The following is a 72089-nucleotide window of genomic DNA, read 5'->3' as shown; positions in this document are numbered from 1 at the left end:
GAGTTATGCCTCATCCCCGGTGGTTGATGCGGATCTACCACAGGCGCAGGTATGTTTTGTATTACTGTGAAATTTCAATTTGTTTTCTTTTCCTTAATGATTTCCCATAAATTAATTTTTAATTTTCTTATTAAGGCTTTGTCCCAGCCCATCACGGAGGCCACTGTATGCACTGATGAGGATACCACGGAGGCCGACGAGACCATGGTGAGAAAATGGCTTTGATTTAACACGTACAATACTAATATACATTTTTCACATGCTAAGCTTAGTACTTGTTTTGTAGGTTGCTGACGGCCCGACGGCCTTTTCTACCGATCCTGCCAGCTGTACTGTCGATGCTGCTGCGCATCCTCACATAAAGAGGCGACTTGATGATGATGATCCTGATAGTGTACCCGGGCGACAGGGGATGCGACTCAGACCAGCAGCAGCACTGAAGCACACAGGCTGCGGGACTTAGTGATTTACTTTTGTTTGTACTTTGTAAAAATACTACATTATGTAAGTAATTGCAACAATTATATTTTAACAATTATTTTGTACATAACAACGATACCAATTTATCGTACTCCATTGTAAGCGGCAATTTGACATGACACTGTGGAGGTGAGCTATACCTCACAGAGTTATTCTCGAGCACAACTTCACCCCCCCCCCCCAATATAATGAAACCCTTATTTTTGGCTCTTCAGACATTATAAAAAAAATGATTGATAAGAAGAAGAGAGAAGTATGAACAGAAGTTTGAAGGAATGTTTTGAATGAATTTTCATAAAATTCAAACGCCTTTAAATAAGGCAAGTCCGAGCTTGGTATGCAAATTTTTTAAATATAAATCGCAGTACAATACTGAGTTTTATCAATTTGAATTATTGTTATGTCAGTTATCCGCAGAGCACTTATTGGTGGGCCCAAATTTAAAAGCGATTCGCAGTATTATACTGCAAATTGTGTTGATCGCAGTATAGTACTGAGTTTTATCAAAAAAAGTTATTTTTTTAATAATTCGCAGTATAATACTGCGAATCACTTTAACGGCTAACTTTCTGTTAAAGTAATTATACTGCGAATTACGTAGTTAATAACCTTTTTTTTTAACAGTAAAAAGGTATTTTTTGCCCAAAAAGGCATTATTTAAGTTTTGGACTCGCTGAAGTTTGCTAGTGTTCAGGTATGGTTTCCTTCTATGCGATCGCGTGGATAGGTCCGCGATCGTGAAGTCTTGTTTGGGGCAGCTGGGAATTTTACCCTATGCGTTCGCGAGCAGGAGTATGCGAACACGTAGGTTGGTCATGCAGTGCATCGCGAATGCGTGGGAGGATCCGCGTTCGCGAAGAGGAAAGGAGGCAAGAGGTGGTCACTCGCGTTGCTCTATGCAAATGCGTGGGTGTTTACGCAATCGCGTAGGTCTGGAGAGGTGGAGAATCGCGTTCGTGCGGACTTGTCCGCATTCGCGTAAGGTTAAATAGTGGGGCAACATAGCGAAGCATTGTCCACGATCGCGATTAAGCACATATGGGCAGAACTTAAATATTTCAAAAATGAGGGTTTAAGTTCATATCACAAATTTGATTTTGGGAGCTCGGTTGGAGGCGATTCTTGGAGAGATTTTCAAGGGAGTGATTGTGGTAAGTGATTCTTACTTAGTTGTGGTTAAATTCCATGATTATATCTTTGATTTCATCATTTAAGTAGTGATTTGGGTTGAGAAATTGGGCGGAAATGGAGGGAACTTCTTAGGCCGAATTTTGGGGATTTGGGTGAGATTTTAATATCGGATTTGAGTAAGTTTGGTATGGTTGGACTCGTGTTGGATGGGTGTTCGCATTTGTAACTTTTATCAGATTGTGAGACGTGAGCCTGGGGGTCAACTTTTGAGTTGACTTTTTGACTTTTGATTAGGAACTTAGTATTTTTTTTATGGATTTGATTCCTTTAGCTCGTGTTGATTATATCGAATTGTTTGTGGCTAGATTCGAGGAATTCAGAGGTCGATTCGCTAGTCATGGGCTTGTTGGAGTAGAGTTTTGCGCGGCTCTAGGTAAGTAACACTTCTAAACTTGGTTCTGAGGGTATAAAACCCTGAACTACGTGTTATGTGATTGGCGTTGAGGTGACGCGCATGCTAGGTGACGGGCATTTGGGCGTGCAACGTAGGAATTATGGCTTGGTCGATTCCGTGAAACTGTATAGTTGTATGATCTTGTTGATATCTGTATATTCTCCATGTGTTAGATAAATTGAGCTGCGAGTCATGTTAGAAATCATGCTTAGGTTACATGTTGGTACTGTTGGGACCCGGAGAGGTCGCGTTGCATATTGAATTATTTGCTTAATTTGCAACTATGTACTCAGTCACAGCTATTATTTGCATGTCATATCTCAATCTCTGTTGCTATTTATTGATACATCATATCATCATTGTTTGGGGTTGATTATCATGTTTCTTGTGAGCCCGAGAGACAGGAGAGATTGATGACTGAGTGAGGCCGAGGGCCTGGTTGTGAGGATATTTATGGTATCGAGCTGCACGCCGGAGCATGTTTTATTGATCCATGCCATGATTGGCTTACTATAGCGCTTGGGCTGGATTTGCCCCTCTGAAATCTGCACACCCACAGTGAGCGCATGTACCTACTGAGTGCGAGTGCGAGTGTCGAGCGTGAGTGCTGAGTGACTGTGAGGAATGAGTGATCGTGAGGATGGAGTGAATGGGAGGACCGAGTAATTGATACAATGAGAGCATGCATATGATTTCATCACTGTTTTGTGCTCCAGTTGGCATACGTAACTAACATGTAGATATTGAGATGCATCATTTCTTATCTCATTCGTATTCGGCATATCCTACCTGTTTGGGATTTATCTATTAAATTTGGAAGCATGTCTACCTTTTTGTATCGTATTTCTGTAATTGAAATGTACCATGTGAAGTTCGTCACTGCTTTCAACCCAATAATTAGACTTGTTACTTGATGAATTTTGTAATCACGCTACACCCTGCACTTCGTGTGCAGATCCATGTATTTTCGGACACGATGAGTGCTGATTCTTAGAGTTGTCTAGTCAGTTGGAGATTTTTAAGGTAGCTGCTCTGGCGTCCGCAGACCTTGATCCTCCTCCCCTGTCCCTCATTTTATTTATTCAGTTTCTACTTCTTAGAAAGTGTATCAGACTTTGTATTTGTATAGATGCGCATGTACTCGGTGACACCCTGGTTTTGGGAAACTTCTGTATTTAGTTGTGACGGTTTTTATCATTTTCTCTGAGATTTTTCTTATTTAAACCTGTTTTACTACATTTTAAATTTGAAAGTGTTGGAAATGTCTTAGTTGTTGGCTTATGTAGTACCATGATAGGCGGCATCACGACAGATTGGGTTTTGGGTCGTGACAATTGTGGAGCATCATGACTCAAACCCGATGTCTTACCGCGTTGAAACTTACTCTCGAGCCCTACAAACATTACCACTTCATAGTGATCATTTAATTTTTTTTTCCCGTAACTTTACTTAGAGTTTGCATGGATCATTTCCATAAACAACAATATATGACATGGTTAAATATAAAGGAGACAGTACAATCTTAGACATATTGATCACAGTCATGAATTTAAATGTGCTGGAAGCATGGCTATCCAGAAAGGCCTTTGTACTAAATAGAATGTTATAAAATTTCACTATCAATCTTTCATGAAGAAAAACTAAGAAAAATAACTCTTTCCTGGTGCTTTTCCATATCATAATTAGGATAAATAAATTAAATAATTATCCACCAAGATAACCAAAGACAAATGTTTTAGATTACATTTATCTAGTCGTTATATGATGATAATTCACACAATCCATACCGTAATGATTTGCAAGCCACATTAATTACTGTTAGGAAATAAAATTAGATATTCACTAGGAGCGGCATATGAATATATTTCACTAAGATAAGTGAAATGTCCTTCCCAAATTTCATTAGCTCTAAAGAAATCAGTTATATTTCACTAAGATAAGTGAATTAATGCCTATTATACCTTTATTGTGAGAGCATAATGGGTACTTTGAATACAAAACATGAAAGCGACTAGTTTATGAATTCAAATTTCAACCTATCAAACAAATAAAATTAACATATACCAGAAATCAACATGATGTATAGAAAAAATAGTTATCGGTCTCTATACTTAGAACATGAGACCATATGAACCACGGTTTGACATATCTCCTATCCTAAACACCATTTTCTTATTCGACAGAAACCATCTTATCTTCTGTAGTCCAAGGTAAGAAAACTTTGCTTATGAAGCAGACATATGAACGTTCATGACTTAACCAGTTCCTGCAAAATATAATTATATTATCGTGTAATATAAATTATACCAAGCCTTAAATTTCAAAATAATTTAATATCGGAATGCATAGTAAGCAAATTGATTAACACGTGGACGTATCCGCAACAAGTTAAATCCAGTTTCGAATATGCCAATTTAACCATGCATCTCTTCTATCTTCTTTAATTGGAATTCCAGTTGGTTAGAGACTCGTGCTGATAACGTGTTAAGAAACTAAGCTCAAAGTAATATACGAACAATAAAATAGACAAGAGATATAGAGGGGAAAGAGAGGAGAGATTCTTATTTCTTCCGTGTGCTCAAGTGTTTTCTAAGTGTGTACGATGTTCTGTCACGACCCGAATTTCCCACCGTCAGGACTGTGATGGCGCCTAACCTTTCAGTTGCTAGGCAAGCCAACAATTAGGGATTAATACGCTAACTCTTAAACAATTCGATAAATATCAACAATTAAACCAAAACAGATTAGAGAAGTGCGGAATTATGTAATAACCCAATTAATACTTATACACAACTACCCAGAACCTGGTGTCACAATCAACGAACTACAAAGATTTAACTACAAGTAAGGTGTCTGAAGGAAATTTTGATACAAATGAAACAGTAAAGGAAATGCATAGAAGGGGACGCCAGGGCCTGCGGATGCCAACAGGACTACCTTGGGTCTCCAACAGATCAAGCCAGCAGCTAGACTCAGGGTCAACTCGGTCCAGTACCAAAATCTGCACAGAAAGTGCAGAGTGCAGTATCAGTACAACCGACCCCATGTACTGGTAAGTGTCGAACCTAACCTCGGCGAAGTAGTGACGAGGCTAGGACAAGACACATACATAAACCTGTGCAGTTAAACAGTACACGAGCAATAACAACTAATAGAAGCTAAACAGATAATAACGGGAGGGGGAAAACATGCTGAGGGGAGTACAAGATCATGAAAATGGTAATAGTAAAGAAACACAACAAACAACATGCTTTGAACCAACGAAAATATTAAACATAGCAAAAACAAGTGCACGACATCATCCTTCGTTCTTTCACTCTCATCCTCACCATAATAAATGAAAGAAACGATGATAATGAATATAGAATGGCACAATATCACCCCTTTGTGCTTTACACTCTTCCTCACATGATAATGAATATGAAATGGCATGGCATCACCCTTCGTGCTTTACACTCTTCCTCACATGATAATGAATATGAAATGGTACGGCATCACCCTTCGTGTTTTACACTCTTCCTTACATGATAATGAATATAAAATGGCACGGCATCATCCTTCGTGCTTACACTCTTCCTCACCAAACAAATTAAAGAACAATAGCAACAGGGAGATGGACTTATCAATAACAAGTCTCACTTCAACATTTAGTTCCCCAACGTCAACCTCAACTTTTAGTCAATACTCAGTCAATTTCAAATTCCGTAAAACATGATAAGAGTTGCTCAACATAAAGAATAACAAGTCTAGGCATGAACAATATGAATAAAGAATGCAATGATCACAAGAACAAGACTCACTCTCATGCTAAAACTCGACAACAACGCGTAGGTACTCGTCACCTCCCCTATACGTTGTACTCAACAACCAAACACATAGCAAATAGGCAACAATACCTAATCCCTCAAGCCAAGGTTAGACACAACACTTACCTCGCTCCAACGGCCAAACTCAAAGCTCAATCACCGTTTTACCCTTAACACAAGCCTCCGGACCAATAGAATCTAGAACATTACAAACAAAATAATTCAATTTAAGTTTTAGGAACTACCCACGATTGCAAGGAATTCAATTTAGGCCATTTTTTAAAAAGTCAACAAAAGTCAACACCCGGGCCCGCTTGGTCCAAACCCAAAATTCATACCAAAACCCGATTATCCATTCACCCCGAGCCAGGGTATATAATTGGTTTTGGAATCTGACCTCAATTTGCGGTCTAAATCCCCAAATTTAGAAATCCCTCGTTTCTACCCAAAAATTCCCAATTCCACCACGAAAATCTTAGATTCTAGGTTGAAATCTTGTAAAATGAAGTGAATGATTGAAAGAAACTAGTTAAGAATCACTTACCTATAATTTGGGGAAGAAATGGTCTTTGAAAAATCGCCTCTTGTGGTTTAGGTTTTGAAAATTTGAGAAATGAATTAAAAATCCCATCTAAGTCCCTTTTATACAGCTGCAGATGTCGCATTTGCAACCTGAGCTTCGCAATTGCAAAGCTCGCAAATGCGAAGGGACCACTGCAAATGCGAGTTCCTTCACATCTCTGCTTCCTTCACAATTGCGAACATGAACCTCCGCAAATGCGACCAAATGATCGCATTTGCGGTCACTGCCCCTCCCAGCTTTATTTCGCAAATGCGAAGAATTCTTCGTAATTGCGAAGACTGTTTGGCCCAGCTTCTCTTCGCATCTGCGATGAGAAGCTCGCAAATGCGAACCCCTCACAGGTCGCAATTGCAGTTCCTGACCTTGCAATTGCGAGATCAGGGGCCTGCAACACCATAAGTTACACCGGCAATTTTTTCTAAGTTTGAAATCACTCCGTGGCATATCCGAAACTCACCCGATCCCTCGGGGCTCCAAACCAAACATGCACACAAGTCTAAAAACAACATACGAACTTGCTCGCGCGATCAAATCGTTAAAATAACACCTAGAACTACGAATTTAGCACCAAATTACATGAATTTCCCAAGAACACTTCAAAATCCCTATTTTCACTACCGGACGCCCGAATCACGTCAAAATAACTCCATTTCTCACCAAATCTTGCAGTCATGACTTAAATATAATATTGAATCTGTAGCGGGCTCCGGAACCAAAATATGGACCCGATACCAACAAGATCAAACATTAACAATCTCTTAAAAATCAATAAATTTTCAGACTTATAATTTTTAACAAAAATTCATAACTCGGGCTAGGGACCTCCGAATCCGATTCCGGACATACGCCTAAGTCACATATTTCGATACGGACCAATCCGGACTATCAAAACATGAGTCCAGGTCCGTTTACTCAAAACGTTGAGCGAAGTCAACTAAATCAACCTTTAAAGGCAAAAATTATTATTTTCATCAACTTTTAACATAAAGGCTTTCCGGAAACATGCTCGTACTGCACACGCAAATCGAGGAGAAATAAAATGAGGTTTTAAAGGCCTCGAAACACAGAATTTGGTTTTAAATTATAAGATGGCCTTTTGGGTCATCACATTCTCCACCTCTAAAACAACCGTTCGTCTTTGAACGGACATAGAAAAGTACCTGAGTTGGGATAAAGGTGGGGATATCTACTCCGTATATCGGACTCGGACTCCCAGGTAGCTTCCTCAATAGGCTGACCTCCCCACTGCAGTCGAGCTGAGGGATAACTCTTTGATCTCAACTGACGAACCTGCCGGTCTAGAATGGCTACCGGCTCCTCCTCATAGTTCAAATCCTTGTCCAACTGGACAGTGTAGAAGTCTAACACGTGAGATGGATCGCCCTGATACTTTCGAAGAATGGACACATGGAATACTAGATGTACCGGTGATAAGCCACCTCTCCCACTTGATCAAGAATCTCAAAAGGCCCGATGTACCTAGGACTCAACTTGCCCTTCTTCCAAAACCTCATTACACCCTTAATGGGTGACACACAAAGCAACACTCGCTCTCCGACCATGAATGCAACATCACAGACCTTACGGTTGGCATAACTCTTCTGCTTGGACTGAGCTGCGCGAAGTCTATCTTGAATGATCTTGACCTTATCCAAGGCATCCTATACCAAGTCTGTACCCAATAACCGAGCCTCCCCCAGCTCAAACAATCCAACGGGCGACCGACACCGTCTACCATATAACGCCTCATGGGGGGGCATCTGAATGACTGGTAGCTGTTGTTGTAAGAAGAATTTCCACTAACGGCAACAACTGATCCCAAGAACCTCCAAAGTCAACAATACAGGCACGGAGCATATCCTCTAAGATCTGAATGGTACGCTCGGACTGTTCGTCCGTCTGAGGATGAAATGATGTGCTCAGCTCGACCTGCGTGCCCAACTCTTGCTGCACTGCCCTCCAAAAATGCGAGGTGAACTGTGTACCTCGATCCGAAATGATAGACATTGGCACACCATGAAGGCTGACAATCTCATGGATGTAAATCTCTGCCAACCTCTCTGAAGAATATGAAACTACAATCGGGACGAAGTGCGCTGACTTGGTCAGTCTATCCAAAATAACCCAAACTGCATTGAACTTCCTTTGAGTTCGTGGGAGTCCTACAACGAAATCCACAGTGATACGCTCCCACTTCCACTCAGGAATATCTATCTTCTGAAGCAAACTACCAGGTCTCTGATGCTCGTACTTTACTTGCTGACAATTTGGACATCGAGCTACATATGCAACTATATCCTTCTTCGTCCTCCTTCACCAATAATGCTGCTGCAAATCCTGATACACTTTGGTGGCGCCCGGATGAATAGAATATCTGGAACTGTGGGCCTCCTCTAGAATCAACTCACGAAGCCCATCCACATTAGGCACACAAACCCGACTCTGCATCCTCAAAACTCCATCATCTCCATCCGTAACCTGCTTGGCATCCCCTGCCGCACTGTGTCCCTAAGGACAAGAAAATGAGGGTAATCATACTGCCGCTCCCTGATGCGCTCAAACAATGATGACCGAGCAATCGTACAAGCTAGAACACGACTGGGCTCAGAAACATCCAGCCTCATCAACTGATTGGCCAAAGCCTGAACATCTAGTGCAAGCGACCGACTGGATTGTATGCGAGGCTGCCCATACTAGCGGACTTCTTACTTTAAGCATCGGCCACCACATTGGCCTTCCCGGGATGATACAAGATGGTGATATCATAGCCTTTCAATAGCTCAAACCACCTCCTCTGTCTCAAATTGAGCTCTTTCTGCTTGAACAAGTACTACAAACTCTGATGATCCGTGAATACCTCACACGGCACACCGCAAAGATAATGCCTCCAAATTTTTAGCACGTGAACAATGGCTGCTAGCTCTAGATCATGAATAGGGTAATTCTTCTCGTGAACCTTCAGCTGTCGCGAAGCGTAAGCAATAACCTGTCCATCCTGCATCAATACCGCACCAAGTCCAACTCGGGATGCATTGCTATATACTGTATAAGATCCTGAACATACGGGTAACACCAATACCGGCGCCGTAGTCAAAGTAGTCTTGAGCTTCTGAAAACTTGCCTCACACTCGTCCGACCGTCCGACCATCGGGACTGCCTCAATCTTCTTAGGATCCACCTAAATACCCTCTACTAATACAACCTGACCCAAGAAAGCCATTGAACTCAACCAGAACTCACATTTTGAAAACTTAGCATATAGCTGGCTGTCTCTTAGAGTCTGAAGAACAATCTGAAGATGTTGCTCATGCTCCTCTCGACTGCGGGAGTAGATCAAGATATCATCAATAAAAACAATCACGAAGGAATCCAGATAGGACTTGAACACCCGGTTCATCAAATCCATAAATGCTGGTGGGGCATTTGTCAGCCCAAATGACATCACTAGAAACTCATAATGCCCATTCCGAGTCCGGAAAGCTGTCTTAGGGACATCGGATGCCCTAATCCTTAACTGATGGTAGCCAGATCTCAAATCAATCTTCGAAAATACTTGGCACCCTGAAGCTGATCAAATAAGTCATCAATCCTGGGCAATGGATATTTGCTCTTGATGGTGACTTTGTCCAACTACCGATAATCTATACACATCATCATCGATCTATCCTTCTCCTTCACAAATAGTACGCTTGCACCCCAGGGCGATACTAGGTCTAATGAAGCCCTTATCAAGCAAGTCTTGCAACTGCTCCTTCAATTCTTTCAACTCTGGCGGGGCCATACGATATGGCACAATAGAAATGGGCTGAGTGCCCGGAGCCAAATCAGTATAGAAATCAATATCTCTATTGGGTGGCATCCCTAGTAAATCTGCAGGAAACACCTCTGGACACTCACAAATGACCGGTACTAAATCCATGGAAGGAACCTCCACACTAGAATCGCGGACATAAGCCAAATAAGCTAGACACCCCTTCTCGACCATATGCCGAGCCTTCACATAAGAGATAACCCTGCTGGTAGAATGGCTCGGTGTCCCTCTCCACTCCAATCAAGGCAACATCGGCAAGGCTAAGGTCATTGCCTTTGCATGACAGTCCAATATAGCGTGATAAGGTGATAGCCAATCTATCCCTAAAATAACATCAAAATCAACCATATCGAGAAGTAGGAGATCTACACGAGTCTCAAGACTCCCAAAAGTAACCACACACGAACAATAAACGCGCTCTACAATGATAGCATCTCCCATAGGGGTGGACACATACACAGGGGCACTCATAGAATCACGTGGCATAACCAATATGAAGCATAATAGCATGACACATATGAATAAGTAGAACGCGGATCAAATAGCACTGAAGCATCTCTACTGCAAACTGAATCCGTACTTGTGATAACCGCGTCTGATGACTCAGCCTCAGGCCTGGCTGGAAAAGTATAGCATCAGGGATGGGCCCCACCACTCTGAACTACATCTCAAGGACGGGCCCTGTCTAGCCGGCCTCTACCTCTAGCGGTCTGACCTCAACCTCTAATGCCCCGACCTCCACCTCTAGCTGTCTAACCTCTACCTCTAGCTGGATGAGCGGGCGGTGAAGCACCTGGTGTCGGAACCACGGCATGAGAACCCTGATACCGAGAACTACTCGATGCTCGAGGACAATACCTGGTAGTGTGCCTCGGATCACCGCAAGTATAACAAGACTTCGGCTGCTGAGACTGCTAACCTTGAATCTGACCCTGGCAGCCTGAGTAACCACCCTGAAAACTCTGGAGCGGAGGTGCACTAATGGGAGCTAGTGGTGCACTGTAGGCTAGCTAATTGGAATACTGCATATGAGGGCCACGACCACCTAAAGCACCATGAGAAGCTTGTAGTGCTGAATGAAACAGCCTAGGAGGATGGCCTCTACCAAAAGTACCCTTGCCTCTAGAGGAGGCACCACTGAATCCACCCGAATGACGGGGTCTCTTGTCAGATCCCTGACCACTCCCCTGAGCTAGAACCATCTCAACTAGCCTGGCAACATTGGCTGCGTCCTGGAAAGAAATCTCACTCCGAGTCTCCTTAGCCATCTACAATCTGATAGGCTTAGCAAGTACCTCAATAAACCTCCTCACCCTCTCTCTCTCTCTCTCTTAGTAGGAAGTATAAGAAGAGAATGACTGGCCAAATCGACAAATCGAGTCTCGTACTAAGTGACGCTCATACTGCTCTACTGAAGATGCTCAAATTGCCTACGATAGTCCTCTCTCAGTGTAACAGGAAGGAACTTCTCAAGAAATATCTGAGAGAATTTGTCCCAAGTCAAAGCAAGCGACCCAGCTGGTCTAGTCAACACAAAGTCATTCCACCATCTCTTGGCGCACCCTATCATCTGGAACATGGCAAAGTCGACCCCATTGGTCTCCACAATCCCTAACCTTAGCAAGCTCCCGGAGGATATAGCTGATCCACCAGCGGCCTGCGTCGCAACAACTGGCTGAACTACTCCAATTGGCTGAGCTGCTGGAGTCTGAAATTGAGGAGCCATCTGCTTCGAAGTGTGGGTAGCGGGAGTTTATGCTCCACCCCCAGCCTGAGAGACGGATGGTGCTACAGGGAATGTGCCGGTCTGTGCCACACTCTCCATGAGGCCCACTAGACGGACCAAAGCATCCTGAAGTACCTGGGTGGCATGAACCCCTCTAGGACCTGAGCTGGTCCTGCTGGAACGGTTTGGGCTGGAGCCTCCTCATCAAACTCACACTGAGGCTCCGCCGCTGGTGCTGCTGCTCGAGCTCTAGGCTGAGCCCTGCCCTTGCCTCAGCCTCTAGCACGACCTCAGCCTCTACCTCTACCCCTCGTAGGAGCTGCCACTAGGGGCTCTGGCTGCTGCTCAGCAGAAGAAGCGGTACGTGTTCTCGCCATCTGCGATAGAACAAGAGTAGAAGAGTTCGATTAGTATTGAGAGAACAAAATTTTGCACGACAGAGAAGAATAGAAATGAACTTGTTCCTAAACTCTGTAGCCTCCGGGAGATAAGTACAGACGTCACCGTACAGATCCCCCAGACTCTACTAAGCCTGTTCGTGAATTGTGAGACCTAGGCAACCTAGTGCTCTGATACCACCTTGTCACGACCCGAATTTCCCATCGTCGGGACCGTGATGGCGCCTAACCTTTCAGTTGCTAGGCAAGACAACAATTAGGGATTAATACGCTAGCTCATAAACAATTCGATAAATAACAAGAATTAAACCAAAACAGATTAGAGAAGTGCGGAATTATGTAATAACCCAATTAATACTTATACACAACTACCCAGAACCTGGTGTCACAATCCACGAACTACAAAGATTTAACTACAAGTAAGGTGTCTGAAGGAAATACACCTATTTTTGATACAAATGAAACAGTAAAGGAAATGCATAGAAGGGGACGCTAGGGCCTCGGACGCCAACAGGATTACCTTGGGTCTCCAACAAATCAAGCCAGCAACTAGACTCAGGGTTAACAGGTCCGGTACAAAAATCTGCACAGAAAGTGCAGAGTGAAGTATCAGTACAACCGACCCCGTGTACTGGTAAGTGTCGAGCCTAACCTCGGCGAAGTAGTGACGAGGCTAACACAAGCCACATACATAAACCTGTGCAGTTAAACAGTACACGAGCAATAACAACTAATAGAAGCTAAACACGTAATAACGGGTGGGGGAAAACATGCTGAGGGGAGTACAAGATCATGAAAATTGTAACAGTAAAGAAACACAACAAACAACATGCTTTGCACAAACGAAAATATTAAACGTAGCAAAAACAACTGCACGGAATCACCCTTCGTGCTATTACTCTCATCCTCACCATAATAAATAAAAGAAACGATGATAATGAATATAGAATGGCACGACATCACCCTTCGTGCTTTGCACTCTTCCTCACATGATAACGAATATGAAATGGCACGACATCACCCTTCGTGCTTTACACTCTTCCTCACATGATAATAAATATATAATGGCGCGGCATCATCCTTCGTGCTTTACGCTCTTTCTCACATGATAAAGAATATAAAATGGCACGGCATCACCCTTCGTGCTTTGCACTCTTCCTCACCAAAACAAAGAACAATAGCAACATGGAGATGGAATTATCAATAACAAGTTTCACTTCAACATTTAGTTCCCCAACGTCAACCTCAACTTTGAGTCAATACTCAGTCATTTCAAATTCCGTAAAACATGATAAGAGTTGCTCAACATAAAGAATAACAAGTCTAGGCATGAACAATATGAATAAAGAATACAACGATCACAAGAACAAGAGTCACTCGCATGCTATGACTCGACAACAAAGCATAGGTACTCGTCACCTCACCTATACGTTGTACTCAACAACCAAACTCGTAGCAAATAGGCAACAATACCTAATCCCTCAAACCAAGGTTAGACACAACACTTACTCGCTCCAACAGCCAAACTCAAAGCTCAATCACCGCTTTACCCTTCACACAAGCCTCCGAACCAATAGAATCTAGCACATTATTAACCAAACAATTCAATTTAAGCCTTAGGAACTACCTACGATTACGAGGAATTTAATTTAGGCCATTTTTGCAAAAGTCCACAAAAGTCAACACCCGGGCCGGCTTAGTCCAAACACGAAATTCGGACCAAAACCCGATTACCCATTCACCCCCGAGCCCGGATGTATAATTGGTTTTGAAATCCGACCTCAATTTGAGGTCTCAATCCCCAAATTTCGAAATCCCTAGTTTCTAACCAAAATCCTCCAATTCCACCACGAAAATCTTAGATTGTAGGTTGAAATCTTGTAAAATAAAGTGAATGATTAAAAGAAACTAGTTAAGAATCACTTAATTTGGGGAAGAAATGGTCTTTGGAATCGCCTCTTGTGGTTTAGGTTTTGAAAATTTGGGAAATGAATCAAAATCCTATCTAAGTCCCTTTTACACAGCTGCAGATGTCGCATTTGCGACCTGAGCTTCGCAATTGTGAAGCTTGCAAATGTGAAGGGACCATCTCAAATGTGAGGTCCTTCACATCTCTGCTGCCTCCGCAATTGCGAACATGAACCTCCGCAAATGCAACCAAATGATCGCATTTGCGATCACTGCCCCTCCCAACTTTACTTCGTAAATGCGAAGAATTCTTTGCAATTGCGAAGACTGTATGGCCTAGATTCTCTTCGCATTTGCGATGAGAAGCTCACAAATGCGACCCCCTCAGAGGTTGCAATTGCGATTCCTGACCTCGCAATTGCGAGATCAGGGGCATGCAACACTATCGGTTACACCAACAATTTTTTCTAAGATTCAAATCTCTGTGGCCTATCCGAAACTCACCTGAGCCCTCGGGGCTCCAAACCAAACATGCACACGAGTCTAAAAACATCATACCAACTTGATCGCACGATAAAATCGCCAAAATAACACCTAGAACTATGAATTTAGCACCAAATCACATGAATTTCCCAAGAACATTTCAAAATCCCTATTTTCACAACCGGACCCCGAATCACGTCAAAATAACTCCGTTTCTCACCAAATTTCGCAGACATGACTTAAAAATTATACTGAACCTGTATCGGGCTTCGGAACCAAAATACGGACCCGCTACCAACAAGATCAATCATTAACAATCTCTTAAAAACCTTTAAATTTTCAAACATACAATTTTTAACAAAAATTCATAACTCGAGCTAGGGACCTCCGAATCAGATTCTGGTCATATGCCCAAGTCCCATATTTCGATACGGACCCACCGGGACCATCAAAACATGAGTCCGAGTCTGTTTACTCAAAATGTTGACCGAAGTCAACTAAATCAACCTTTAAAGGCAAAAATTATTATTTTCATCAGCTTTTCACATAAAGGCTTTCCGAAAATACATGCGGACTGCGCACACAAATTGAGGAGGAATAAAATAAGGTTTTAAAGGCTTCGAAAAATAGAATTTGGTTTTAAATTATAAGATGACTTTTTGGGTCATCACATGTTCAAACCCTCTATTTATAGGATGATATTGAGGCAATGCAAAGGGATGTCATGAACATGGTATTAACTATTAAGATTGTCATGACCCAAGTTCCATTACAGGTCATGATGGCACCCAACAACGGTTTTAGGCAAGCCAACCCTAATCAACTAGTGAGTTCTCATTTATTTTAATAAACAATCCCAATATTTACTTAACTTAAATTTAAAACAGTCGCACATTAACAAATTTATAAAGAAACTGAATAGGAAAATACTAAAGGGAGTCAGAATAATAGAAATACAACCCAAAAGTAATAGTCTACTAATGTGTGTGCCAAGAACTAGTGTCACAAGTACAAGGGCAACTAGTAGAATGTACAAAATACAACTATCCTACTGCCTGAAATAGAATAGACAGTAATAACAAAAGGAGAGACTCCGGCATGCTGCTTAATGGCTCAGAAGGGGCAGCTCACCGTGAGATCTCGATTAAATATCAGGAATGCGCGCCGGACGGGTAGCTAGATGCACATGCCTCAGATCCTGTACAGTTAAGTACAGAAGCGTAGTATGAGTACATAAACAACGTGTACCCAGCAAGTATCCAGTCTAACCTCGAAGAAGTAGTGACGAGGGGTCGACTTGACACCTACTAGGGTCAATAATCATACAGTTTAAGTGTTGCGCTAAGCATGCATAGCATGAATATAATGACAGTCCAAGAACAAGGTGAAATAAGATATTCTTTCTTAACAACATATCTGTTTCAGTCATATCATGTAATAAGTTACATTTCAAAGCATTTAAGCAGGGTAAATCATGGAAGGTTCCACATAAATAACATGCGTACATTGTGCCGAGGTAGTACGATCCGGTCCGATATAATAATAAATTGTGCACTGCCAGAGGGTCGAATGGCGCGAACCATAGATGCATCTATTTGCTATCGAGGCGATCGGCCCGATCCACAAATAACAATTATTATCAAGGGAATACACATTGTCCATTTATAGTCAAGTGATTCATACAAATTCTCAAGTAACTGTATAGTCGTCTATATTTGCTTACCAATTTCTAGCATGACCTAAGTGATAATAACAAGTAAGGATGCAAGCATTTGCAAGTATAGCATGATACCGGTCTTAAACTACCCGGACAATTAGCATAATAGTAGCTACGTACAGACTCTCGTCACCACGTGCGTACGCAGCCCCCACAGATAGTTACATAAATTTATTTAATTCACCTATGGGGTTAATTCCCTCTTACAAGGTTAGAAAGGAGACTTACCTCGTCCCAAAACTTACTTCACAATTCAAGAATGCACTCAAACCCTCAATTCGGAGCCGGTTGATCCAAAACTATTCAAATGGGGTAAGAACTAGTCAATATATGCTTAAGAGTTCATATTCTAACTATCAAACTAATTTTCCAACCCAAAATGCAAGGTTCCTAAAATTCATCCCCGGGCCCACGTGCCCGAATTCCGGAAATTTTTGAAGAAAATTGTTACCCATAACCTAAGGATCAAGAATATATGATTTCTACTACATTCCATAACAAATTTCGTGGTTAAATCTCATTTTTGTCAAAACCTTAGGTTTTACCCTAAACCCATAATTTCCACTAATTTACACGTTGTTATATACTCATAAACTATGTATTAAACTCACATTAAGTAGAAATAACTTACCTCATGAAGCTAGGTTGAAATCTCCCCTTTTGAAGCTCCCAAATCGCCCAAGAATGGAGTAAAATGTGTCAAAAATGACAAACTCCTGTTATTTAATGAAGGTCACTGCCTTCAGCAGTTTCCGCATCTGCGGTCCTGGGCTGCACCTACACCAACCACATATGCGGAAGATGGGCCGCTTCATTGAAACTTCACTGGGCCTGTTGGGTCGCTTCTGCGGAAGGCCCACCGCTTCTGCGGTTCCGCTTATGCGGAGAGGGGGCCGCTTCTATAGTTTCTGGGCTGGCCACCCATAGTGTGACGACCCGGCCGGTCGTCTTAAGAATTAACGCCCCGATCCCCCATTAACTGCTTCCCCTAAGCTAATTTCTGCTATATTGGCTTGCCAGGACGTTCGGTATTAGGATTCGGAGTGTTTTGGGACACTTAGTCCCTAAATGAGAGCTTAAGTGTGGAAAAGTGGTCCGTAGTCGAAACATTGTGAAGACGACCTCGGAATGGAAATCCGATGGTCTCGTTAGCTCCGTTAGGTGATTTCGGGGTTGGGAGCGTGTTCGGAATGTATTTTGGAAGTCCGTAGCTCATTTAGGCTTGAAATGCCGAAGTTTGAATTTTTGAAGTTTTCGGTCCGATAGTGAGTTTTTGATCCGAGGGTCAGATTGGAATTCCGGAAGTTGCAGTAGCTCCGTCATGTCATTTAGGATGTGTGTGCAAAATTTCAGGTCATTTGGACGTGTTTTGGTTAGGTTTTTGATCGAAAGCGTATTTTGATAAAAGTTGAAGTTCTTAGGCTCAAATCCTTGTTTAATTCGAGTTTCCGGCGTTGTATTAGGTGGTTTAAGGATTGGTACAAGTTTGAATGAGATATTAGGTGTTACTGGTCGTTTTGGTTGAGGTCCTGGGGGGCCTCGGGATGATTTCGGGTGGTTGACGGAAAATTTTGAAATTGAATGAATTGGTGAAGGTTCTATCATCTGGTATTTCCGCTTCTGCGGCTTGGGAACCCCAGAAGCGGAGCAGCAGAAGCGGCTAGACCACCGCAGGAGTGAAATTCGTGTGTTCCTTCAGTTTGCGCAGGTGCGGAAGTTTAACCGCAGAAGCGGTTACGCTCCTGCGAGATAGTAGTCGCAGATGCGGTCCTTGGGATTTTGATTGAAACTGCAGAAGCGGTAAGGAATCCGCATATGTGGCAACCGCAAAAGCGGTGAGTTGGTCCGCAGAAGCGAGACCGCAGATGCGGTCCCTTGTCCGCAAAAGCGGAAACACCTGTTCTGATATAGAAAATTCGAGGGTTTGATTTCATAAGTTAGAAAAGTCGAATTTAGCTCGGGGAAGGGCGATTTTCAGAGGGTTTTGAAGAGAAGACCATTGGGTAATGTTTCTTTGATCCCTCCTAGCTATATTTCATCATTTTGTAGTTAAATCCATCATTAAAATTCGAATTTGGGATCAAAATTGGAAGAAAATGGGTAAAACTTCTTAGACCTAACTTTTGGATTTTGAGTGGGCATTTGACCTCCAATTTGGGAGATTTTTATATGGTTAGACTCATGAGAGTACGAGGGTTCTAAAAATGTGAAAATTATTCGATTCCGAGACGTTGGCCTGAGGGGTGTTTTGGTCATTTTACCTATTGTTGCGCCTTAGCTTTATATTTAATAGTGGAATCAGTTGTTTGCAATATTACTTACGATATGTAATTGAATTGAATAGATTTGGGCCATTTAGAGTCGGATACTCGTGGAAAAAGTGTGATTTCGAGTTGATTTTGGTGCCGATTTGAGGTAAGTGGCTTGTCTAACCTTTTGTGGGGGAACTTTTCCGCTTAGGATTGTACTTGATATTTGAGTGCCTTGTATGTGAGGTGACGGGCGCGTACTTGAGCCAATTGATGGAAAAAAATCCGGTTTTTACTTAAGTTATTGAGATTTGGTTTCTTTCTTACTTGCCTTATTCTACTTGAAATTATAACTTGTGCTAGATTAGGAAGAACATGTTTAGTTGACTTGACTGCCTAATTGCTTGAGTTGTTTTGACTGTTCTAAGTGAAGCATGCTAGGCTAGTTCTATCTGTGTTGTATTTCGTACTTCATTCCTGGTATATTTTTGGCTGTGGTTGCGCATTTACATTGGGACTACGGATGTGGGATTCCGGTAGCTCCCCCCCTGTTTGTTTACTTTAGGACTACGGGTTCGATTCCCGGTAGATCCCCCTGAACTTTTACTTTGGGACTACGGGTTAGATTCCCGATTGATCCCCCTGCATATTGATGGTTGGACTACAGGACGGTATCCTGGGAGATCCTTCGGTTTGGCACATGAGTTGGACTACGGGACGGTATCCCGGGAGATCCACTGGACAGTTGAGGAAGGGCTACAGGACGGTATCCTGGGAGACCCTCATTGTTATTCTTGGTATTGAGCTGTAGTCATTCTGTGTTCATTTCGTTCTTTGTGTAGTTGTTATTATTTCGTTAGCCTGTCTCATGTCACTGCTGTACTCATTATTTCTGTCAGATTTTCATACTGTTAATTAATATTATATTTTACCTCAGTAGAGCCCTGACCTTCCTTGTCACTACCCAACCGAGGTTAGGCTTGGCACTTACTGAGTACCGCTGTGGTGTACTCATGCCCTTCCTGCGCATGTTTTTCATGTGCAGATCCAGGTACTTCTTCTCAGGCGCACTATCCTTGAGGCGAGGAGATACACGGAGACTTCGAGGTATATCTGCAGCGTCCGCAGACCGAAGAGTCTTCTTCCTTATTCTAGTTTTAGAGTTGTTATCCTATCATACTTTTGATGTAGATATTCTGGAGATTAGAGTACTTATGGTAATTCTATAAGCCTGTGTTTCCTGTGGGATTCCGGGTTTTGGGATTGAGTTGTAGACTTCCGCATATCTTTAGAGTTGTATAGGCCGGGCGGCCTTATATTCAGTTGTTATTTTTCATATGTTCAGTTTTAATTGATTATTCCTCAAGTTGAATTGTTATTTCCGCATGTTAGGCTTACCTAGTTGTAGGAACTAGGTGCCATCCCGACATGTTCATGGAGGGTGAACGGGGGTCGTAACAAGTTGGTATCAGAGCTCTAGGTTCATAGGAGTCACGGAACACAGGCCGGTTTATTAGAGTCTCGCTGATCGGTACGGAGACGTCTATACTTATTTACGAGGGGCTATGTAACTGTTTAGGAGAAATCTTCATTTCATTTGAATTCCTTGTCATGCGATATTTCGAACATCAATTCTAAACTTCTGACTTCTATTCTCTCACAGATGGTGAGGACACGTGCTACTCGTGATGATCAGGCACCCGCACCCCCTCCTGCAGCCGTCAGAGGCCAAGGCCGGGGGAGAGGTCGAGGACGCGCACGTGGTGCAGCTAGAGCACCTGCGCGAGCTGCCGCCGAGGTACCACCAGCAGATCTAGCCGGAGCCCAGGCACCTGGCACACCTACTACTGCCACTACTACTCCAGCGCTCCAAGAGAATTTAGCTCAGTTCATGAGTATGTACACCACCTTGGCTCAGGCAGGGTTGCTTCCCCTTGCTGCAGCCACATCCCAGGCCGGGGGAAAAGCACAGACTCCCGCCGTCCGCACTCCTGAGCAGCGAGTGCAGGTTGAGCAGGCTCCCGAGATTATTCTGGCACCGCCTGCAGCGCCAGTTCAGCCCGAGGATGGGTCAGCTGCTTCAGAGGACGAGTAGCGGAGACTTGAGAGGTTCAAGAAGTATGATCCGCCAGTGTTCAGTGGATTAGCATCAGATGATGCCTTGGGATTTTTGGAGGAGTGTCATCGTATTCTTCGCACTATGGGAATAGTGGAGTCCAGCGGGGTTTCTTTCACTGCTTTTCAGCTTCGGGGAGCCGCCTATGATTGGTGGCGTACTTATGAGTTAGACAGTCCAGTCGAGGCTGCTTCACTGACTTGGACCCAGTTCTCGGACATGTTATGAGAGAGTTTGTTCCCCAGAGTCTTAGGGATGCATGACCCGCAGAGTTTGAGCATTTGCGCTAGGGTGCTATGACAGTTTCAGAGTATGCCATCCGTTATACCAGATTGGCCAGGCATGCACCGGCCTTGGTTGCTACAGTTCGGGAGAGAGTTCGCAGGTTCATTGAGGGTCTTATTCCACCCATCAGATCTAGCATGGCTCGGTAGTTGGAGATGGACATTCCTTATCAGCAGGTAGTGAGCATTGCTAGGAGGATTGAGGGTATGCTCGCCAGGGAGCGAGGGGAGAGGGAGGCCAAGAGGTCTCGAGAGTCGGGCCACTACTCTGGTGCTCGTACCCCATTAGCAGGTCGTTATGGTAGAGGTTATTCGGGTCGCCCTGTTCATTCAGATCTTCCAGTAGCCGGCAGTGCTCCAGTTCCACCTGCACCTCAGGAGCCTTACTATGCACCTCCAGTTTCTAGTGCGCCTCCTGTGCGGGGTGTTTCCAGAGGTCAGTCCAGCAGGCCTAGTCCCAGCCAGTCACAGCCACCGCGTCCTCCCAGAGCTTGTTTTGAGTGTGGTGATACACGCCACATGGTTAGGGACTGCCCCAGACTTGGTAGGGGTGCACCTTCACAGACTGCTCAGCCACAGCGTGCTCCTCAAAGTTCTCAGGCCATGATCACAGCTCCAGCTGCTACCCCACCTGCCCAGCCGGCTAGGGGCGGAGGTCGGGGAGATAGAGGTCGCCCTCGAGAAAGGAGCCGGGCCAGATATTATGCTATTCCTGCTCGTACTGAGGCTGTTGCCTCCGACTCCTTCATTACAGGTATTATTCTGGTTTGTCACAGAGAGGCATCGGTTCTATTCGATCCGGGCTCTACTTACTCTTATGTGTCTTCTTACTTTGCTCCTCATTTGGGTGTGCCTCGGGATTCTTTGAGTTCCCCCGTTTATGTTTCTACTCCTGTGGGAGATTCTCTTGTTGTGGACCGCATTTATCAGTCATGTTTGGTTACTATTCATGGTTTTGAGAGCAGAGCAGACTTATTATTACTCGGTATGGTGGATTTTGACATTATTTTGGGCATGGACTGGTTGTCGCCCCATTTTGCTATTCTTGATTGTCACGCCAAGACCGTGACGCTGGCTATGCCAAGTATTCCGCATATTGAGTGGAGTGGTACTTTAGATCACACTCCCAGTAGAGTTATCTCTTTTCTTAAAGCTCAGCGTATGGTTGAGAAGGGGTGTGCCGCGTATTTAGCTTATGTGAGAGATGTCGGTGTTGATACTCCTTCTGTTGACTCAATTCCAGTGGTACGGGATTATCCCGATGTGTTTCCAGCTGACCTTCCGGGCATGCCGCCCGATAGAGACATCGATTTTGGCATTGATCTGTTGCCGGGCACTCAGCCCATTTCCATTCCTCCGTATCGTATGGCTCCTCCTGAGTTGAAGGAGTTGAAGGATCGGTTACAGGAATTGCTTGGTATGGGTTTTATTCGACCCAGTGTTTCACCGTGGGGTGCTCCTGTTTTGTTCGTGAAGAAGAAGGATGGTTCTATGCGTATGTGTATTGATTACCGCCAGCTGAATAAGGTTACAGTGAAGAACCGTTATCCTTTGCCTCGCATCGATGATCTGTTTGACCAGCTTCAGGGCGCACAGGTGTTTTCTAAGATTGACTTGCGCTCAGGGTACCATCAGTTGAAGATTCGGGAGCCAGATATCCCGAAGACTGCCTTCAGGACTCGATATGGCCATTACGAGTTCCTTGTTATGTCATTTGGGCTGACCAATGCCCCTGCAGCTTTCATGCATTTGATGCACAGTGTGTTCAGGCCATATCTTGACTCGTTCGTGATTGTTTTTATTGATGATATTCTGGTGTATTCCCGGAGTCGGGAAGATCATGAGCAGCACCTGAGGACCGTGCTTCAGACCTTGAGGGAGAAGAAGTTATATGCAAAGTTCTCAAAATGTGAGTTTTGGATGAGTTCTGTGGCATTCTTAGGCCATGTGATTTCTAGTGAGGGTATTCGGGTGGATCCGAGGAAGGTAGAGGCCGTGCAGAGTTGGCCCAGGCCATCCTCAGCTACAGAGATTTGCAGTTTCCTTGGCTTGGCGGGTTACTACCGTCGTTTCGTGGAGGGATTTTCATCGATTGCTGCCCCTATGACTAGATTGACCCAGAAGGGTGCCCCATTTCAGTGGACAGAGGAGTGTGAGGCGAGCTTTCAGAAGCTCAAGACAGCTTTGACTACAGCCCCAATCTTGATGTTGCCTACCGGTTCGGGGTCTTATACTGTCTATTGTGACGCCTCGAGAGTTGGCCTTGGAGCGGTGTTGATGCAGGACGGTAGGGTGATTGCCTACGCGTCCAGACAGTTGAAGATACATGAAAAGAATTACCCTGTCCACGACCTTGAGTTAGCTGCCATTGTTCATGCCTTGAAGATCTGGCGTCATTATTTATATGGAGTGCCTTGTGAGATCTATACTGATCATCGGAGTTTGCAGCACTTGCTCAAGCAAAAGGATCTCAATATGCGTCAGAGGAGGTGGTTAGAGCTGCTGAAGGATTATGACATCACTATCCTGTATCACCCTGGCAAGGCCAATGTAGTGGCGGATGCCTTGAGTCGCCGGGCGGAGAGTTTGGGAAGTTTGGCATATTTACCAGCTTCAGAGAGGCCTATGGCGATGGATGTTCAGGCCTTAGCCAGCCAGTTCGTGAGATTGGATCTTTCGGAGCCCAGTCGGGTTCTAGCTTGTGTGGTTTCCCGGTCCTCCTTATTTGATCGTATCAGGGAGCGGCAGTATGACGACCCTCATTTGCTTGTCCTTCAGGACAAGGTTCAGCATGGAGATGCCAGAGATGTGACCATTGGAGATGACGGGGTATTGAGGATGCAGGGCCGGATTTGTGTGCCCAATGTTGATGGTCTTCGAGAGATGATTCTAGCAGAGGCCCATAGTTCGCGGTATTCCATCCATCCGGGTGCCGCGAAGATGTATCAGGACCTGAGACAGCACTACTGGTGGAGGCGGATGAAGAAAGATATAATTGGCTATGTGTCTAGATGCCTCAACTGCCAGCAGGTGAAGTATGAGCACCAGCGCCCGAGTGGGTTGCTCCACCAGACAGAGATTCCGGAGTGGAAATGGGAGCGCATCATCATGGATTTTGCATCTGGACTTCTACGGACCTTGAAGAAGCTTGATTCCATTTGGGTTATTGTGGACCGGCTAACCAAGCTGCTCATTTTATTCCTGTGTGTACCACTTATTCATCGGAGCGGTTGGCGGAGATTTATATCCGGGAGATCGTCCGTCTGTATGGTATTCCAGTTTCTATCATTTCGGACAGAGGTACTCAGTTTACATCGCGGTTCTGGAGAGCCGTGCAGCAGGAGTTAGGTACTCGGGTGGAATTGAGCACAACATTTCACCCCCAGATGGATGGACAGTCCGAGCGCACTATTCAGATTCTTGAGGATATGCTCCGTGCGTGTGTGATTGAGTTTGGAGGGTCTTGGGATCATTTCTTGCCATTGGCGGAGTTTCCTTACAACGATAGCTATCAGTCCAGCATTCAGATGGCGCCGTATGAGGCCTTATATGGTAGGAGGTGTAGATCCCGGGTGGGTTGGTTTGAGCCGGGTGAGGCTAGGCTATTGGGCACAGAGTTGGTTCAGGATGCATTGGAGAAGGTTAAGACGATTCAGGATAGACTCCGTACAGCCCAGTCCAGACAGAAGAGTTCACGGACAGGAAGGTTCGTGATGTTTCATATATGGTTGGTGAGCGGGTTCTGCTTCGGGTCTCGCCTATGAAAGGCGTCATGCTGTTTGGAAAGGAAGGAAAGTTGAGTCCGAGGTTTATTGGCCCTTTTGAGATCTTGCGGCGAGTTGGGGAGGTTGCCTATGAGCTTGCCTTGCCTCCCAGTTTGGCCAGAGTTCATCCGGTATTTCATGTTTCGATGCTCCGGAGGTATCACGGTGATCCGTCGCATGTGTTGGATTTCAGTTCAGTCCAGTTGGACAAAGATCTATCCTATGTTGAGGAGCCAGTGGCTATATTGGACAGACAAATCAGGAAGTTGAGGTCAAAGAACATTGCTTCAGTGAAGGTTCAGTGGCGGGGTCAGCCGGCCGAGGAGGCGACTTGGGAGACCGAGCGGGATATGCGTAGCCAGTACCCTCATCTTTTCACTACTTCAGGTATGTTCTCTATGCTCATTCGAGGACGAACGAATGTTTAAGTGTAGGAGGATGTAACGACCCGGCCGGTCGTTTTTGGAATTTACGCCCCGATCCCCCCTTAACTGCTTCCCTAAGTTCATTTCTGCTATTTTGGTTTGCCGGGATGTTCGGTGTTAGGATTCGGAGTGTTTTGGGACACTTAGTCCCTAAATGGGAGCTTAAGTGTGGAAAAGTGGTCCGTAGTCGGAACAGTATGAAGACAAACTCGGAATGGAAATCCGATGGTCCCGTTAGCTCCGTTAGGTGATTTCGGGGTTGGGAGCATGTTCGTAATGTATTTTGGAAGTCCGTAGCTCATTTAGGCTTGAAATGCCGAAGTTTGAATTTTTGAAGTTTCCGGTCCGATAGTGAGTTTTTGATCCGAGGGTCCGATTGGAATTCCGGAAGTTGCAGTAGCTCCGTCATGTCATTTGGGATGTGTGTGCAAAATTTCAGGTCATTTGGACGTGTTTTGGTTAGGTTTTTGATCGAAAGCGAATTTTGATAAAAGTTGAAGTTCTTAGGCTCAAATCCTTGTTTAATTCGAGTTTTCGGCGTTGTATTAGGTGGTTTATGGATTGGTACAAGTTTGAATGAGATATTAGGTGTTACTGGTGCTTTTGGTTGAGGTCCCGGGGGGCCTCAGGATGATTTCGGGTGGTTGACGGAAAATTTTGAAGTTGAATGAATTGTTGAAGGTTCTGTCATCTGGTATTTCCGCTTCTGCGGCTTGGGAACCGCAGAAGCGGAGCAGCAGAAGCGGCTAGACCACCGCAGGAGCGAAATTCGAGTGTTCCTTCAGTTTCCGCAGGTGCGGAAGTTTAACCGCAGAAGCGGTTACGTACCTGCAAGATAGTAGTCGTAGATGCGGTCCTTGGGATTTTTATTGAAACCGCAGAAGCGGTAAGGAATCCGCATAAGCGGCAACCGCAGGTGCGGTTTAAGACCGCAGAAGCAGAACTCTTGGCTTTAATGAAAAACCGCAGAAGCGGTGAGTTGGTCCGCAGAAGCGGGACCGCAGATGCGGTCCCTTGTCCGCAAAAGCGGAAACACCTGTTCTGATATAGAAAATTCGAGGGTTTGATTTCATAAGTTAGAAAAGTCGAATTTAGCTCGGGGAAGGGCGATTTTCAAAGGGTTTTGAAGAGAAGACCATTGGGTAATGTTTCTTTGATCCCTCCTAGCTATAATTCATCATTTTGTAGTTAAATCCATCATTAAAATTCGAATTTGGAATCAAAATTGGAAGAAAATGGGTAAAACTTCTTAGACCTAACTTTTGGATTTTGAGTGGGCATTTGACCTCCAATTTGGGAGATTTTTATATGGTTAGACTCGTGAGAGTACGAGGGTTGTAAAAATGTGAAAATTATTCGATTTCGAGACGTTGTCCTGAGGGGCGTATTGGTCATTTTACCTATTTTTGCGCCTTAGCTTTAAATTTAATAGTGGAATCAGTTGTTTGCAATATTACTTACGATATGTAATTGAATTGAATAGATTTGGGCCATTTGGAGTCGGATACTCGTGGCAAAAGTGTGATTTCGAGTTGATTTTCGTGCCGATTCGAGGTAAGTGGCTTGTCTAACCTTGTGTGGGGGAACTTTTCCCCTTAGGATTGTACATGATATTTGAGTGCCTTGTACGTGAGGTGACGGGCGCGTACTTGAACCGATTGATGGAAAAAAAATCTGGTTTTTACTTAAGTTATTGAGATTTGGTTTCTTTCTTACTTGCCTTATTCTACTTGAAATTATAACTTGTGCTAGATTAGGAAGAACATGTTTAGTTGACTTGACTGCCTAATTGCTTGAGTTGTTTTGACTGTTCTACGTGAAGCTTGCTAGGCTAGTTCTATCTGTGTTGTATTTCGTACTTCATTCCTTGGTATATTTCTGGTTGTGGTTGCGCATTTACATTGGGACTACGGATGTGGGATTCCGGTAGCTCCCCCCCTGTTTGTTTACTTTGGGACTACGGGTTCGATTCCCGGTAGATCCCCCTGCACTTTTACTTTGGGACTACGGGTTAGATTCCCGATAGATCCCCCTGCATATTGATGGTTGGACTACGGGACGGTATCTCGGGAGATACTTCGATTTGGCACAAGAGTTGGACTACGGGACAGTATCCCGGGAGATCCACTGGACAGTTGAGGAAGGGCTACAGGACGGTATCCTGGGAGATCCTCATTGTTATTCTTAGTATTGAGCTGTAGTCATTCTGTGTTCATTTCGTTCTTTGTGTAGTTGTTATTATTTCGTTAGCCTGTCTCATGTCACTGCTGTACTCATTATTTCTGTCAGATTTTCATACTGTTAATTAATATTATATTTTACCTCAGTAGGGCCCTGACCTTCCTCGTCACTACCCAACCGAGGTTAGGCTTGGCACTTACTGAGTACTGCTGTGGTGTACTGATGCCCTTCCTGCGCATGTTTTTCATGTGCAGATCCAGGTACCTCTTCTCAGGCGCACTATCCTTGAGGCGAGGAGATACACGGAGACTTCGAGGTATATCTACAGCGTCTGTAGACTGAAGAGTCTTCTTCCTTATTCTAGTTGTAGAGCACTTATCCTATCATACTTTTGATGTAGACATTCTGGAGATTAGAGTACTTATGGTAATTCTATTAGCCTGTGTTTCCCGTGGGTTTCCGGGTTTTGGGATTGAGTTGTAGACTTCCGCATATCTTTAGAGTTGTATAGGCCGGGCGGCCTTATATTCAGTTGTTATTTTTCATATGTTCAGTTTTAATTGATTATTCCTCAAGTTGAATTGTTATTTCCGCACTGTTAGGCTTACCTACTTGTAGGAACTAGGTGCCATCACGACCTATTCATGAAGGGTGAACGGGGGTCGTGACACATAGCCACATCTGCAAGACAAACCCGCACCTGCGAGCTCGCATCTGCGGCTGACCAACCGCAGGTGAGGTTATGATAGAAGCTGGGCATTCAGCCGTTGTCCAAATTTCCAACTTGACCCGAGCCTTGTCTGATTGGTGCTCGGGGTCCTCAGGGCCCCGCCCGAACACACCCACAAGTTTGTAATGATCAAACGGACTCGCTCGAACCCTCGGAACACCGGAAACAAAATTAAAACTAGGAATCACACCCTAAAACCAATTGATTCAAACTTATGAACTTCAAGTTCTTCAATTTACTTCCAATGTGACGAAACACACTTATACTACTTGGATTGACACCAAATTTTGCACGCAAGTCTTAATGACATTATGAAACTATTCTCAATCTCGGAATTCCGTTCGGACCTCGATATCACAGAAACCCGCTCCAAACCAAATTTAAAGAACTTCAAAATCCTTAAATAATCAACTTTTACTATTAGGTTCCAAAACGCTCTCGGGTTATCCAAAACCCGATCCGGACATACGGCGAGGTCCAAAATCATCGTAGGAACCTATTGGAACCTTCAAATCCTGATTCCGAGGTCGTTTACTCAAAATGCTGACCGAAGTCAACTTGGCCTTTTAAGCCCATCTTAAGGAACCAAGAGTTCCGATTTAAATCCAAACTCTTCTAAATCCCGAATCAACCATCCCCGCAAGTCATAAATCAGTAAAAGCAAGTTCGGGATGTCTTATTTAGGGGAACGGGGTTCTAGAAAGCAAAATGACCAGTCGAGTCATTACAAAGATCATGGGGGGGAAGATCATGGAGGAAGTTATGGAGGTGTGGGAGTTACAATCATAATGGTAAGAACTAAGAAGTAGTGGGAGGTTAATGGAAAAGAGTAGTGGGAGTAACTTCTTTAGGAATTATAGACATCCACTACATAATATAATATTTCATAACAAAAACAACTATAAATTCAACTTTCTATTTTTATTTACTCCACAAACTAAGGTAAAATTCTAAGTTTTTATATTATGCACAATATACCTTTTTAAAAATATTTAACGAGGAAAACATGATAAATAAAAAGAAATATGTACCGACTAATCCTACAATCCACGCATTAATAAGTACGAGAAAATGACATTGTATAGTTGCTCTCAAAATAATAACCGAATATATATATATATATATATATATATATATATATATATATATATATATACACACACACACACACACACACACACACACACACATTTCTGTATGTTATATATAAAATATATAAATTTTATATACCGCGGACTAAAAATGATATTTGTCATTATTAATTTATTGAGGAAAAAAAAGGAAAAAGGAATTATTAGTTTCTTTTTCCCATTTAAAGGAACTAGTATTAGTACTCGCGCGATGCGCGGTCATTACTAAAGAATATTAGTCATGTCAAAGTATAATCTGATTTATTTGAGAATATATATTGGATCATACATTTTTTTTTTGGTAGAAAAGATAAACATTTCATAGATACTTAAACGATTACATTTCAGTTTGTAGTTGGATGCATAAGATGCATCAGATTGTTATAAGTAGTACTACCTAATAAACCCCCTTTATGGGAGTTAGCTAAAGATACATCATTCGAACTAGCTAATACAACATTACTAACAGCAGATATAGTACTAGTTAGGGAACTAATAGTAGAAAATGAAGTAGTTGATTTAAGGAGTCTTGTCCTTAGCATTCCAGCCTGATCTTGATCCAAATAGGGTTTGACAAAAGGTGGAGGAGAATCAAAAAGCTCACAACTTGTTTCCCCTTGTACTGCTCCATATTTAGCTAGACAGTCAGCTGCGAAGTTTTGTTCTCTGTAGATGGGTTGCACCTTTGGATTATCCAGCTGCTGGAGTAGTAACCTACAATCAGATATTAAGTTAGCGTATTGCATAACAGGTTTATTTAGCATACCAAGTATTGCAGTTGCATCCGTTTCGATGATCAATGGTGTGAGTTGGTGGTTGCTAGCAAGTTGCATTCCCTTAACAAGGGCCATCAATTCTGCTTGTAAACTTGAACCATTATTTGTTCTTCCTGCAAACCCTAAAATCCATTTACTATTCTTATTACGAAACAATCCTCCAATGCCACTTGTATGATCAGTAGGTGATGACGAACCATCTATGTTTAACTTAAAAAATTCTCCAGAAGCTGGGTGCCATTCTATATTAAAAGGAATAGATTTACTAGTATTTTTGGAGGTATTTGTGAGGTAGTAGTATTCAGCAGCTTGTTTATAGAGTAATGAGATGCTGGTTTTGATGTTTTGTTTCTCAAAAAGATTTTTATTTCGTATATTCCAAAGCTGCCACAAGGCAATAGGTATTAAGGTAGTATGGGGTATACACCAATATAAGTTATCGACATGTGTTGGAGTAGATGAGCAATTAGGGGTAATGTTTAGTGCTGTCCACAATTCATTTACATTATGACATTCCAGGAAAATGTGATTGATAGTTTCAGGTACCAAAAGACACTGAGGACGCAACTGTGAATTTATTATTACTAGGCGATTGAGATATGCATTTGTAGGAAGTCGACCATGACATAATAACCATATGAAGAAAGCAATTTTAGGAGATATTTTAAGCCTCCAAATCCACTTGTAATTTAATTGATTATTATCAGTAGGGTAATGTAAAGCAGTGATGATGCCATGGTACATAGACTTGACAGTGAATTCTCCATTCTTAGTAAGTGTCCAGTAAATCTTATCATATCCAATGGATAAAATTGGTAGATAGAGATTAGTGATTTCATGTTGTAACGAGGAGGAAAAAATAAATGGTAAGTTATGAAAGTTGCCATTTGTGGTTTACATAGTAATCAAAGACTAGCTTATTATCCTCACCTTTTGGTAGTGGTCCAGATATTGAATTTCTAAGTATAGAATTCTGAGTTAGCCAAGGTTCATTCTAGAACCGAACATGGTTACCATTGATTATGTTCCATTTATAACCCAAACGACAAAGAGACCAACCCCTAATAATATTTGCCCAAGTTCCTGAAGGAGTAGTTTTAATTAAATGAGAAGGCCTAAGATGACTATGTAGTAAGACCCTGGCCCACAGCTGATTGGAATTTTGGAATAGCCTCCAAGCTAGGCTAGCATGCAAAGCCTGATTTTTAGTTCTAAGGTTTAGAATCCCCTATCCCCCTATTTCCAATGGTTGTGTAACCACAGATCATTTAACATGATGTATTTTTTTCTTTTGAGGTATAGTACCCCAAAGAAAATTGCGTTGGTATTTATTAAGGGAAGATATAATATAGGAAGGGAGTGTGAGATATTGCATAACATGGTTAGGGAGGTTATTTAATGTGGAACGAATTAGAGTAGTCCTCCCAGCCTTGCTTAAAAAGTTAGTCTTCAAACCTGCCAACTTCGACTTAAAATTATCAATTAAATAGTTATCGTCTTATCTATCCAATATAAAAGTTCATTGTAACTAAATTAAACAAATCATATATGTAACGACCCAAAACTCTAACCTGTCTTGATGGCATCTATCGTGGTACTAGGCAAGCCGACACCTTTCAAAAACACTTCGATATTTCATTTAAAGTTAAGTCAAAGCTTTTTCATAATAAAACTTCATAAAAGAGTTGAACTCAAAATAAAAATTTCGGAAAAGATAGCCCGACATCGAGGTGTCACTAAGTCATAAGCATCTAAAACTAGTCTAGAATCAGACTTTACAATAGTCCCCTAATGCCAAAACAAAAAGAAAAGATAACAATGGAGGGAGAGACAAGAGTTGCGGACGCCGGGAGTTACCTCGTAGGTCTCCGATAGCCAACTGCGCACAAACTCAACGACCTCCGCGACCGGTCTCACCTGAATCTGCACACAAGGTGCAGGGAGTAACGTGAGTACTTCCAACTCAGTAAGTAACAGAAATAAATAAGGAACTGAGTAGCCGTGACGAGCTATGAAAATACAATTTATCTCAATAACTTTCAATAAGGAATAGTCATGATTTCAAATTTAGTAGTTTAAGTCAAATCAGTTCGTGCTTAAGTAAACCGGATATTTGCACAACAAGGACAGGTAACAACTAAGTGCAACAAATAATTGAAAGCAAATATAGTCTCTCAAGGAAAAAGTCACTCAACTCACCTCAACAACTCAATCACTCGGCTCTCAGCCCTCAGTACTCACACTCAATAAGTACCTGCACTCACTGGGGTGTGCAGACTCCAGAGGGGATCCTTTAGCCCAAGCACTATATCTCTGCGTCGTGCAGCCTGATCCAATATATAAATAGCCATAAGTCTCGTTGCAGCATGCAACCCAATCCAATATAGATAATTAGCCCGAAGGCTCGTTGCGGCGTGTAACCTGATCCATATACACTCATATAGCACACAACTCGCCACTCAGGCTCTATCTCAGTCACCAACCTCACCAGTCCCTCGGGCTCTCAGAAAGCATATAATTCAGCCCAGACAGAGATGTTAACATGTATCAATGATAAATATGAAGGGACGGAGGTAAAATACGCAAGTAATATCGTGACTGAGAACAAAATAGCAAATTAGCAGTTAATATAGCAAGTACACGACCTCACATGTCTCAACAGTGATATCATAAGGCCTAAACATGGTTTCTAACATGAAGTGCAATCAATTTCCATTAAAACAGAGGAAAACGTAGTAAATAGTAGGCTCAATTCTACAGTCTCACGGGACGGACCAAGTCACAATCCCTTCGGTGCACTCCTACACGCCCGTCACCGAGCATGTGTGTCACCTCCAAAATAGTCATACGACATAAAATCTAGGGTTTCATACCCTCAGGAGATTCACAACTGTTACTTACCTCAATCCTAGCCAAATCCTACTCTACCATGCCTTTGCCTCTCGAATCAGCCTCCAAACGTCCCGAATCTAGCCACAAGTAATACAACACAATCAATAAAGGCTAAAGGGATCAATTCCACAAGAAAACTACAAAATTAGAGCCAAAATCCGAAATCGACTCAAACCCGGCCCCCGGGCTCATGTCTCGAAATCCAACAAAAGTCACAAAACCCAAAAGCCCATTCACTCATGAGTCTAACCATACCAAATTCATCAAAATCCGATATCATTTGCCCCTCCAAATCCCCAAAACTCGCTCTCCAATTCTCAAGTCCTAATATCCCAAATTTCACCTCAAGAAGTCACCAACTAAGTGTAAAATCGGTGAGGAAATACCATTATTAAAGAGAAATAAGTACAAGGACCTTACCTCAGTGATTGCTTCAAAATCCCTCTCAAAATCCCCAAAATCTGAGCTCAAAAATGATGCAAATGGTGAAAATCTCGTAGTGTTCTATTTATACCTTCTGTCCAGCAAAACTGTACCTCCGATCTCTTTGTTGCCTCTGCGACGCCGCACCTGCAAAAATCTATCGCATGTGAGGATCCCACTTAAGCTCTCAGAGTCCTCATCTGCGGTCAAACACATGCACCTGTGGGTGTGTACCTGCGGGCCCCGCCCGCTTCTGCGATCCTTGCCTTCTTACGCCTTTCCGCATCTGCACTTCTCCTTCCGCATCTGCGCTTATGCAGATGCGTACCAACCCTCGCACCTGTGCTTCCAGTCCAAACCACCCTTGCCCACATCTGCTAGCACCTCTTCGCTTCTGCGGGACCGCAGGTGCGAAAACACCAAAACCAGGCCAATTTCAGCAATCCTTCAAACTTCAATCTTGTTCTGTTAATCACCCAAAATCAGCTCGAGGCCCCCGGGATCTCAACCAAACATACCAACACGCCCCATAACATCATATGAACTTATTCGAACCTTTGAATCACTCAAAACAATATCAAAACACCAAATTACCCCCGGATTCAAGCCTAAGAACTTCTAAACTTCCGAATTCCACAAACGATGCCGAAACCTACCAAATTACGTCCGGGTGACCTCAAATTTTGCACTCAAGTCAGAAATGACTCCACAAACCTACTCCAACTTTCAGAAATCCAATCCGACCCCGATATCAAAATTTCTACTGCCGGCCAAAATCGCCAAAATTCTAACTTTTGCCTATTCAAGCCTAATTCTACCATAGACCTCCAAATCACATTCCGGACGCGCTCCTAAGGCCAAAATTACCTAAAGGAGCTAATTGAACCATCAAAATTCAAATCTGATGTCGTTTACACATAATCAACATCCGGTCAACTTTTCCATCTTAAACCTTCACATAAGAGACTGAGTGTCTCAATTCACTCTGAAACCACTCTGGACCCAAATCAACTAACCTGATATATCATAATATAGTTGTTGAACACAAAAGAAGCAGAAAATGGGGGAACGGGGCTATAACTCTTGAAACGACTGGCCGGGTCGTTACAATATAATTATCGAATAACTTTTGAGTGATACTCAAATATCCTATTTATATAGGTTGTGCTACAAATAATATGAAAATATAGTATGATTCAAAACGAATAAGAATACATTATAACTAATTGAATCTAAAAAATTCTTTATTTACTAATTATCTAACTTCATTTGTTATATATCCATCATCATCATTACAATCTTCAATCCTTTTTTACTTGTAACTCGTGATGAAAATTGTAAAGTGATTCATTTGTTAATACATGTTTACTTAGTAACCCATATGAGATAACAATTCATCTTGAATTATGATGAGGATAAAAAAACAATGCAATAGAATTATTTTATTCATATTCTTTATTTCAATCAAGTTCAAAAACTATATCTATAGATTCAAATTTTTATCCTTCAGTTCAAATTAATTTGTATTATATAACTAATAGATATTATCTTAAAATTGTTAGTTGATTTCTATTAGCTTACCTTTTTTATTACATAGACTAATTGATTTTATCTTAAAATTTTGAAGTGGCTTTTTATTAGGCCACTTGGCTTAACCTCAATGCAAACTACTCTTTTTGCTACGCGAATAGTAATTGTTTTATTTATTATTTTCTAGCTCATTTATTATTTGTTCATCATCATCATCATTTCTTTTCTACTTGTAACTCGTGATGAAAATCTAAAATAGTTCATTTGTGAATATAAATTTATTTAGAAATATTCCACTATGAGTAAATGATGTCTTGACTTATAATAATGCGAGAGAAAATAATCTTCGGTTAAATTTAGAAGTTATTTGACTTAGATGACGTAACGACCTGACCGCTCGTTTTGAACCCTAGCGTATCATTCAGTAGTTTGAGGCAATGAGCGGCTTCACTTCAGGTATTATGACTTGTACGAGTGGTCGGAATAGAATCCCGGGAAGTTCGGAGTTGATTGGGAGAGAAATTTTTTATTCCGAAAGCTTTAAGTTGGAAGAATTGACTAAGATTAGATTTTTGAGTAAACAGCCTCAGAATCGGGATTTGAAGGTTCCAACAGGTTCGAATGATGATTTTGGACTTGGGCGTATGTCCGGATCGGATTTTGGATGACCAGGGGGCGTTTAGGCGCCTATTGCGGAAGTTAGCAATTTTGGGAGAATTTCATAAATTTGGGTTGGAGTGCATTTCGATGCTATCGATGTCCGTTTAGGATTCCGAGTCTGGGATTAGCTCCATATGGTGCTTCTGCTATTAGGAGCGCGATCGACAGTGGATTTGGAGGTCCGTAGATCATTTTGGAGTCATTTGGCTAAAGTTAGAAATTTGAAGGTTTTTGGGAAGTTTGACCGGAAGTGGACTTTTTGATATCGGGGTCAGATTCCGATTCCGAAAGTTGGAGTAGGTCCGTAATGTCAAATATGACTTGTGTGCAAATTTGAGGTAAATAAGGCATGATTTGAGAGGTTTCGGCATCGAATGTAGAAGTTTGAAGTTCTAAAGTTCATAAAGCTCGAATTGGGGTGTGATTCGTGATTTCGACATTGTTTGATGTGATGTGAGGCCTCGAGCAAGTCCGTATTATGGTTTGGGACTGGTTGGTATGATTGGTCGAGGTTCCGGGGGCCTCGGGTGGATTCCGGATGGTTAACGGGTCAAACTTGGAAATTGAAGAAGGAACCAGCTGCCTTCTGCTGTAACCGCACCTGCAAGGCTTGGGCCGCAGCTGCGGAGCCACAGAAGCGGCCTTGGTGCCGCAGAAGCAGAAGTGGCTGGGCTAGGCTGGGACCGCGGATGCGGTCTTCTTGCCACAGAAGCGGGACAGCACCTGCGAAAGGGGAAGCGTAGAAGCGGAATAAGGGGTGCTGGTGAAGGACTACAGATGCGGTAGTGGGGCCGCACCTACGGAACCTCACAAGCGGTCAAGTAACCGCAGGTGCCGAAAGGCTGGATGCAATGTGTTATTTTAATAACGGGATTTGGCCCATTTACCTTCATTTTTTTCTTGGTTTGGGCGATTCATGGAGGGTTTCAAGAGGGGGTTTTCATCATCAATGAAAAGGTAATTCATCCCCACCTTTTATGAGTTAAATACATTCATTTTGTATATGTTTTAACATGCAAATTACTAGAACTTGGGTTTGAGGGAAAAACCTAGAAAATTGATATTCTTGGATTTTGACCATGATTTTGGACATGAAGTTGAGAGTATACTATATATTTGAGTTCATAAGGTTGTGGGAAAACTTTATCTTCAAAAAAAATTGGAATCCAGGCATGTGGGCCCGAGGGCAATTTCGTCAACTTTTCGATCGGGGTTTGAAATTGTATTAAATTGGATTATTATGAGTAATTGAACATATATTAATGGGTTTACATAATTATTGGCTAGTTTTGGAGCGTTGTGCATCGATTTGAGTCTTCGGAAAGGCGTGGAATGCCAGTTATGGAACTTCGAAGCTAGGTGAGTCTCCTTTCTAACCTTGTAAGAGGGAATTTTCCCCATAGGTGAATAATTGGATATGTGCTCCTATTTGTGGGGGCTACGTACGCACGAGGTGACGAGAGTCCATATGTAGCTACTATTATGCTTAAGTCCGGGTAGTCTAGGGCCCAAAAGCATGCTCTACTTGTAATATTTGCTACCTTGTTGTCAATTTAAAAAAAAGCTTAAAACATATCGAACGTATAAATAAATTTATAAAAGGCTAGACATCATTTCTTGACTTTTAAAAGAGAAACTTGCCTTTTCCTAAATAATTGTTCCTTGATGAATTCGTGATTTGACTGTTTCAATGTGTTTATCTATTGTGGAACGGGCCGAACGCCTCGGTATATTAAATAGATATATCTATAGTTCGCGCCATTCGACCCTCTGGCAGTGCACATTTTAAATATTTGTTGGATCGGGCCGTACGACCTCAGCATGATTTGCGCATGCATGTATTGCTTGCCTTGAAATTCATAGATGTTGATATTTGTTCTCCCTGACATGAGATAAATGTATAAATGATGAAAATAAATTCTAGAATTTCCTATGAGCGAAAGAATTGTTTACTCGCCTCATGCTATTGAGTTACACAGCCATTTTTATGAAAATCCTCAATTTATTATGTTATTGGTATATTATTATTGGACCACTAGTAAGTGTCGAAGTCGACCTCTCGTCTCTACTTCTTCGAGATTAGACGGAATACTTACTGAGTACACGTTGTTTGTACTCATGCTACACTTGTTGTGCATTTTTGTTGCACAGGCACATGTACCTCTAGTGGCCTTTTGGGCATAGTAGCATCGATGATACAGAGACTTAGGTGAGCTGCATCTCTCGAGGCGACCCGCAGCCAGCATGGTCTTTAAGTGTATTGCATTTACTTTCTGTCCAAATTTGTATTCCGGGCAGTTATTGTAGTTCATTTGATTTCCTAATGATTGCTCATGTACTTGTGACACCGGGTTCTGCCATGATTTCTGGATTATTCAGTAAATAATTTTTTAATTACATCATTATTTATTCAATAAAGTTTATTATTCATTGTTTAATTTTTAGAAGAAATCATTTTTAAAATAATAAAACAAAAATTTACAAGTTATATGGTGTTGGCTTGCCTGACAGTGGTGTCCGTCTCCATCACGACCCTTAGTGGATTTTGGGTTTTGACAACATGGTATCAGAGCACTAGGTTCCCTTAGGTCTCACGAGTCATGAGCAAGTTTAATAGAGTCTCGCGTATCGGTACAGAGATGTCTGTGCTTATCTCCGAGAGGCTACAGGACTGTTAGGAGCACTTCCCTTCTTGATTCCTCATCGTGCGGTTTGACTCCTTTGAGGCTTATGCCTTTGTTTCTTTCCTACTCAATCTTATGCGACGTATATCGCTTGTTATCGGCCGAGAATTGAGAAATTGTAATGGTACTACGGCTGTGGTGCGGGATGTTTCTCCCTGCGTAGGCGTTGGGGCTATTGTCGTCACCTTGCGAAAGGATACTCTGTCGTTTTAGCTCAATAGCTGTACTTCCGAGAGCTTTGAGGCTATGCACAGGTTGCTATGATGCTTATGAACGGTTATCGTGCAAATTGATGTGATGGTAGGATGCTTGCCTAGATATCGGGGCAGTTAGTGACTTGAAAGGAGGTTTGCTCAATGCACGCTTCAGAGATTCGGTGTTTTATTTACGGCGGAGGAAAGACAATCGGACTATGTATGTTCAGGTTGGGTTGATGGAATAACGAGACTTGGTGTTTTCAAGTGCAGTGGAATTTTCATCTGCGACGTGGTGTCGTCATCCTCGATTGAATGTGTTAAGATTGCCGGTGTTATGATCTTCTTCAATTCGCCTTTTGGGCGGGGTATCATGAAAATGGTGTCAGGGAACGGCTGTCAGAGATCGCAATGCGCGGGGGTTTAGGATCGAACGTATTTCTAATGTTGATGGCTCGAGAAATATGATCTTCGGAAGGGTTTAAAGTTAGTGGCGATCTATTGGTTCAGGTGCTACAGAGACAGAATTTTTATTTAAAGCAACAACTGGACAGCGAAGGACGAGGAAGGACACATGGGAAGTGTCTTGTGGTGGATAAACTACTAGAAGGCCAAGTGTGGGAAGCAGGAGTCGAGTAGTTGCTTAATGGAGTGAGTTTGATCAAAGTGGGAGAGTGGCAGAGTAGCGTATGGGTCTTATGGTAGGATAACTACACACCCGGAAAAAAAGGTCTAGAGTGATTTGAGATCCAGCGTGAGCTGGACTGGGTCTATGGACTTAATTCGAAATATCGGATTACTATACGGCGGGAGAATTGATATTACAGAAGGAGTTGCTTGATATGAAGAAGAATACAACATGACTTTGGATTGGAAGGTATTGTCGCACATTTAGTTAATGTCCATGAGGAACGAATGGGCTTGTACAACTAGCGAACAAGCATGGGCTCAGGTTGGGTTACAGATTCCATAGTAACTGTGTAGTGCACCGTCATTAGGAGATGTCGGCATGTAAATTCCACAGGTGGATTATCTCCTATGAGCAGGTTAACGGTCGCGTGGTGTTGACGAAGCTTGGGCGAAGAAGTCTATCGGCAATACGGTATAGGTGAATGTGGTTAGTGATTCAGAGTGTTCATGAAGGGTCAAACAGAAGGATTTAGAGGAATTTGGCGAGTTGGTGGGGCAAGATCATGTCAATGATGAAGAAAGAATCTTTAGGGGTTCTAGAGTTGTGTAATGGTCGCTTCAAGCTAAGTGGGAGAGTCCCACCGCCTGCGATTAGGTTGCATGGTTATCTACTTGTGAGGTTTCGGGTTATCGGCGTATTGGTAAGTTATTACAGCTAAGGGAAAAGAATATAAGTGGTAATATGAGCAAAGGAATTGACAAAGGTGTGCCATAGTTGGCCTTATTGACTCATGTTCAGGCTCTGGGAGGATTCAGGACTTATGCTTCATCCAGAGGTGATTTACAAGGGAAGTGATTCAGTCGGGTGCTTCATTGAGAAGGGTGTTCATGTGCCAGCGGAGTCTCGGAGTTGATTATACTCAGGACCAAACCAGAGTGGGTGACTCTCAACAACGGTCCTAGTGAATTCGAAGGTTAAAAATGCGGTGCCTAAGGATTCAAGCCCGCAGTAAAGTTAAGAATCGAGCTTTTGTAGCAGATTATGATAAGAGGCTCGAAATGTTCTATGATGTTTTCGACTTGCATTGTAGCATTGGGAGGAAAAAAAAGAGAAAAAGACTTCGAGTTCGTAGAAGAATTATCAGAATGGGGGTATCAGTTGAAGATGTGAATGTGCGTGCAAGGAGGGTATGAAGCGGTTCATGGGTTTGGAGACAATGTGCTCTCATGGAATGGAGTCACTCAAGGTGAGTGTGGAATTAGGTTGGTGATGTAAGGAATGGAGCTATTATTATCTCCAAGCCAAGTTAAGGATGAATTATAAGAAGCTAGATTGGTTAGCCATGGTGGAATTGGTATAATGGTGACGGTGATCAGTTCCTTCAGCGTGATTAAGTTATGCATGTGATTTGTGGTGGTGCGTGCGAGGCCCGACGGCCTCCATAATTGATTTTATTTGGAAGTATTCAAGTATTATGGTTTGTTATGTGTAGGCGGATCACGAAGGGGTTACGGTGGTTTAGACCACTACTTGAGTATTTGAATGTTCTACGGTTATGAAAATTTACTCGCGTGTTGGTCTGGTTCTCTTGGAATGAGTTAAGTAAAAGGTTTCTGTATGATGAAGCGTATACCCTATAGTGGTTCAGGAGTTATGATGAAATTCTTATACTGTCGCATATTGGCATGTAGGTGCAGTGACCGGTATGAAAAAATTAAAGTGAGGAACCGAGGTTGCGGTTCGGTGATTGGCAAAGATGTCACGAGCTCGGATGAGCAGGAAAGGGATTTGAATGTTTAGAGTAAGCTGGTATTGTCTTCAGCATCACTTGAGATCGGTGTTTTGTGAATGAGGATTTGCAACCTGGTTATGGATTCTTGATTTGCTTTACAGCATTAGTGTGGCCGGTGGTATGGATGTGCAGACTTGTTATCTGGTGCGGAAGGTCGTGGGAGCGTGTCTCACGGGGAGATTGTATGAGTGTGACATGTAGTCACTTGATTGATTGGAAATATAAACCAAGTATGAAGATTGTGGTAATATCGCTAATTTGAGAATTTATGCCTGAAGGGCACTCGATTTATTGGGTTGTGGACTATAGGGTTTACTCCGGTTATGATGGTTGTTCTTGTGAGATATAGGAAAAAAGGGGTACTCATGGACCCTTTAAAGGTTATTTGCCTAGTACAGTGTGATCAGAATCGGCTTGAGGTCTTTGTAAGGATCTAATATGAAGGTGGGCTCTATATCGGGCCGGATGTGTTCATTTCAGCATAACGCTCTTTATGAAGGAGTAATCGGATGTCGGATGCTATTACGTCGTCGGCTATTTCATGTAATGTTATATTGTGTCGTATATGTCTCCCCAGGGACGATATTATGCACTTAGCGTGCTTGCAACCGATATTCGGTGTTTAGTAATAATGAGCAATTCAGCTCGGTGGGTATCTCCTTATGTGAGTCGTACGTTGTTTGGATCGGGTTGCACGCCGGAACAGTGTGATGTTGAGTTCAGTCCCCTATATTCTAATTTTTATGTGTTTTGCCTCCCATTTTCTGAGGATGGTTCATATTAGTTGCGTGGGTTGAGTAGTCCCTTCAAGGGTTCATTTTTCTTATGTATCACGTTCGAGTTTGTAGCTTATTGGCACGTTGTGGCATCATATGAGACTTTTGGTCATGTCTGGGGTGGCTTATTTCCCGAGCAGATCGTACTAGGTAAGATGAGATTGTTGGATATAGGATCAGCGCGATCAGATTATATGAAGTATATTAAAGAGCAAGTACCGTTATTTGGTTCAGAATGAGGTAATGATTCTTGCCAGGATCATAAACTCAACGGGTTGTCGACTCGGAAGTTGGTTATGAATTTCTACACATCTTTTCCGTCGTGGCGGTAATGCAAAAGTTGGGGCAAGACTTATATAAGTCATGAGGTGCATTGGGAGCATCAGATTCGTTGAGTTTTGGCTATCGTTATCGGAGGATGATATTATGGTAATGAGAGTTATGCGGTGCATAGTGTGAATTCAGAAAAGGTATACAATCATGTATCGGTGCATCGTGTGGTAATTGATACGGTGTTCGTAGGATGGAAGCAGGCTGGCAGAGAGTTTCGGGTGTTGAAATTTGGGTTCTAAGCTTATTTGCTTGAATAAAAGAGAATATCTTCAGATTTGATCGAGCTAATGTGCTCAACTGAGTGGTGGTGGCACGGGTAGGTACACAAAGTGTTTAACTGTGATTTCGGACAACTCCAGCGCAATTCTTAGCACGTTCGAGGACGAACGTATGTTAAAGTGGGAGAGAATGTAATGACCCGACTGGTCGTTTTGAGCCATAGTGCGTCATTCAGTAGTTTGAGGCCATGAGCTTCTTCACTTCAGGTATTAGGACTTATACGGGTGGTCATAATAGAATCCCGGGAAGTTCGAAGTTGATTGGGAGAGAAACCTATCATTTCGGAAGCTTTAAGTTCGAAGAATTGACTAAGATTGGAGTTTTGAGTAAACGGCTTCAGAATCGGTATTTGAAGGTTCCAACAGGTTCGTATGATGATTTTGGACTTGGGCGTATGTCCTGATCGGGTTTTGGATGATACGGGGGCGTTTCCGCGCCTATTGTGGAAGTTAGCATTTTTGGGAGAATTTCATAAATTTGGGTTGGAGTTCATTTCAATGCTATCGATGTTCGTTATGGATTCCGAGTCCGGGATTAGCTCTGTATGGTGCTTCTGGTATTGGGAGTGCGATCGAAAATGGATTTGGAGGTCCGTAGGTAATTTTGGAGTCATTTGGTTGAAGATAGAAATTTGAAGGTTTTTGGGAAGTTTGACCGGAAGTGGACTTTTTGTTATCGGGGTCGGATTCCGATTCCGGAAGTTGGAGTAGGTCTGTAATTTCAAATATGTGCAAATTTGAGGTCAATCGAGCGTGATTTGAGAAGTTTCGGCATCGAATGTAGAAGTTTGAAGTTCTAAAGTTCCTAAAGCTCGAATTGGGGTGTGATTCGTGATTTGAGGCCTCGAGCAGGTCCGCATTATGGTTTGGGACTGGTTGGTATGATTGGTCGGGGTCCCGGGGGCCTCGGGTGGATTCCGGATGGTTAACGGGTCAAACTTAGAATTTGAAGAAGGAAGGAACCAGCTGCCTTCTGATGTAACCGCACCTGCGAGGCTTGGGCCGCAAGTGCGGAGCCGCAAAAGCGGAAGTGGTTGGGCTAGGCTGGGACCGCAGATGCGGAGCCGCACCTGCAGAAGGAGAAGCGCAGAAGCGGAATGAGGGGGGCCTAGTGAAGGACCGCAGATGTGGTAGTGGGGTCGCACCTGCGGAATCGCAGAAGCGGTCAAGTAACCGCAGGTGCGGAAAGGCTGGAGGCAGTGTGTTCTTTTAGAAACGGGATTTGGCCCATTTTCCTTCATTTTACTCTTGGTTTGGGAGATTCTTGGAGGGTTTCAAGAGGGGTTTTTCAATGTCAATGGAAAGGTAAGCCATCCCCACCTTTTATGAGTTAAATACATTGATTATGTATATGTTTAACATGTAAATTAGTAGAACTTGGGGTTTGAAGGAAAAACCTAGACAATTGGTATTCTTGGATATTTACCACGATTTTGGATATGAAGTTGAGAGTAAATTATACATTTGAGTTCGTAAGGTTGTGGGCGAACTTTATCTTCAAAAAATTTCGGAATCCGGGCACGTGGGCCCGAGGGCAATTTTGTCAACTTTTCGATCGGGGTTTGAAATTGTATTAAATTGGATTATTATGAGTAATTGAACATATATTAATGGGTTTACATAATAATTGGCTAGTTTTGGAGTGTTGTGCATCGGTTTGACTCTTCGGAAGGGCGTGAAATGTCGGTTATGGAACTTCGGAGCGAGGTGAGTCTCCTTTCTAACCTTGTAAGAGGGAATTGTCCCCATAGGTGAATTAATTTGATATGTGCTCCTATTTGTGGGGGCTACGTACGCACGAGGTGACGAGAGTCCGTGCGTAGCTACTATTATGCTTAAGTCCAGGTAGTTTAGGGCCCAAAAGCATGCTTTACTTGTTATATTTGCAACCTTGTCAATTTAAAAAAAATGCTTAAAACATATCGAACGTATAAATAAATTTCTAAAAGGCTAGACATCATTTCTTGACTTTTAAAAGAGAAACTTTCCTTTTCCTGAATAATTGCTCCTTGATGAATTCTTGATTTGACTGTTTGAATGTGTTTATCTATTGTGGAACGGGCCGAACGCCTCGGTAGATTAAATAGATGCATCTATGGTTCGCGCCATTCGACCCTCTAGCAGTGCACAGTTTAAATATTTATTGGATCGGGCCATACGACCTCGGCATAATTTGCGCATGCTTGTATTGCTTGCCTTGAAATTCATAGATGTTGATATTTGTTCTCCCTGACATGAGATAAATGTATAAATGATGAAAATGAATTTGGGAATTTCCTATGAGCGAAATAATTGTTTACTCGCCTCATGCTATTGAGTTACACAGCCATTTTTATGAAAATCCTCGATTTACTATATTATTGGTATATTATTATTATTGGACCACTAGTAAGTGTCGAAGTCGACCTCTCTACTTCTTCGAGATTAGATGGGATACTTACTGAGTACACGTTGTTTTTATACTCATGCTACACTTGCTGTGCATTTTTGTTGCACAGGCACATGTACCTTTAGTGGCCTTATGCGCATAGCATCATGGATGATACGGAGACTTAGGTGAGCTGCATCTCTCGAGGCGACCCGTAGCCAGCATAGTCTTTTTCAGTGTATTGTATTTACTTTCTGTCCAGATTTGTATTCCGCCAGTTATTGTACTTCATTTGATTTCCTAGTGATTGCTCATGCACTTGTGACATTGGGTTCTGGGATAATTTCGGGATTATTCAGTAAATAAATTTTGTAAAGACATCATTATTTATTCAGTGAAGTTTATTATTCATTGTTTAATGTTTGGAAGAAATGATTTTTAAAATATTAAAATGAAAATTTATAAGTTATATGGTGTTGGCTTGCCTGACAGTGGTGTCCGGCGCCATCACGACTCTTAGTGGATTTTGGGTCGTGACATATGAAGTTAGCATTATTATTATTAAAAGGATGATCATTTTTTCCAACATACTTGTAACGAAAATCATGTCTGATTTAGTAGACTATTATAGTAGTTGTTCACTTTATTATTTACAAATAACTTATATTTTTTTAAATATATTTTCATCTTTTCCCTTCAATATTTGTATTTATTTTACGGAATAAAATAATAGTCCACACCTTTATAAATATAAAGATATAAAATTAATTTTTTTCATCCTTTTCTTCCGTTCAATATTTGTATTTATTTTATGGAATAAAATAACAATCCATACCTTTATAAATATAAAGATTTATAATTTAGACTTAATAATTTTTCGTGTTCTACTGTACTAATTATTATCGGTAAAGCCTTTTGTGAAATTTTTAGTTTTAATAATTATTATTGTGATAGTACGCACAACTAGAAATTAAATTTGTTCTCTATATTATTTTTAATATAATATTTTAATAATAACTTCAATTCTTATTAACATGACGTATATGTTAGCATTCATAGCTATGGAAGATGAAGCTCAGATGAAGAAGAGAAGGAAGCTTCTAGAAGATTAGCTGAGAGAACAGAACTCTGTATTAACCGAAAAAATGAATTGCACTGTACAAACTACTCTTCTCTTTCTACTGTACTATTTATACGCAAAGCTTAACTAACTAGCTAACCACTTTCTTAACTACTAATAACATTAACTCTTCTTAAGCTAACTCTTGTTAGGTAATCTCGAGTACTCTCAACACTCCCCCTCAAGCCACTGGCTTGAACATGTTCAGTACTCTAAGTCTACCCAGTAGGTAATCATGTTGAAGTTTTTCTAGTCCTTTTGTGAGTTGATCAGCCAGTTGTTCCTTGGTGATACATGCTCTGTCTTCAGTATTCCGTGTGTAATCCTTTCTCTTACGAAATGACAGTCAATGTCTATGTGCTTGGTTCTTTCATGGAAAATTGGATTGGCTGCTATTTGAATTGCAGCCTTACAGTCACACTTGAGCTTCACAGGTAAATCCACATCCACTCCAAGCTCTTTGAACAAACGAACAAGCCAAGTTATTTCAGTTGTATATGAAGCCATGCTTCTGAACTTGGCTTCAGCTGAGCTTCTGGACACTGTCTCTTATTTCTTTGACTTCCAAGAGATTAGTGCATCCCCAAACTTTACTAAGTATCCTGTCACTGATCTCCTGGTTTGCAAACATGCTCCCCAGTCTGAGTCACAATAAGCACTTAGCTTATTTGAATTCTGTGTAGGCATCAACAGCCCTAACCCTGCGGCTTCTTTTAGATATCTGACTACTCTAAGTGCTGCTTCCAAAGAAAGTGAAAATGAAAGGTAAACAAAAGAGAGAACAAACAAAAGAGAGAACAAATGCGACAGAAAGCGTCAGAGCTTCGTAAGCCTGAAATTGAGTGTCCTTGAATTGAGCATGTCGTATCCTTCCCAACCCAAGACGACAAGGCGGTAACATGAGACTCCTTTGGTCAATGCATGTATTGACTTAGCACTTGTGCCACAAATGCTATGTCAGGTCTTGTCATGGTTAGATATAGAAGTCTGCCCACTAGTCTTTGATAACCTCCTGGATCTTTGAGTAGTTTATCTGCATGCTCCTCACTACCTTTTATACATCTATCATATTCTTCAGAAGTTAGCTTCTGATTTACTTCAAGTGGTGTTCCTGCTGGTCTTGCTCCCCCTAGCCCTGATTCAGAGATGGCTTCAAGTGCATACTTCCTTTGGCACATTACAATCCCTTTCTTGGACCTTGCAAACTCAATCCTAGAAAGAACTTCAACTCACCTAGATCCTTCATTTGAAACTTGCTGTGTAGATCTTTTCTTGTTTGATTCAGTAGAGATTGATTGTTGCTTGTGATGAGTAGATCATCAACATAGACTAGTATCACTGTTAGATCACTACCTACCTTCTTGTAAATAGGGAGTAGTCATAGTGACTCTCTAGGAACCCCATCGGCAGCAATGACTTTGTCAGCTTCTTGTTCCATTGTCCAGGTGCTTGTAAGCCCATATAGTTATTTGTGAAGTTTGCAGACCTTCAAGGACTCCCACTGGCTGCTAAACCCCTCAGGAACATGAATATACACCTCTTCCAGTAGCTCTCCATTGAGAAAGGCATTATGGACATCCATCTGATAGATAGTCCATTGCTTACCTGCAGCAAGAGCTACCACAGTCCGGACTGTCACCATCTTGGCTACTAGGGAGAAGGTCTCATTATAGTCAAGACCTTCTCTTTGACTGTAGCCTTTGGCAACCAAACGAGCCTTGTATCTCTCCACCTCCCTTGAAGCTCTATACTTAATTTTGAAGATCCACTTGCATCCAATTGACACCTTACCAGGTGGCAAGTAAACAATGCTCCACGTATGATTGTCTTCCAAGGCAGCTATCTCCAATTTCATGGATTCTATCCACTTTGGATCAACAGAGGCTTCTCCGAATGTCTTTGGTTCTGACAAGGATGAATAAGCAGAAAGGGCTTGTAGATATACTGGCTTGTGTTATTTATAGGATACATATGATGATAAGGGATATGGGCAAGATTTCTTGAAGCCTTTGGTTACATAGTCTTGTAGCCATAAAGGGGGCTTACTTGGGCTAGAGGACCTTCGAGGACCCACTGGAGAGGTTTCAGCTGAAGAGGGAACTTGTGCAGGCATAGTATGATCAATGCCTGATGATGAAGAAGGTTGACCAGCTGTATCAACTTCTACCTCTGATGTATCAGTGAACTGTGCAGAATCTCACTAGGAGGTGAACGGGTAGCAGGAGACTCAGATGAGTCAGTAGAAGGACATGGACCATGGCTGTTCCCAATCCCATATTGTACACCATTAGAGGACATAAGATCCAGAACTGGAAAAACTGGATGTCCTGCTGCTTTCATGTGTTTGAAAGGAAATATGTTTTCCTAAAACACTACATGTCTGCTTACTAAGAAACTCTGAGAGTGAAGGTCATACAATTTGTACCCCTTCTGGGTAGTAACATATCCCATGAACACTGTGGGCAAAGCTCTCGAGGCAACTTGTCTGCTATCTTGGGAGTAGCAGCATAGCATAAACACCCAAATACTTTCAGATGAGACAGTGAGGGAGCATAGGAGTACAACATTTCAAATGGAGATTTGTCAGCAGTGACTCTTGAGGGTAGTCTGCTGATCAGATAAACAGCTGTGGTCACACACTCTCCCCAGAACGTTAGTGGTATTGCAGCCTGGAATCTGAGGGATCTAGCCATATTTGGAATAGTTATGTGTCTTCTTTCAGCAACCTCATTCTATTGTGGGGTGTAGACACATGTGCTCTGATGATTAATCCCAAATTCAGACACTAGAGTTTTGACCTCATGACTGAAGAATTCACCTCCATTATCTGTCCTTAGAGTCTTCACTGAACTAGAGAATACATTCTTCACCTTATTCAGAAATCTCTTAGCACAAATATGGTGTCTGCCTTAGAGACAATTAGGCAGATCCAAGAGTGTCTAGTGAAGTCATCTACAATTGTAACAAAGAATCTTTTCCCATCATATGTTGGGACCCTGTAAGGTCCCCAAACATCACAATGTATTAATTCAAATGCAGCTTGTGAGACAGTAGTGCTCAATTGAAAAAGTAATTTTGTTTGCTTGGCCAAAGGGCACACAGTACAAAATGATTCATCACATGATTTTAGTTTGCTAAGAAACTCATGCTTTCTAATCACCTCAATAGGTGCATGGCATAATCTCATATTCCATTGTGAACAAGAACCAGAAACACTAGCACTACTATTATTGTTCTCACTATCAGCTATAACACCACCTTTATTGACTGCATTAACTACATTGTCTGAAGACTTAGCTGTAGTAGGTAATGAACTTCCTTGCAGTGAGCTTCCCTGCAGTATGTAGAGTCCCAGCTCCTACTTACCAATCCCCTTCACCTGGTCACTGTAGAGATCCTGAAAGATACAGAAGTCAGGGAAGAATGCCAATAAACAATGTAACTCCTTGGTAAGTTTAGATACTGAAAGCATGTTGTACTTGAAATCCGGTAAATATAGAACATCACTGATGTCCTGATTAGTGAACACAGAGGATTTTCCTATGTGTGTAACTAATGCTACTTCTCCTGTAGGTAAATGTACTTTGTTTCTCTCATACTCTGGAACAGGCTGACAAGATTTTAATAACTGCAGGGTGGATGTCATGTGGTTTGAAGCTCCAATATCTATTATCCATCTATTGTTAACAAATTGAGATACCAGGGTAATCAGAGTACCTGCTGCTGCAGTCTTGCAAGAGGTGCCTTCATCTATGCCTTTGTCAAGCAGCTGAACAATTTGTTGATACTGTTCCTGTGCGAAGAAGGGAGCTGGTTGCTGAACAGACTTCTGAATTACTGATTGTGGAGGCTCCTGTGTAAAGTAAGGAGTGGGGTGTTGAACAAGCTGCTGAGGTATTTGGTGATTCTGCTGATTCTGCATTCCAAAGGCCATTTCTGGATTGTTGCTAGTAACTGGTAGGCATCACCAGGACTTGCATAATTTGCATACACTCCAGGACTACCTCCTTTCTTCTTAGACTTGAAGTCTGGGGTATAACCAACTAACTTGTAACAGGTCTCCTTTGTATGTCCTTTGCAATGGCAGTAATCACACTGAGGGATCTTCTTCTGAGGCCTGGGATTTCCCCTTGCAGTTACTAGACCTCTGTTACTGAACATTGCATTACCTTCAGCAACTTCTGCAACTTGCACTACCTGTGTGAAATTTACTAGGCTCCTCTAGCTCTCAAGATCAACAAGTAAGGAGTAGGGTTTGTTGAGGCTAGGAACTGCAGACATTATCATCATCTGACTCCTAGCTTGTGAATAAGAATCATTTAGGCCTGTGAGGAACTGTAGAAGTCTGTGATATTCAAAATGAGCAGCATACTTCTTGGATTCTAGGTAGGGACATCCAGGCAAGGCATGAGTGGATCAAACTCACCCCACAAGTCTCTAAGCTTAGAGAAATAGTCAGCAACAGACATAGTTCCTTGAATGAGAGTATGAATCTCCCTGTGGAGATGAATGACTCTAGATCTATTCACTTTATCAAACGTTTCCTTCAGATCTTTCCAGACCTTGTGAGCATTTAACGCATAGAAAACAGTACTTAGCGATCCTGGTCGTACTGCATTCATTATCCACGACAAAACCATAGCATTCACCTTTTCCCATAGGTCATGTAGATCAGGTACAAATTTAAACTTAGGGTACCTTCCATCCACAAAACCAAACTTGCTTTTGCCTAACAAACCAATTCGCATAGATCTACTCCATATAGCATAGTTATCTGAGCCTGTCAATTGAAGAGAAATCAGAGAGCTGGCTGGAGTATCTGTAGGTTGAAGGTAGAGAGGGTGATTATGATCGATTGTGGCAAATCTAGTTGCACTGGTCGTCGGGGATTCATTTGCTGGTGAGTGATTGTTCTCATCATTTGTAATTGCCATTTCTAGTTACCTTGAGTTCAATTCAACTCGATTTCGAGTGATTTCAAAGAACCCTTTCGATACTCTGTCACTTTGAGACAATTCAACACAACGTATGAATTGAAGTGACTCATGGACGAACAAGCGGAATAATGAGCTTAGATGGGAGACGCAAGCTCTGATACCATGTTAGCTTTCATAGCTATGGAAGATGAAGCTCTGATGAAGAAGAGAAGGAAGCTTCTAGAAGATTAGCTGAGAGAACATAACTCTGTATTAACTGAAAAAATGAATTGCACTGTACAAACTACCCTTCTCTTTCTACTGTACTATTTATACACAAAGCATAACTAACTAACTAACCACTTTCTTAACTACTAATAATATTAACTCTACTTAAGCTAACTCTAATTAGGTAATCTCGAGTACTCTCAACAGTATATACTAATTATGGATGAAACCTTTCAAGAAAGTTTTAGCATTGTTTTTAATGATTATTATTATAGTAATACGTACAATAATTCTAATCGTTATTAAAATTACCTATTTTAAAAATTTATTATATTTCTAAAATATTAATGGTCTCTAAAATTACATTACAAATATACCACTATTATGTTGAGATATGTATATGATAAATTAGATTGAATGTTTCATTTTTATTTTTGTATTTGTAATCCTCTAACAACTCGTTTGGGAGAGATAGATTTTACTATAATCTTTCTCTTAGAAGTGAAAGATCCAGACATCTCGTACCTTAATTGTTGGCTCCTTAAATTCTTAGAATAGGATCATTCAACATATTGGACTATTTCTACCTCTATTATATAGGCAGAAAATTTAAAGAAGAATACACTGCAGAAAAAAACCAAAATAACTATAAACACATGTAGAATTATATCTAAGTAAAAGATATACTTTCTCCCTTCTTGTGTCATTCCCGATTATCAGTCCTCACATGCATATAGACACAAAGTGAACTACCCAATAAATAAGACGGGAAAGAGATGCAGGGGAATGGATCATGTACCACTTCTTTCAACGTTGATGGTCTTATTTTTCTAAGCAATTGTATTATACCTCAAATACAGCATCCTTTAAATCATTTGCTGATTTTCCGATAATCTTAGTTGCATCCTTATTCCGCAACAGCAAAGAAATTGTGTCGGTGCAATCCAGCACTTTAACTTGCAACCTGTACCTGGAAAGAGTTTGTATTTTTAAAATCATATAATAGTAAAGAAACTATAAATTACAATCATACCTATGAGTGGCAGATTGAATCTGCTCACATTTTTTACAATAGAATTTATTCCACTCTTTTTCTAGTTTTTTGCGCAATTTTTGCAAGCTAGATAGCACCATCCACGGTCTAATTCAACGTGTACAATAGTTGCTACAACCCAGAACTTTCTTGGCTGCGCATAAAAATTGTATATACAATTGTTATGTAGAGAGAGATAAGATAAAAGTTGTAGTAATTAAAAGTAAAAAAAATTAAAAAGTAGCTACTCACATGGTTACAGTCACCCAAATCCTCAATATTTTTAACTTAAATACTTCCAGATGCTAGCTCATTAGCAACAGAGTGAGTTTTGCGAGATGAAATTTGAGTAATTCTTTGTGAGCTTTCTCCACGCACAGAAACCATTCTGATTCATTTTTTAACTTGAGATACGTTAATAAATTTTAAGACTAAAATTGAGGATGAAATAGCCTTAAATTTAGCCCAACTTATAGAGACCTGGAGCAAAAGTTAACAACTTGAGGAAGATTTGAATTGATCCATAGCTTCGACGCGTGCCAAGTGTTCCTCACCGAATATTGTTCTGCACGCTTAAAAGTAATTTTTAAGAGTTTACTAATTGTATAGAGACATTGTATTGCAAAGTAGACAATTTGATAACCTCGATATCGATGTGCTCTAATCAATTGCATGACGCCGACAACAGACTTATCATTGGATCCATTCAAATATGGCTTGATCTGTTCCACAAAGTCTCCCCAAAGAGTTGCAGAAATGTTGTTACTCCTACAACTATTATAAGGTTAAGCATAGGAATCAAAATAAAGAATTGTTGAAATATTTACTTAGTTGAATAATTTGTGGCGAGCTTACTCATAATCTTGTATCTCAATGTTCATGTACATACGGATGTTATCATCTTGCTTGATAGATTGTACGTCCTCATAACTCACAACTTCGCCAATGACATCTACAAAGCAAGGAAATATGTGCTACATTAGTAATCATTATAGACAATATAAATGAAGATTGTAAAGGAATTAAACACTTAGATGTATATTTCAAAGGCAACATGTATCAATTTTTTTGAGTTTTGTTAAAAGGGAAGGTTTCAGAGAATGCGTAGTAAACTGTGGGCATGAACTCCATCAGCTACCTATGGAAGTAAGAGATCAAAAGCTAACTTTAGTCCCTCATAAAACCACTGAAATACTATCTGTAAATACTATGTAAAGTAGTACCAACACTATACACATGTAATGGAGATCTTCAGAGAAATTGTACAATACTAACCTTTCTTTAGTTCCATACGCCTTCAAAGGCCTTCTAGAAATTAGATTATGATTTTCGACAGAGGATTTAACAATGTCAAGAAATTCAGCTTTAATCTAAAACTTAATCTTTGATCTTATGTACTGTAATTAGTACTGATTTAATTCACACTTAGAACTCATAAGATAGAAAAAAAATAAGGCAAAGTAAAATAAAAGTGGAAAAAATTGAGAGAAATTTAATTACCAAATAACTCGGTATTGTAAAATTTTTGGGGATTTGACAGCTGCTCATAGGTTCTAAATTTGAAAATACACATGTTGAAATGTGGATCATGTATTTCGTCAACAAAGGTCTTATGCGTGAACATCAACTTAAATTTGTGGTATTTGGTCATAAACTTCATATTATTTGGATATACCACAAAATTGTTCATGATGTACAAACCCATTTCCTTAATTTCTTGTTTGAACCTTTAAATAAAAGACCTACCAATACTTGCGTGAATGCAGTCTCCCTACAAGTAATACAACACAATCAATAAAGGCTAAAAGAATCAATTCCACAAGAAAACTACTAAATTAGAGCCAAAATCCGAAATCGACTCAAACCCGGCCCCCGGGCCCACATCTCGAAATTCAACAAAAGTCACAAAACCCGAAAGCCCACTTACTCACGAGTCTAACCATACTAAATTCATCAAAATACGACATCATTTGCCCCTCCAAATCCCCAAAACTCGCTCTCCAATTCTCAAGTCCTAATCTCTCAAATTTCACCTCAAAAACTCACCAACTAATTGTAAAATCAGTGAGGAAATACCGTTATTGAAGATAAATAAGCACAAGGACCTTACCTCAGTGATTACTTCAAAATCCCTCTCAAAATTCCCAAAATCTGAGCTCAAAAATGATAGAAATGGTGAAAAAACTCGAAGTGTTCAATTTATACCTTCTGTCCAGCAAAACCGCACATGCGGTCTGTTTGTCGCTTCTACGATGCTGCACCTGCGAAAAATCCATCGCAGGTGCGGATCCCACTTAAGCTTTCAGAGTCTGCATCTGTGGTCAAACACATGCACCTGCGGGCCCCGCCCGCTTCTACGATCCTTGCCTTCTTACGCCTTTCCGTATCTGCGCTTCTCCTTCCGCATCTGCGCTTACACAGATGCATACCAACCCTCGCACCTGCGCTTCCAGTCCAAACCACCCTTGCCCACATCTGCGAGCACCTATTCGCTTCTGCGGGACCGCACCTGCGGGCTCCCCACCGCAGGTGCGAAAACACCAGAACCAAGCCAACTTCAGCAATCCTTCAAACTTCAATCTTGTTCCGTTAATCACCCAAAATCTACCCGAGGCCCTCGGGATCTCAACCAAACACACCAACACGCCCCATAACATCATACGAACTTATTCGAACCTTCGAATCACTCAAAACATGTGATGACCCAAAAGGTCATCACTCGTTTTGAAAGTAAATTCTATGTTCCGAGGCCTTAAAACCTTCTTTTTGCCTCACCTCGATTGGCATGCGCAGTCCGAACGTGTATCCGGAAAGCCATTATGTGAAAATCTGTGAAAAATAATAAATTTTGCTTTTAAAATAAATTTAAGTTGACTTCGGTCAATATTTTGGGTAAACAGATTCGGACCCATGATTTGACGGTCCCGGAGGGTCCGTAGGAAAATATGGGACTTGGGCGTATGCCCGGAATCGAATTTCGAGGTCCCAAGCTCGAGAAATAAATTTTTAAAGAAAATTGTTTAACAGAAATTCTTAGAGTTTTTGGAAATTTAAATGTAATTGAATTTGATGGTATCGGGCCCGTATTTTGGTTCCGAAGTCCGGTACAGGTCTTATACGTGATTTAAGTTGAGCCTATAAAAAAATTTGGTAAGAAACGGACTTGAAATGACGTGAATCGGACCTTCGGTTGTTAAAATTTGAGCTTAAGAGTTCATGAGATTTTTCTTTGATTTTGATGCTCAATTCATAGTTATTGATGTTATTTTGATGATTTGATCACACGAGCAAGTCCGTATGATGTTTTTGGACTTGTGTGCATGTTTGGTTTGGAGCCCCGAGGGCTCAGGTGTCACGACCCAATTTCCAAACCCGGTCGTGATGGCGCCTCTCGTGAAGATAAGGCCAGCCAACAGAACACCAATAACTCTTTAATAAATACTTAGCATGAATAAGTCCTAACCATTAATAAAATTCCCACAAGTGCGGAAGAAAAGTGATAAAAACAGGGAACAATCCCAACACAGCCCGACCGGGGTGTCACAAGTCACGAGCATCTAGAAGGATTTTTAATACAACTACAAGGTCGGTAATACATGGATTAAAATTTAGAATCAAAAAGAAGAAATCCGGTGCCGCGAACGCTGGCGGTCACCTTGCTCAGCTACGATAGCAAAATCCTCAACCAGCTCAAACCCGCTACCGGGTAAACAAATACCTGCATCTGCACGCGAGGTGCAGTGAGTAAAGTGAGTACTCCAACTCAGTGAGTAGTAAAAGTAAATAATAACTGAGCAGCAAGAAATCACGTAAAGCAAGCCATCATGCTATATAGGACAGTGTAACCCTTTGAGAAAACACTGAAAACGTGAAATCTTTAGAAATATCTGGGCTCAGTTTTAAAACCTCTTTTAAAAAATCTCTTTTTCCAACAGTTAATCAAATGAATGCGAAACCGATAGTGCAAGTCAGCACAAAAGTCAGCCCCTCGGGCACAGCACTCCATTAACAAATAACACTAGGGTATCAGATAAGGAATGCAAAAATAGCATGGAAGCCAATGAAATGAGAGTGCTGAAATGTCATGGCAGATAATACAAATAGGAAAAAATGCATGAGTGCAATGCAATGCATATGACGGTACGCTTCGGTACCCACTGCGGCGTGCATCCCAAGCCATCCATATATTTAACGTCGACGGCGCGCACTGGGGGTGTGTATAGACTCCGGAGGGGCTCCTACAGCCCAAGCGCAATATCAAGCCATCTCGTGGCATCAACCAGGCCCTCGCCCTCAAAATCAATATAACACCGCTGCGGCGTGCAGCCCGAGCCATCCATAGTCCAGAAATACACATGTAACACTGCTACGGCGCGCAGCCCGATCCATGCTCAGTCCAGAAATGCACATATGCCACTTGGGCAATTAAACATGATAGTTCTAGCTCAAAACGTCAACAAAGTATCGTTTAAGTATTCAAATCTTAGAAAAATGGTTGAGTTTGCAAAATCGTATTAAAACCTTGGACCAAGATCAAATGATATGCAAAGTAATGCGAAAACAGTGATAACAATCCCTGAAGGATTCAAATAATTGGCACGAAGCCCAAATACGGCAATCAGCCCAAATCATGAAAATATCAAATAAGTTTCAGTTAATTACGCGGTAAAATCAACAACCGGGACGGACCAAGTCACAATCCCTAACGGTGCTCTACCCCACGCTCTCTATCCGGCGTGCAAGTCACCTCAATATAGCACTATGGGTGCAAATCCGGGGTTTCAAACCCTCAGGATATCATTTACAATCATTACTCACCTCGAACCAGTGAAATCTCTAGCTCGCGACGCCTTTGCCCCTCAAATCGGCCTCCACGCGCGTCGAATCTAACAAAAATCAGAGCGAATACATCACAATATGCTAAGGGAACAATACCTAATCGAAAACAATTGAAAAATAGCAAAAATCTCGAAACAAACAAAACCCGAGCCCCGGGCCCACTTCTCGAAAAATGAGAAAATTCACATCAATGGATTCCTCATCTCGCCACGAGTCTATACATATCAAATTTACCAAAATCCGAGCTCAAATGCTCCCTCAAATCCCAAATTTAAATCTCAAAATCCCAAGCCCTAGTTCATCAATTTTAGGCTTAATTCCATGAATTTCTAGGTTAATTTCACATAATAATTACGTTTTTAACTCATAAAACTTACCTCCAGTCAATCTCAGTCGAAACCCTCTTCAATTGCTCCCTAAAAGCTCTCAAGATGTTCAACAATGGAGGAAAAATACCCTTAGCTCTCGGATGAAATGTTATCTTAAAACCTTCTCTGTCCAGCACTTTTCGCTTATGCGGTCCCGTCCCCGCTTATGCGGGACCGCTTCTGCCACATTTATACCGCTTTTGTGGTTCTCCACTTAAAGGCCTCGACCGCTCCTGCGGCCCATAAATCGCACCAGCGGGACCGCTTCTGCGGAAAACCCAATTCGAGTCCAAAACCGCTTCTGCGGTTCCCCAGTCGCATAAGCGATACCGCTTCTGCGGTCCATATTCTGCAGAAGCGAAACCATACCAGAAGCAGCAGACTTAGCAACATGAAAATCCCAAAACTCTCCGTTTAACCATCAGAACTCATCCCGAGGCCCCCCGGGACCTCAACCAAAAAATACCAATACGTCCTAAAACATTATTCAAACTTGTTCCAATCATAAAAACGCCACGATTAACACTAAAACCATCAAATTATATCAAATCCTAGCCTAAGTTCTTCAAAAACTTTCGAAACACGCATTCGATCAAAAACCCAACCAAACGACGTCCGAATGACCTGAAATTTTGCACACATATCCAACATCACCTAACGAAGCTACAGCAACTCTCGGAATTCCATTCCGACCCTCGGATCAAAATCTCACCTATCAACCGGAATTCGCCAAAATACTAACTTCGCCAATTCATGCCAAATTCTACAACAGACCTCCAAAATCAATTCCGATCACGCTCCTAAGTCACAAATCATCCCTCGAAGCTAACCGAATCACCGAAAATCACATCCGAGCCCTCTAACTCAATAGTCAGCATCTGGTTGACTTTTCCAAAACAAGCCTTCCTTAAAGAGACTAAGTGTCTCAACTTCTACCAAAACCAATCCAAATCAACTTTAACAGACCAAATGCTGATAATGAAACATGAAGAAGCATAAAAAATGGGGGAAACGGAGCGGTAACTCATGAGACGACGGGTCGGGTCGTCACATCCTCCCCAACTTAAACAAACGCTCGTCCTCAAGCGTACCCAAAGTTGTCCTAGAAGCCTACCAATAGCTGAATGACCTTACCAAGCATATACCCGGGGTGATCCCACGTCACCCTATCTCGCATAGGTCCGATAACACAACATAGCTGAAATCTCACAACCCATCTACACCATAAACCGTAGAACCACATTGCACTTTCCGAAATCATACCCAAGATCAGAACCTCACGTCCATATTCAGAATAAACCCGAAACAACTGTAATAACCCATACCTGCAACCTCAGGTGAGACTATCTGATATACCACATAATCCAAACACTCGAAACGATAACCTCTATTCACATCAGCTGCCCACAGTTCCCAAATACGGGTAGAAAACCTCTTATCAGTTAAAGTCTTATTCTAACACTTTCATATGCTGGCAACGACAAATGAAACACGCAATAAACCGTAACCATTTCTCAAATCAACCATTCAGGAAGCCACTTCCCTATTGACTAATACCACAGCAGATTCCGAGCCGAACCTCGATATTATCCTTCTAACAAGCTGAAATCAAATCCGTTCGTATTCATTAGTGACTCCAACGATCACCTCGAATCCAACACACCGCTCTGGTGATATGACACCTCAATACAGGCCTAAGCCACAACTTGCATGATACACGCACCAATAAAAACGGTCTGAACACACTCAAATCATGACAAATGACTTAAACGAAAGAGCTGTACCTCAAGCTCATCAGTACCATTACAACACAAGGCTGAGACCCTGTCTCACATCATAGAAATAGAATACCTGAATCTACCCCGAAAGGTCATAACCAATACTCCATTTACTGAGCAACACTCAATCACTCTTCCCGCTCGACTTTCTCTATAAATCCTCAATAGAACCGCACCACATGTGCCCATATCCAACAAATCATAACGTCTCACAACACCGAAAAGCAACTCATAGATCTCCCCAGATCACTAACAAGTTCAATAACAATCGAATCAACCTACCCCTCAACAATACAGCTCGGGGCCATCCAAGCTAACCCTAGCTAAATACGTAGCCATATCGGCCTGCAAACGAACTCAATACCAAGAAGCCTGATGCTGCTCCTTCCACTACTATAACTCCTGCCGGAGCCGTACGATACGATTCCCTGCACCAAATCAATACCGAAATCCACAATCTCGCCCGGCGACATGCCCGGCCACAAGAAACGCATCCGAAAAAGTCCCTCAATACCCGAACTGAATCAATGGTAGAAACCTCTGCACTGACATCCGTCACAAAAGGCCCAATTAAGAAAAGCAGACCTTCCCAGCCGTCCACTGGTCTTTGGAATACAAACCACTCTGCTAGAACAAAATCCGATGCACCTCGCCACGTAACCTGTGGCATTTTCCGGCATAGCCCATAGCACAATAGTCTAGAATAACCCAACACTGAGACAACCAGTCTACACCCCAATATCATATCCAAAATCTAATATACCTAGCAAAGAAAGATCCACTCGGGCCTCCAAACCCTAACAGCCGCTAAACGGTGTCGATACACACGTTCCACAACCACTACATAGGTTGTACATGCGAACTTCTAGTCTCCAACTCCATATAGCACACGAATCACTGTACCTGATCCTAAATTCCGTAGTATGAATACATATTACACCTCGAGTACCCAATCATTCCACGAAAGATATTCTAAAATTTCCCTGTGCCATCAAACAAACTCAGATATCAGCAGTCGATCTGGCAAGAAAGTGCCGCAATACTACCGAAGTATCATCAGTCCAATCACATTACCCTTCTTCCGAGACATATACTCTCGTCAAATCACTTCCAATTAGCAGTACAATTTCCTAGACTACCTGAGGCTACCCGTTGCCTAAGAATTTTATGAACTTCTTTCAGAACTGAATTGTAACTCATCTAATCAAGAACTCCCGCTGATCCCATTTGGAAGAAAATCATTACACATCCCATGCTTCGCATGCCCATAGAAAGATATATACATCTGCAAACCACGGTAAAACCCAACAAGAACTCTCCCCCAATTCCATCTTCACGAGCTAAACTGCCAGGACTGAATCCTTCTATCCCAACCGAGCTAAGCAAGCTGTCAGAACTCAAGAACTTTGCTACACAATACCTATAAGGGCTCATTACCTCGAACGAATACGAAGAATTAATCATATCCTTACCATACCGATTTGGTCCATTATCAAGCTATTCCATCTATCTAATTTCCCTTCTGATTCATCATCAACTTGATATTCCCTCTTGCTGTAGCACCACAGTTCCTCAACCCAGGCTCACTACACGAGACCCAAGCACAAGACCACACTGTCTAAGACCCATAAGCCACTGAATACTCTCTCAAATGTTCCCAGAAATACCACATTCCAGAATACTTTACTTGAAGGACTTCCCGCGAATCTGAATCCGTTACCATTACTTTCCAGATACCGATACATAGGATCCCATAATCAACATAAAAATATTACAAGTCTTGACCTTTTCCAATGAAAACACATTCTCTACCCATATGCACAACCTTAAGACACCTGATTGTTACATGTAGAATCTTGAACACATTAAAACCATTCTCGAGAGTCATTCACTCTTATTCAATCTGCAAATTACCTGACTTAACGAACAGAACCACTCGTGCCTTATTAGCGCTCTGACCCCGCGAAATATGATCTCATCCCAATACAAAAAACCATCGTCCTTCTCTATACACTGAGCATTTCTTTATCAACAACAGCTCAAGACATCCTAGTATTTTCTTACATCTACGAAGCACCATATAACCCTTGTCAAAATTTTGCTTCACTCGTGCCATCCTCGGCTCAATTTCCGCAACCAGAACTGATTCGCCAGAATGCCTCAAACCGAAACCAACATAGCACATAACCGTACAATTAGCTAATCAACAGCAACCTCCCCAACTTGGCTCGAAGCTATATACCAGGACACACTCAATAACCTATAATGCTTCTACTCTAATGATGCCACAATACCATAGTGATATTAAACTCAAATCATTTACAAGTTTGTGAAAACACAGATCATCTAGTACTGTAATCCTCTGCAAACTTCACATTCATTCCCACAACAGTTGAGTCTACTCTCTTAAGCTACCCGAATTCTCAAATTTCAACACGTACCCTTCCATTACACATGAGATCTTCTAACATACGCATAAGGATCATACCACTGAAGAACGCTCCGTAGGAGATAACCCACCTACTTCGCCTCAATTTAGCATTTCTGCATGCCTTCCACCGTCGTACACCTTACACAGTCATTTAATCTTCCTGGATCCGAACTCATACCACCACATGAAATGCATTTCACTCCTCAACTTGGAGGCACGAAAATATTCTTCACGCGCCCATAACTCGGGGCTACACATCAAGTCACAATAGAAATCGAACACTTAACAGTTCATCTATTATCCAGCAGACTTCTTCGTCACTACCAAGTCATATAGATACATCTCGTAGTACTAGCATACTCATCACATAGATATCCAACTGCCATTCCGGCTAATAGGGACAATACCAAACATATAAGTTCAAAACACTTGCTCACACAATCAGCACCTCGGTGCTCAAGCCATGGCAAAGATCCGGCCTCAAGTCCTCCAGACTGGCCCAACATCCAACTCACGGAGATTACATCTCGCCCCTTGATCGGGGAATCACAAGCCATCAAGGCACATCTGACGCGGAGCGCTCACGTGCGCATACAAACGTGTGGAAGGAATTTCAAGAGTTATATCTCAAGCTGAATCAAGTACGCACGATAAGAATTCCAAGAAAGTGAAGTTTTCCTAAAGGTTCTGTAGCCTCTTGAGGATAAATACAAACGTCTTCGTACCGATCTGCGAGACTCTACTAAACCTGCTCATGACTCGTGAGACCTAGTAACCTAGGCTCTGATACCAACTTGTCACGACCCAATTTCCAAACCCGGTCGTGATGGCGCCTCTCGTGGAGATAAGGCCAGCCAACATAACACCAATAACTCTTTAATAAATACTTAGCATGAATAAGTCTAAACCATTAATAAAATTCCCATAAGTGCGGAAGAAAAGTGATTAAAATAGGGAACCATCCCAACACAGCCCGACCGGGGTGTCACAAGTCACGAGCATTTAGAAGGATTTTTAATACAACTACAAGGTCGGTAATACATGGATTAAAATTTAGAATCAAAAAGAAGAAATCCGGTGCCGCGAACGCTGGCGGTCACCTTGCTCAGCTACGATAGCAAAATCCTCAACCAGCTCAAACCCGCTACCGGGTAAATAAATACCTGCATCTGCACGCGAGGTGCAGGGAGTAAAGTGAGTACTACAACTCAGTGAGTAATAAATTAAATAATAACTGAGCAGCAAGAAATCACGTAAAGCAATCCATCATGCTATATAGGATAGTGTAACCGTTTGAGAAAACAGTGAAAACGTGAAATCTTTAGAAATATCTGGGCTCAGTTTTAAAACCTCTTTTAAAAAATCTCTTTTTCCAACAGCTAAGCAAATGAATGCAAAACCGATAGTGCAAGTCAGCACAAAAGTCAGCCCCTCGGGCACAGCACTCCATTAGCAAATAACACCAGGGTATCAGATAAGGAATGCAGAAATAGCATGGAAGCCAATGAAATGAGAGTGCTGAAATGTCATGGCAGATAATACAAATAGGAACAAATGCATGAGTGAAATGCAATGCATATGACGGTACGCTCCGGTACCCACTGCGGCGTGTAGCCCGAGCCATCCATATATTTAACGTCGACGGCGCTCACTGGGGTGTGTATAGACTTCGGAGGGGCTCCTACAGCCCAAGCGCAATATCAAGCCATCTTGTGGCATCAACCAGGCCCTCGGCCTCAAAATCAATATAACACCGCTGCGGCGTGCAGCCCAAGCCATCCATAGTCCAGAAATACACATGTAACACTGCTGCGGCGCGCAGCCCGATCCATGCTCAGTCCAGAAATGCACATATGCCACTTGGGCAATTCAACATGGTAGTTCTCAGCTCAAAACGTCAATAACTTATCGTTTAAGTATTCAAATCTTAGAAAAATGGTTGAGTTTGCAAAATCGTATTAAAACCTTGGACCGAGATCAAATGATATGCAAAGTAATGCGAAAACAGTGATAACAATCCTTGAAGGATTCAAATAATTGGCACGAAGCCCAAATACGACAATCAGCCCAAATAATGAAAATATCAAATAAGTTTCAGTCAATTACGCGGTAAAATCAACAACCGGGACGGACCAAGTCACAATCCCCAATGGTGCTCTACCCCACGCTTTCTATCCGGCGTGCAAGGCACCTCAATATAGCACTATGGGTGTAAATCCGGAGTTTCAAACCCTAAGGATATCATTTACAATCATTACTCACCTCGAACGAGTGAAATCTCTAGCTCGCTACGCCTTTGCCCCTCAAATCGGCCTCCACGCGCGTTGAATCTAACCAAAATCAGAGCGAATACATCACAATATGCTAAGGGAACAATACCCAATCGAAAACAATCGAAAAATAGCAAAAATCTCGAAACTAGCAAAAGTCGAGCCCCGGGCCCACTTCTCGAAAAATCAGAAAATTCACATCAATGGACTCCTTATCTCGCCACGAGTCTATACATATCAAATTTACCAAAATCCGAGCTCAAATGCTCCCTCAAATCCCAAATTTAAATCTCAAAATCCCAAGCCCTAGTTCATCAATTTTAGGCTTAATTCCATGAATTTCTAGGTTAATTTCACATAATAATTACGTTTTTAACTCATAAAACTTACCTCCAGTCAATCTCAGTCGAAACCCTCTTCAATTGCTCCCAAAAAGCTCTCAAGATGTTGAACAATGGAGGAAAAATACCCTTAGCTCGCGGATGAAATGTTATCTTAAAACCTTCTCTGTCCAGCACTTTTCGCTTATGCGGTCCTGTCCCCGCTTATGCGGGACCGCTTCTGCGACATTTATACCACTTCTGCGGTTCTCCACTTAAAGGCCTCGACCGCTCCTGCGGCCCATAAATCGCACCAGCGGGACCGCTTCTGCGGCCCAAACATCCGCTTCTGCGGAAAACCCAATTCGAGTCCAAAAACCGCTTCTGCGGTTCCCAGTCGCATAAGCGATACCGCTTCTGCGGTCCATACTTCCGCAGAAGCGAAACCGATACCAGAAGCATCAGACTTAGCAACATGAAAATCCCAAAACTCTCCGCTTAACCATCCGAACTCATCCCGAGGCCCCCGGGACCTCAACTAAAAATACCAATACGTCCTAAAACATTATTCAAACTTGTTCCAATCATAAAAACACCACGATTAACACTAAAACCATCAAATTACATCAAATCCAAGCCTAAGTTCTTCAAANGCAATTGAACATTATAGAGCATTGGCTCAAGTTGTGAATTGAGTTGTGAAGTAAATGTGAAAAAGAGAAGAGGATTATGATATTGTCTCCCTTGCCGGGATGTTATTGCTTTTAATGTTATCTCCCTTGCCGGGATGTTGTTATTTTTAAAGGTTTTCTCCCTTGTCGGGATGTTGTTGCTTTTGATATTGTTTCCCTTGCCAGGATATAATTGTTGTACTATTGTTCCCTTGTCGGGATTTTTATTGTGATTTTATTTATTTCCTTGCCCTTATTGTTTGTGATTGTTGTTTGGGTGAGGAAGAGTGTTAAAGCACGAAGGGTGATGCCGTGCATTGTATTGGTGAGAGAGTGTAAAAGCACGAAGGGTGATGCCGTGCATGATATTTGTGAGAGAGTGTTAATGCACGAAGGGTGATGCCGTGCCGCACGATATACCATTCCGTGCCTTTATATGAGTGATAATGCACGAAGGATCATTCCGTGCCATGATTATGTGAGGTAAAAGCACGAAGGGTGATGCCCTGCCAATTATATTGATTCTTATGGTGAGGACGAGAGCAAAAGCACGAAGGGTGATGCCCTATAATTGTCCTTGATTTTCCTAATTCTTGACGATAATTGAGTTATGGTGTTCTTTACGTTTATTCCCTGATTTTTTGTTGTTACTTGATTTTATTGTGATGTCATTAATTCCCTTGCCCAAATTACTTGTGATTGTTTCTTGGGTGAGGAAGAGTGTAAAGCACGAAGGGTGATGTCGTGCACGATATTTGTGAGAGAGTGTTAAAGCACGAAGGGTGATGCCGTGCATGTTACTTGTGAGAGAGTGTTAAAGCACGAAGGGTGATGTCGTGCACTTGTCTTTGATTTTCCTGATTTTTAATGACAACTGAGTTATGGTTTCTCTACATTTAACTGTTGGTTTTCTTTTGATACTTGTTGTTCCCCGCAGCATGATTTCCCCTCCCTATCTTTAATAGTGAAGTTTGCCTTTATTTTTCTGCGGTATATGATTTAATTGTACAGGTTTATCTGGTAGTCTGGTCCTAGCCTCGTCACTACTTCGCCGAGGTTAGGCTAGGCACTTACCAGCACATGGGGTCGGTTGTGCTGATACTACACTCTGCACTCTTTCGTGCAGATCACGGTATTGGAGCATACGGACCTTAGCTTTGGTTCGCTGCCTTCAGTCCATTCGGAGACCCAAGGAGTCCTGCAGGTGTCCGCAGGCCTTGGTGTCTCCTCTTATCCCATCATTTTGTTTCTTTTATGTATTTTAGAGACAGCGTTGTATTTATCTTTCGGACCTTTATTTGTAGTATTCTTAGACAGTCTGTGAAATTATGACACCAATTCTGGGTAGTCTATGCTTAAGGAATTGTATTGGTAATATCTTAAATGGTTATAATTTGTTCTTCCGCTTATTTAATTTTGCTGATTATACAATGTTGATTCATAACTGTGAAAGGATTAATAAAATGAGAAAAGGGTAAATAATTCAATTGGTTGGCTTGCCTAGCTTTCACTAGCAGGCGCCATCACGACTCTTGAGGGTAGGAAATCCGGGTCGTGACAAGTTGGTATGAGAGCTCTAGGTTACTTAGGTCTCACAATTCACGGACAAGCTTAGTAGAGTCTGAGGGATCAGTACGGAGACGTCTGTATTAATCCCCCAGAGGCTACAGAGTTAGGAAAAACTTCACATCCATTCTTTCCTGTCGTGCGGCTTGAATTCTCAATACTAGTTGAACTTCCACTCTTGTTCCTTCGCGAACGGCGAGGTCACGTACCTCTTATACAGCCGAGCAGCAGCACAAACCGGTGTTAGATCAGCTGCGTCTTCGGAGGCTTTGTGGAGGTTGGATAGGTTTCACCAAGCTCTTCACTACTACTTTTGGTGGTACATCTTCTGAGGATCCCCAGGATTATTTGGACAGTTGTAATGAGGTTCTTCGGAGCACGGGGATAGTGGAGACCAATGGGGTCGACTTTGCTGCGTTTCGTTTGTCTAGATACACCGAGACTTGGTGGAGAGATTATTATTTGGCCAGACCAGTTTGGTCACCAGCTTTGACTTGGGATCAGTTTTCTCAGCTATTTCTGGAGAAATTTCTTCCTGTCACTCAGAGAGAGATCTATAAGAGGCAGTTTGAGCGTCTCCAGCAAGGTTCCATGACTGTTACTCAGTACGAGACCAGGTTATTGATTTGGCCCGTCATGCTCTCCTTATACTTCCCATTGAGAGAGAGAAAGTGAGGAGGTTCATTGAGGGACTCATTCAGCCTATTCGACTTCACATGGCTCAGGAGACGGAGAGTGAGATTTCTTTCCTAGAGACGGCAATGTGGCCGGGAGGGTTGAGATGGTTCTATCCCAGGGGGGCGGTCAGGGGTCTGACAAGAGGCCTCGTCATTCAGGCAGATTCAGTGGTGCCTCGTCTGGAGGCAGGGATTCTTTTGGTAGAGGCCATCCTCCTAGGCCCTTCCAGTCAGCACTTCAGGTTNCTCACATATCAGTCGAGGCCTGAAAGCCTCCTCACATCACTCGACATATCCTCACATATGGCCCTCGGCCTTAATTAGTCCAAAAATAATCATAAGTCCCTCAGGCATCAGTAAAGACAATAATGCTCAGCTCAAACAATAGTTCAAACATCAGTTAACACTCAAGGTTGAGTAAAAATATAGCTGAGTTCATGAAACAGTGTAATTCAAATGGACTGAGTTCAAATAATATTTCAAATAGTGAGGAAAACAGTGATGATAGCTCACAAGGATTTTAAACAGTCGGCAATAAGCCCCAAGTATGGCAATCAGCCCAAGTCATGATAATATCAAATAAGTTTCAGTCAAATACGCGGTAAAATCAACAATCGGGACGGACCAAGTCACAATCCCCAACTGTGCTCTACCCCACGCTCGCTATCCGGAGTGCAAGTCACCTCAATATAACACTACGGCATGCCAATCCGGGGTTTCAAACCCTCGGGATATCATTTACAATCATTACTCACCTCGAACCGGTGAAATCTCTAGCTCACGACGCCCTTGCCCCATCAAATCGGCCTCCACGTGCGTCGAATCTAACCAAAATCAGAGCGAAAACATCACAACATGCTAAGGGAACAATACCCAATCGAAGACAATCGAAAAATATCAAGAATCTCGAAATTTGCAAAACCCGAGCCCTGGGCCCACTTCTCGAAAAATCAGAAAATTAACATCAATGGATTCCTCATCTTCTCACAAGTTCATACATACCAAGAACTCTCATACCCGAGCTCAAATGACCCATCAAATCCCAGTTTAACATCTCAAAATTCCAAGCCCTAGTTCATCAATTTTAGGCTTAATTCCATGAATTTCTAGGTTAATTTCACATAATAATCATGTTTTTAACTCATAAAACTTACCTCTAGTCAATCTCAGTCGAAACCCTCTTCAGTTGCTCCCAAAAAGCTCTCAAGATGTTCAACAACGGAGGAAAATACCCTTAGCTCGCGGATGAAATGTTATCTTAAAACCTTCTCTGTCCAGCACTTTTCGCTTATGCGGTCCTGTCCCCGCTTATGCGGGACCGCTTCTGCGACATTTATACCACTTCTGCGGTTCTCCACTTAAAGGCCTCGACCGCTCCTGCGGCCCATAAATCGCACCAGCGGGACCGCTTCTGCGGCCCAAACATCCGCTTCTGCGGAAAACCCAATTCGAGTCCAAAAACCGCTTCTGCGGTTCCCCAGTCGCATAAGCGATACCGCTTCTGCGGTCCATATTCCGCAGAAGCGAAACCATACCAGAAGCAGCAGACTTAGCAACATGAAAATCCCAAAACTCTCCGTTTAACCATCCGAACTCATCCCGAGGCCCCCCGGGACCTCAACCAAAAAATACCAATACGTCCTAAAACATTATTCAAACTTGTTCCAATCATAAAAACACCACGATTAACACTAAAACCATCAAATTACATCAAATCCAAGCCTAAGTTCTTCAAAAACTTCCGAAACACGTATTCGATCAAAAACCCAACCAAACGACGTCCGAATGACCTGAAATTTTGCACACATATCCAAAATCACCTAAAGAAGCTACAGCAACTCTCGGAATGCCATTCCGACCCTCGGATCAAAATCTCACCTATCAACCGGAATTCGCCAAAATACTAACTTCGCCAATTCAAGTCAAATTCTACACCGGACCTCCAAAATCAATTCCGATCACGCTCTAAGTCACAAATCATCCCCCGAAGCTAACTGAATCACCGAAAATCACATCCGAGCCCTCTAACTCAATAGTCAACATCCGGTTGACTTTTTCCTTCCTTAAAGAGACTAAGTGTCTCATCTTCTACCAAAACCAATCCAAACCAACTTTAACACACCAAATGCTGATAACGAAACATGAAGAAGCATAAAAAATGGGGGAAACGGAGCGGTAGCTCATGAGACGACGGGTCGGGTCGTCACATTGGGTTAGCTTTGGATAGTCCACGGAGTGAATTTAGACTTGGAACATAGCTGTTGCAGGATCAGAGAAGTTCCAGATCTCTGAACCAGGCTCTGCGGTCCGCAATGATTTCTCGCAACCGCAGTGGGGCTTCCGCGGCCGCGGTGGGAGTTACGCGGTCCGCAATAAGCAAGGCCAAGCCTTTCGCGGCCGCAATCCATTTTATGCGGTCCGCGGTGAGGGTCTGAGAGGAGTATATAAACGGGACTTTTCAGTTATTTTACCATTTTCAGAAACCTAATACATAAAGGGCGATTTTTCAAGTGCTCTTTCTTTCCCCAAAACACAAGTAAGTGATTTTAAACTCATTTATTTCACTTTAACTTCTTTTTCAAGATATCATCCTAGAATCTAGGGTTTTCATGGTAAAAATTGGGAATTTTGGGTAAACCCTAAGAATATTGAAATTTGGGGATTTAGACCTCAAATTGAGGTCGTATTCCAAAACTAATTATGTATCCGGGCTCGGTGGTGAATGGGTAATCGGGTTTTGGTTCGAACCTCGGGATTTGACCATGTGGGTCCGGGGTTGGTTTTTGAATTTTTGGGAAAAACTTTAGAAAACCTATTTTCATGCGTTAGAATTGATTCATTTAGCATTTATTGATGTAGTTAAGTAACTTGTGGCTAGATACAAGCGAATTGGTGGTGGATTCAGGAGGTAAAGCGGTAATTGAGGCTCGAATTGTGTTCGTGGCATCGAGGTAAGTGTTTGGTCTAACCTTAGCTTTAGGGATTAGGAGTCGTGTCCTATTTTCTATGTGTTAATTGTTGAGTACGACGTATAGGCATGGTGACGAGTATCTATACGTTGGTGTCCAGCATGCCCGTGAGTCTTATAATATTATTAATGTGACTCCGTTTTGTATTATTCATGCCTTATATGATGATTTCCATTGTTGAACAAGACTTGTGGAAGTAATATTGGTAATTGAACATTAAAAAACGTTGGATCAAGTTGTAGAATGATTTGTGGAAGTATTATTGAAGTTGTGAATTGAGTTGTGAAGTAAATGTGAAAAAAGAGAAGAGGATTATGATATTGTCTCCCTTGCCGGGATGTTATTGCTTTTAATGTTTTCTCCCTTGCCGGGATGTTGTTGCTTTTGATAATGTTTCCCTTGCAGGGATATAATTGTTGTACTATTGTTCCCTTGTCGGGATTTTTATTGTGATTTTATTTATTTCCTTGCCCTTATTATTTGTGATTGTTGTTTGGGTGAGGAAGAGTGTTAAAGCACGAAGGGTGATGCCGTGCATTGTATTGGTGAGAGAGTGTTAAAACACGAAGGGTGATGTCGTGCCCTTGTCTTTGATTTCCTGATTTTTTATTGATAACTGAGTTTATGGTTTTCTCTTACATTTAATTGTTGGATTTTCTGTTGATACTTGTTGTACCCCGCAACATGATCCCCCTTCCTATCTTCAATTGAACTGTGGTGATCTTTATATTTTATTCGTTGTTCTTCTGTTATTATTCGATGTCCCCGCAGCATGTTTCCCCCTCCCATCCTTAGCTGTACATTTCTGCTAGTATTGTTCCACTGTATATGATTTAACTACACAGGTTTATTGTGGTAGTCTGGTCCTAGCCTCGTCACTACTTCGCTGAGGTTAGGCTAGGCACTTACCAGCACATGGGGTCGGTTGTGCTGAGACTACACTCTGCATTCTTTTGTGCAGATGCCAGTGCTGCAGATTTCGGACCGCAGTGAGATTTTCCGCTTCTTGTTCATCAGGCGACCCGAGGTAGTCCTGCAGAATCTAAGCAATTAGTATTGAATTGTGCCGAAATTCTCCGGCACATCAGTTTTCAGTGTGGAGCTGTGTGCAAGGTTTCAATCAAATCCTAAGGAATCTCACTTGAAGGTTGCTTAAAGAATACCGAGATATCTCAAAGGAACGCAGGACCTGGTGCTGTATTATCTATCAGGTAACAGTTTTAATCTAATTGGATATGCTGATGCAGACTATGCAGGTTATCTCGTGGACAAAAAAAGCACTTCTGGAATGGCTCACTTCTTAGGCTCATGTCTTATCTCTTGGGGTACAAAGAAGCAAAATTCAGTGGCTCTTTCAACANTTATTGATGTTATTTTGATGATTTGATCGCACGAGCAAGTTCGTATGATGTTTTTGGACTTGTGTGCATGTTTGGTTTGGAGCCCCGAGGGCTCGGGTGAGTTTTGGATAGGCCACGGAGTGAATTTAGACTTAGAACATAGCTGTTGCAGGTTCAGAGAAGTTGCATATCTCTGAACCAGGCTCTGCGATCCGCAATGATTTCTCGCGACCGCAGTGGGGCTTCCGCGGCCGCGGTGGGATTTATGCGGTACGCCGTGAGCAAGGCCAAGCCTTTCGCGGCCGTGCTCGATATTTTGCGGTCCGCGGTGGAGCTCCGCGGCCGCAATCCATTTTATGCGGTCCGCGGTGAGGATCTGAGAGGAGTATATAAACGGGACTTTTCAGTTATTTTACCAATTTTAGAAACCTAAAACATAAAGGGCGATTTTTCAAGCACTCTTTCTTTCCTCAGAACACAAGTAAGTGATTTTAAACTCATTTATTTCACTTCTTAACTTCTTTTTACAAGATTTCATCCTAGAATCTAGGGTTTTCATGGTAAAAATTGGGAATTTTGGGTAAACCCTATGAATATTGAAATTTGGGGATTTAGACCTCAAATTGAGGTCGGATTCCAAAACCAATTATGTATCCGGGCTCGGTGGTGAATGGGTAATCGGGTTTTGGTTCAAACCTCGGGATTTGACCATGTGGGCCCGGGGTTGATTTTTGAATTTTTGGGAAAAACTTTAGAAAACCTATTTTCATGCGTTAGAATTGATTCATTTAGCATTTATTGATGTAGTTAAGTAACTTGTGGCTAGATACAAGCGAATTGGTGGTGGATT

At 42.1% G+C, this 72089-nt stretch overlaps 2 protein-coding genes across 2 annotated transcripts; both read right to left on the bottom strand.

Annotated features, from left to right (window-relative positions):
• Positions 1–46382: 46382 nt before the first annotated feature.
• On the bottom strand, positions 46383–47011 carry LOC109210045 (uncharacterized mitochondrial protein AtMg00810-like). The gene is made up of 2 exons (XM_019373418.1): positions 46843–47011; positions 46383–46570 (listed from the first exon to the last, which is right to left on the bottom strand). Exons 1-2 carry the CDS (start codon positions 47009–47011, stop codon positions 46383–46385), a joined length of 357 nt encoding a protein of 118 aa, XP_019228963.1.
• Positions 47012–48708: 1697 nt separating this feature from the next.
• On the bottom strand, positions 48709–50767 carry LOC109210044. The gene is made up of 5 exons (XM_019373416.1): positions 50260–50767; positions 50106–50158; positions 49838–50030; positions 49213–49787; positions 48709–49167 (listed from the first exon to the last, which is right to left on the bottom strand). Exons 1-5 carry the CDS (start codon positions 50765–50767, stop codon positions 48709–48711), a joined length of 1788 nt encoding a protein of 595 aa, XP_019228961.1.
• Between the last annotated feature and the right edge of the window lie 21322 nt (positions 50768–72089).

Source organism: Nicotiana attenuata, unplaced genomic scaffold, assembly GCF_001879085.1.
Source record: "Nicotiana attenuata strain UT unplaced genomic scaffold, NIATTr2, whole genome shotgun sequence".
Classification (NCBI taxonomy): domain Eukaryota; kingdom Viridiplantae; phylum Streptophyta; class Magnoliopsida; order Solanales; family Solanaceae; genus Nicotiana; species Nicotiana attenuata.
This window is presented reverse-complemented; position numbering and strand designations above follow the sequence as displayed.

Bases quoted from the DNA above. Each gene is read 5' to 3' on its own strand.
- LOC109210045 (XM_019373418.1), bottom strand. From the start codon at position 47,011: ATGTGCCAAAGGAAGTATGCACTTGAAGCCATCTCTGAATCAGGGCTA. The intron at 46,571-46,842 runs GTTATCAAAGAC...CTTTGGAAGCAG, and splicing joins ACTACTCAAAGATCCAGGAG to CACTTAGAGTAGTCAGATAT.
- LOC109210044 (XM_019373416.1), bottom strand. From the start codon at position 50,767: ATGGCAATTACAAATGATGAGAACAATCACTCACCAGCAAATGAATCC. The intron at 49,788-49,837 runs GTAGTCCTGGAG...GATGCCTACCAG, and splicing joins CAAGTCTAAGAAGAAAGGAG to TTACTAGCAACAATCCAGAA. The intron at 49,168-49,212 runs GTGAAGGGGATT...TACATACTGCAG, and splicing joins AGGATCTCTACAGTGACCAG to GGAAGCTCACTGCAAGGAAG.